The sequence below is a fragment of the Sapajus apella genome, unplaced genomic scaffold (genome assembly GCF_009761245.1).
Source record: "Sapajus apella isolate SASKATOON/1434 unplaced genomic scaffold, GSC_monkey_1.0 scaffold14, whole genome shotgun sequence".
In the NCBI taxonomy this organism is placed as follows: Eukaryota; Metazoa; Chordata; class Mammalia; order Primates; family Cebidae; genus Sapajus; species Sapajus apella.
In genome coordinates, this window is record NW_022436954.1 from 11075766 (window position 1) to 11147854 (window position 72089).

At 38.1% G+C, this 72089-nt stretch overlaps 3 protein-coding genes across 5 annotated transcripts; all 3 read right to left on the reverse strand.

Moving 5' to 3' along the window:
- Positions 1 to 2460: 2460 nt before the first annotated feature.
- Positions 2461 to 12632, reverse strand: MS4A2 (membrane spanning 4-domains A2). The gene is made up of 7 exons (XM_032283303.1): positions 11702 to 12632; positions 10710 to 10839; positions 10067 to 10201; positions 7748 to 7804; positions 7040 to 7201; positions 6551 to 6649; positions 2461 to 5049 (listed from the first exon to the last, which is right to left on the reverse strand). The coding sequence occupies exons 1-7, from the start codon at positions 11755 to 11757 to the stop codon at positions 4951 to 4953; spliced, it is 738 nt and encodes a 245-aa protein (XP_032139194.1). The 5' UTR covers positions 11758 to 12632; the 3' UTR covers positions 2461 to 4950.
- Positions 12633 to 23719: 11087 nt separating this feature from the next.
- On the reverse strand, positions 23720 to 37018 carry MS4A3 (membrane spanning 4-domains A3). 3 transcript variants are annotated; one of them, XM_032283304.1, is made up of 7 exons: positions 36467 to 37017; positions 32275 to 32446; positions 30998 to 31135; positions 30068 to 30124; positions 27270 to 27428; positions 25619 to 25720; positions 23720 to 25050 (listed from the first exon to the last, which is right to left on the reverse strand). In XM_032283304.1, exons 2-7 carry the CDS (start codon positions 32428 to 32430, stop codon positions 24982 to 24984), a joined length of 681 nt encoding a protein of 226 aa, XP_032139195.1. In that variant the 5' UTR covers positions 32431 to 32446; positions 36467 to 37017; the 3' UTR covers positions 23720 to 24981. The 3 variants fall into 3 exon arrangements, with proteins under 3 accessions (XP_032139195.1, XP_032139197.1, XP_032139196.1); XM_032283306.1 differs by lacking the exon at positions 25619 to 25720 and having other exon boundaries at positions 36467 to 37018; XM_032283305.1 differs by lacking the exon at positions 36467 to 37017 and having other exon boundaries at positions 32275 to 33661.
- Positions 37019 to 43684: 6666 nt separating this feature from the next.
- OOSP2 (oocyte secreted protein 2) lies at positions 43685 to 60248 on the reverse strand. The gene is made up of 4 exons (XM_032283307.1): positions 60105 to 60248; positions 48289 to 48467; positions 47153 to 47256; positions 43685 to 45205 (listed from the first exon to the last, which is right to left on the reverse strand). Exons 2-4 carry the CDS (start codon positions 48436 to 48438, stop codon positions 45055 to 45057), a joined length of 405 nt encoding a protein of 134 aa, XP_032139198.1. The 5' UTR covers positions 48439 to 48467; positions 60105 to 60248; the 3' UTR covers positions 43685 to 45054.
- Between the last annotated feature and the right edge of the window lie 11841 nt (positions 60249 to 72089).

Below are 72089 nucleotides of genomic sequence, written 5' to 3' on the forward strand. Positions count from 1 at the left end.
AAGTGGAACTTTCTCTCCTCTCTCCCTTTTTGTACATGAACGTCTGAAGGGCAGCATTTATAGCATATTCATACATTCTGTTCTGTGTCTTAGCAAAATGTCTGGAATCTAATAGGGCATCAGCCCTTATTCAGGTCTATTGCCATTTGAATAGCATCATGTTATATAAAATATCAATTTATTTACAAATGGCAAAACATGGCAGCACAGTTGTCTATCCTAGGACACTTGACTCTTAAAAAAAAAAAAGGTCTTTGAACAATACCATACCATACCATGTAAGAAACCACTCCTAACATTCTCATATAGACCCATTGCCAGCCCACCTTCTGCCCAGCCAAAATCTATCCTCAGGACAAGGCCTTAGAGCAGCACAAAACAGATTCCAATCCACAAATGTCATATAGAGCCACCGAATAACAAGAAGAGGAAATGAGCTGTTTTCTCTGGGCACCTTTTATGCACTGTTCAGTGTTAGAGCCAAAAATTGATCTCAGCTCTCTGTTTTCCTTGTGTGTTACAGATTGAGCCTCTTGTACTGTTTTTCAACCAGTTCCTTTCTGATAGACAGACATGGTGGGTTAAGATATTTATTATTGATGAAGAAAGTTGATATGTTTTTAAAAGTTTCGCAAAACTCATCTGATAGCATTTTCCCTAGAGCCTCTTTCCATCTAATTCTCTGCCTTTTTAGGACTAAGATAACATCATTTTGTAATATACGTTTTTTACAGTTCAATTTTTCTGGAAGTAGTCTATGTGAAGGTTACAAATAATTATATTCCCTGATCTTACCCAGGGTCTTAAGCCCTTTTTTTCCAACCAGAATTCAGTGATAGGTGAATATTGCCAAACATCCCTGAGAAGCTGACAGTGTCTCTTTCCCTAATTTCAATTTCAGGATTACACATCAATATCGATGAATAAAAAAATAGGTTCCATTCACCATGCTAGAAACTGGGCTAAATGATCTTTGAACATACACAGTGTATTTAAAGTAGTTATATTTAGTATATCCATTTAAGAAACAAAAAAAATAAAACTAAGATAAAATAAAATGATTTTATTTCATTTTAATTTTAAAAGATCATAGAGCCAATATCTAATATAGCTACTACAATTTTCTTCTGTGTATATTGTATTTCAAAATCTACCTTCTTAATAATCCGTGCTCCCCAATATTGTTCAACAAAACCCTATGCTGGAAATCCCAGATAGAAGCTATTTGGGGACATGAGTTCAGCCCACTTAACTGCTTGTCACGTGAACAGAGGTTTTCCAGTGGAGGGAAATACTCATGTAACACAGAGAGATACTAACAAGGGATCCTCACACTCTTGGACGTATAGATTTGCCCCAACACTCTAAATCAAGTTACAGTTAAAATTATGGCACCTTGATTCATTAGTTGTTTATGTAAGCAGATTCATATCTATAGCAGGAATTATTACCTATTATATACCTATAATGAGAATTATGTGAGAAATTTTAATTCTAAGACAAGTTTTAGAAAAAGAAAACCCTTTGATTAGCATTTGTAAGAAGAATTTAGAAAAATATTATTGTTCCAGGTGTCCTGCTGTACCACACACTTCTTTACTCGAAGTGGAGAGCTGCTCCTTTGAAAATATGCCCAACGGCCAGGCGCGGTGGCTCAAGTCTGTAATCCCAGCACTTTGGGAGGCTGAGGCAGGTGGATCACGAGGTCAAGAGATCAAGACCATCCTGGCCAACATGGTGAAACCCCGTCTCTACTATAAACACAAAAAAATTAGCTGGGCGTGGTGGCGTGCGCCTGTAGTCCCAGCTACCCGGGAAGCTGAGGCAGGAGAATTGCTTGAATCCGGGAGGTGGATGTTGAAGTGAGTTGAGATGGGGCCACTGCACTCCAGCCTGGCGCCTGGCGACAGAGCAACACTCTATCTCAAAAAAAAAAAAAAAAAAAGAAAGAAAAAGAAAAAAGAAGAAAATATGTCCATCAAATAGTTCCGATTGCTATTGCTATCTCAACCACAAACTTGGTCATTGTGATTGCCAAAAATCCTAAATATTTAAAATCACAGACTATGGAAACAGAAAGACCAGTTGGGAATATTTTGCTCCAAATTTTTCATTTTCAGATGCAAAACCTGAGGTTCACAAGGAGAATAAACTTTCTCAGGTTTACCTAGCATGTAAATAAGTGTCAGGACTGACTGGTTAAAAATATGACTCATGCTCCAGTTTTCTTTCAACTCTGTTCCATTAGTTATTGACAAAAGATGGCTGGTGATTGTTCCTACATTCTGTTTTCTGTCCATAGGGTTATTTATAGAGCGTTATATTTGATAAAATGCTGATGAAAAAGAGGACTTCAGAAACTGCTCTTGGTCTTTGGCATCACTTTATTGATGCCTTATTTCCCTATTGTATTTGATAAGTCCCTCAACCTTATACGCAAACACAAACACAGACAAGAAATCAAGTTACATTATTCCAATTTATTGCACAAATACAGATAATAGAGAATACATAAGGAGATCACTAGCACACTAATAATCAATGATATAATACCGCATCATGGGATAGAGTAGTTTTATGAAGTAAGAAATTAAGGCTGGATGAAAAGGTGTGCAATCAGTGATCTTCATGGAGAAGATGACCTTGAAGTTGAAATTTAGAAAGACAATTTGGGGCAGTGATAGTGTGAAGAGAACACCAGCTTGGTGCTCTGTGTCTGCTTGAGGTGGGCATACTATAAAAGGCAGGCAGGGTAGGACAACTCTCAGAATGATCTTGAGAAAAAAAGTGTGTGATGTGCATAAGAAATGTGTAGTCAATGATGAAAATATAAATTGAGTGAAATAAAAGAGGTATCATATATTATACAACTGTAAAGACAGATTGGATCCACTTCTACAGGCCCTCGTAAACCACGTCTAAGAGTCTGTATGTGAACATCCATGCCATAGAAGTGATGTGATTAAATACCTACAGGTGGTCAAGAGTAGAGATGCAACTTAGCATGGTACACAGTGAAAGGGTAGGGTTTTTTACTCTGCTGCCAAATTTGAGGAAATAAAATTTTATTTTAGAAAAATGAGAATGGAAAACCTCAGGTCCTGAAATTAAATAAAGCATACCAAGTCACTTAATTATTTGTTGTGTGACTGTTGTGATTACTTTCATAATCTAGGGAAATTAACGTCTACCTGTCACCTTTTATTTTTGGCATCCTCAATACATAAAATGTGATTCATTATTTCGTTGTGACTAATACTCTCAGAATGATTTTTTTCAGTCCCTCTACAGGACTCTGATACTTAGACTAAAAACATAAATTATCTTTTCCTTCTTTTATAAACAGGAATTTTTCCACTTGGTTTTCTTCACCACCTTCTATTCATAATTGACTGTCATATTGCTCACAGATGCCCCCATTCTCTGTCTCTAAAGGCGTTTGCAAGTGTTGTATTCATTTACTCATCAGAATGCCTATGTGTGGAATTTCTCAGCGCCTTTTGCATTCATCCACTATTGCTGTTTTCTCTGCCCTACATTCATGTCTTATGTAGAGCTGGTTATCACTGTGAACTTCTCTCTTGCCCAAGCCAATTGAAACTGTCTCTGATGGTTAGTTATTTTCTGTTTATCTAATCTTTCTCTATTTTGGACTATCTGTTCTCTACGGTTTCACAATGCATGTTTATGACTAATTATTGTATCTTCTATTCTAGATGTTATTCTTAGTTTCTTCCTCCAATTATAGGCATGTAAAGTTTAACTTAGCTTCACTTCTATCTCAAAATAATTCTCTTAGAGTGTTAATTTGCTTCATTTAATAATGATTTCTCTTATAATAATACTAAACCTCTATCGCATTTTATCTTTACCAGAACTCTGTATGGGATGCCATCGGGCCCTCTATGACTGCATTTCCCTTTGTCTCCTCAAAATGAAAGTCTAAAAATGAGTTTAATTTAGGTCTATTTATACTCTTCCTCCACTGTTCATATTTCTGAACTTTTATCATTTTCTTCAACATAACCAGTGTTCTCCTTTGATCTTAGACTCAAACACCTAATGTATTAGTCAACTAGTTGCTTGTCTAACTTTATTCTTTAATTTGTTAACAAAATCTACAAGTTACTCTTTTTCTACATGTTTTAGATATAACCATTTTTTCCATTGCCACTCACTTTATTTCAGCTCAGGTCTTGATTTCTTTTTTTCACAAATGTCTCACTAAATGATCTCTCCACTTATAGTTTCCCTATAAGGAAACTATATCTATCTACCTCACCAGACAAGGGATAACTTAATAAAATTCCCCATTTCCTACTTATCAATCTGCAAACACTATCTAATAATATCATGTCAGTGAATGTGCTGGTGATTCAGGCAATTATACAGATTTTTATAAAACTTCATATCTTTGTAAAAATGTATTGACTGGTGGTAAAATATTTGCATAAAAATTATATATAGTGTAAGTAATATATATGTGTGTGTGACTATGTGGGTATCGGTGGGTGGTACAAACCATTCCCAACTGTAACCATTAGGAATGCTAAAAACAAAAACAAAAACAAAACAAAAAAAAAACTAAGAACCAAATATTATCAAGCTGTCAAAGTTTAACTCAACTTTCAGCCAGCCTTCTTGTTTTCTGTATTTGCAATTATGAACCCACAGTTAAATCTTGCTTATTATATGTTGACTTTCTAGAAGAGACGGGTGTGAAATCATAATAAAAAACAAAAAAAATAAGAGTATACCATATTTACAAATGAAGGGAGCATATTAACATGATCATAAGCAACAAAAACAAAATATTCTCATCTGGTGTATAAATCTAATATAAAATTGGCAGACTGTGGAGAGAATATACATTTTTCCAGTGTCCCATTAACAAGGCCTTGGCCTTCTGGATCCTTAACTGTGAATCAGAGTGTTCTGGATATGTGATTCTTATAAATCAGTGGGAGGAGACACTTCCTCTGGGTTTCCCAGCTCACTGTAAGTAGCGGAATATATGTTTAATTCTTCATAAACACGATCATCTGGAACCTGACAAGAGAAAAATCATTTCCTATCAATCACCACAAATTTCCCATCCCTAGAAGTCTTGCTCAAGAGACTTACCTACTTTTGTCTTTCTGGCTCTCATGCTCTCTGTCATTATACTCTATTTCTTTCATTTCCAGAAAACCAAACCAGGCTGCCTGGCCAAGTTGGCCCAAAAGAAATCATGTCAGTCCATAACAAGTCAGTCAGGTTATTCCTTAGTATATCTGCTGTCTTATTTATCTATCTTTGGAAGACAGTGATTTTTTTCTTCTTTTTTTTTTTTTTTTTTTTTTTTTGAGACAGAGTCTCACTCTGCCACCCAGGCTGGAGTGCAGTGGCCACGATCTCAGCTCACTGCAACTTCCACCTCCCGGCTTCAAACAATTCTCCTATGCTGAAATTACAGGCATGCACCCCCATGCCTCACTAAGTTTTATATTTTTAGTAGAGATGGGGTCTCACCATATTGGCCAGGCTGGTCTCCAACTCCTGATATCAAATGATTCTCCAGCCTTGGCCTCCCAAATTTCTGGGACTACAGGCATGAGCCACTGGCCTACCCCTCCTTTTTTTTTTTAAGACAGAGTCTGGCTCTGTCACCCAAGGCTGGGGTGCAGTGGCATGATAGTGGCTCACTACAACCTCTACCTCTTGGGCTCAAGCTATTCTCCTGCTTTAGCCTCCCAAGTAGCTGGGACCTCAGGTGCCTGCCACCATACTGGGCTAATGTTTTCTTTTTTGTTTGTTGTTGTTGTTTTGCTTTGTTGTATTATTTTAGTAGAGATGTGGTTTTTGCCATTTGGCCGGGCTGGTTTCGAACTCCTGACCTCAAGTGATCTGCCCTCCTTGGCCTCAAGGGTGGGATTACAGGTGTAAGCCACCATGCCTAGCCTAGAGGAGAGTGATTTTAAAAGATGGATAGACTTGAATGCCTCAGGAACATGGACGATGGAGCGAGTGTTTTTCATCCATCAGATGTGAGTAAGTGCATGAGCACCAAGTGCTGGTGATCCTCATCAGCGGTGTAGTGGACAGGTGAGGCAAATGGAAACAGTAGGTAGTCATGAATCAGAAAGGAAAGAAAATTGAGGTTTTAGAGCAAGTGGGAAAGGAAGAGTCAAGAAGTAAAGGAATAAAACAGAAAGGTGTTTTATTCTGAATAGGTGGCTACTTCTGGGGCAGAAGACAAGGCCAGATACCTGAGTGGTTTCCTCACAAGGCTCCTCACATAGCATCTCTCATGCTACACACACTTCAAGGCATCCACATTCTCTAAAATTATAGATATCCTATTTTCCTAACCCTCATTTAGAGGGATATATTATAAAATGTGTGCTACTACTTCTGAATATAAAATGTGAGGTTTAGAAATCAAAGAATAAAACTTGGAGAAACTATTTCCTGGAAGAAACATTTCAGAAAACCGAGACCATATTTTTAAGGAATAAAGCTCCAATTCTTTAACCTGTCATTCAAGATTTTACATGAGGCTTCTGCTTACCTTCTTTCCTTTGAGTTCTTCCCCAGCTCCAAAGACTGTGAGTGACACAGCACTACCAAATCCCAGAACGGTGAGAAACAGCATCATCACTACAATCTCCTATTGAACAGCAACAAACAACAAACAAAAAGAGTCACATGGTGGGTGCCCAAAAAGTCTATCTTTTTTATCGTGTCTCCTGCTTTCATCTCCCCACCACGGGACCAGTCCTTCTAAAGTGACACATACACTGACATGCAAACACAGGCACAGGAACACCCAGAGATCATTATCTGCAGCAGATAACTTTAACCCTGATAAATTTGCCTTGGTTGAGGGGAGTGGGCAGCCAGCATCTCCCTGGACTGCGTAAACTTACGGAACATTATACTATGTAATGGAGGCTACGGAAAAGGATGGTGTTCATGGAACAGGAAAAGAGGGCTTCTTACGTTAGGACCCAGAATCGTCTTCCCACAATAAAATACATACAGCAGAAAAAATACATACAGTGGAAAAAGAAGCCACCAAGCAGTTTTTGGTCTCATAAAGTTTCTGGCAACTGTGGATGCGCATATAAGCCGAGCTCTTCTTCAGGTTGATGATCAGCATGGTAATTCCCGTTCCCCCAGCTATGCTGCTGGCAGTGTTTGCCCCCAGGCTTCCTCTGGCCTGATGATAATGAAGAACACTCAGACCGGGGCCCACACTTGCTGGCACATTCAATAAACCTATCTTCATGTCAGGGCTGGATGCATCCAGTAAATTCCACAATGGTTCAAAATTTTGGTTAGAAAGTGAAACTTTGAAAATGCCCCCATTGTTTAATAAGCATATATTACTTTCTTGCTGGGACTGCATTCGGGAACATGAACACACGTCATCTTTCCTCAAATAGTCTTCTTAATTGAAAACTAGTAATTTATTTGATCATGTGAATATATCTATAAGGATAATGCCAGTGTGGGGACACTTTTCTTTAAAACGCATGTCAAGGTAAACATAAACTTCATTGTATGTTAAATGGTACAATATATGTTTCTAATGATTATATCCAGCTTCTGTTGCAAAAAGCATCACAACACAAAATAGATTGAGACAAAATTATGTATCCATGTTCACTAGTAATATAAGAGATAAAGACATGTTTCCCTTAAGACACCTAAAACTCCATTCTTTTTACCTTTTCAAGGATGGACAAAGAAACGGGCAACTCACCAGATATGTTGCATTTCTCCTTTCAGATATAATTGCCAAAATTCCAGAAATAGAAAACTGTTCAAATGGGAGGGAAGAAAAGCAACAATGAGTTTCTTGTTTTCAATGTGTCGTTTTTAACCCTGTCTTCCAAACATAGGTAAAATTTGGGGTACTCAATAAAGTTACTTATTAATGTCACCTGTGAGCTCAATATTTTCTTATTCTCATTTTCTATAGAGTGCTTCTCAAAATTAAATGTGTATATGAGTAAGTCTGGGTGTGGTTGCTCACACCTATAATCCCAGCACTTTGGGAGGCCCAACAGGGTGGATCACCTGAGGTCAGGAGTTCAAGACCAGCCTGACCAATATGGTGAAATCCCATCTCTACTAAAAATACAAAAATTAGCCTGGCATGGTGGTGTGTGTCTGTAGTCCCAACTACTTGGGAGACTGTGGCAGGAGAATTGCTTGAAACTGGGAGGCGGAGATTGCAGTGAGCCAAAATCGTGCCACTGCACTCCAGCCTGGGTGACAAGAGTGAGACTCAAAAAAAATTATATATGAATCATACGAGGGTCTTGCTAAAATGCAGATTCTTATTCATTAGGTCCTAGATAGAACCTGAAATTCTTCTTTTACGTGAGGCTCCCAGGTGATGCTGGCCCTGACAGTGCAAGGGTTTCTCTTGGAGTAGTGATGTCCGGCAACATCAACTGCATGAATCTGTTAGAACACCACTCTCATTCTATTGCAATTGTCTATTTGCATGTCCATTGTTCATCAGCTCCTTTAGGCAAGAAACGTGTGTTTGTGGCATGCACATTTCCAGAATTTGACATATATCATGTGAATATAGAGTAATTTTGAAAATGTACATGATATTTTTATCAAAATGTACGTATTTGATATAAATATAGCTCAATAGCACAAATTTAAAGCAATCTCTTAAAGACTCAGATTGTGAGTCTGATGGGTTGAGAGACATCTAATAAGCTGTGTTTGGAATAGAAAGACATTAGAGACAAGTTTCAATTATAACAGAGGTAGAGGTTCAAGGAGAGTCCTGAATAAGTCATCCGAGCACTAAATATTTAGCAGAATACAAAGTGAATTTGATATAGTTTAGAGATATTAAAAAAAAACATGAATAATCTCAAAATAACTGTGCAGTGAAGGAAGACAAACAGTAAAAAGAACATACTTACATAAAGCTCTAAAAAATGGAAATTAATATTTACAGAAAGCAGATCAGTGGTTTCTTAGGGATGAGAGGACAAGGAGTGGAGGGAGGAAGAGTTACAAAGGAACACAGGGAAGCTTTTGGAAATGATGGATACATACATTGTATTAATGTGTTGATGTTTTCATGTGTATCTGTGTGTCAAAGTTTATCAAATTGTATACCTGAAATATTTGTCATTTTTTATATATCAATTAGACTTTTAAAAAGTTGTATACCTTATGATCTCACTCATCCATCCATTTTTCCAGATAGAACAATGAGTAAAAGAGCTACCAGGAGAAAATACCTGAAAGAGTTTCTAGGGCATAGAAGGTCACCATATGTCCATTGATCCTGAGTTTTCTCACCCCAGCAATCTCTTTCCTCATTTTTCATGAAGATAACTTTATTTTCTGTTATTATTACTATTTTGAGACAGAGTTGCACTCTTGTTGCCCAGGCTGGAGTCCAATGGCACAATCTCGGCTCATTGCAACCTCTGTCTCCCAGGTTTAAACGAGTCTCCTGCCTCAGCCTCCCAAGTAGCTGGGATTACAGGCATGCACCACCATGCTCAGCTAAATGTTTGCATTTAGTAGAGACGGGGTTTCACCATGTTGGTCAGGCTGGTCTCGAGCTCCTGACCTCAGGAATCCACCCAGCCCAGCCTCTCAAAGTGCTGGAATTACAGACATGAACAACCGTACCTGGCCTCTGTTATTACTTTTAGTTGACAGATAAAACTGTATTTATTATATAACTTTATTAATGAATAGTGCTAGATGTATGTTCCTGGAATTGGATTCTGAAAGTTTAGGTTCAATTACTATTAGGCAAGTGTCCCTTAGACAAGTCATTTAACTTGAATTAGATTCAGGTTTCTCATCAGATAAAACTGTGGGCTAAAAAAAAAAAAAAAAAAAAAAACTGTGGGCTAAGTTTTTAACCCACAGTTAATTATAGAAAGAGTCTTTTGTTGTTGTTAATGAGCATATCTACGTTAAGAATTATAAATATCATCTTAATACTGGAAATAAACAACTGGTTAGATCTGAGCAAGAGAAAAACCAATGTTCAGTGTTATTTCAGAAACAATTATAGCTATATACTCACAAATATGGCTCCCCAGAATGGATAACCTGCTTTAAATGATGAAAAAATGTCTTCCTCGAAGTCTGAAATATTAAATACAGAGCAGACAACTGTTCCAAAACAAAGGCATATCAAACCAATCAGAATTTGCGTTACCTATAGAAAAACACATGAATTTCATGAAAAGCAAAATATTTTCCCAAGATCATGTCATTTTTTTAATAATAGAGGCCAGATATGAGAAACTGCTTTAGTGTGCTAAACTGTCCTGAGAAGTGATCCAAATTTAAAGTTTTTCAGGATACCCTGGCCACTATAAGAATTGGTACAAGCATTACCTAATGCATGGATTGCCAATGCTTTTCTCATCTGCCTTTATTTACATAGTCATGTTGAACATCAGTAATTGTTCCTTACATCTAAGTAAAGATAAAGATTATGAAATCTTCACTCCTATTGGCCATTCTTGTCTTAGCAATTTACAGTCTTTATGAGGAAATGTTTCTCTCTTCCCAAAAGGTCCCAGTTGGTGTCAGCTCTTTATGAGGTTTTTGTAGATGACGTGTCACCTCATGAATCCAAGTGGGAAAACAGTTGGTGCAACTAAATATTATTTTCTAGAGCCAATCCTTAGTCAAGTCAAAGTTGGAGGAGGCTCACTCACCCCTAGGAACTCCTGCTCTTTTTTCAAAACTGTCAGCCATGTATGCTGTGGTGGAGATGAGGCAGACTTCAATAGTCTGCCTGAAGATACTTTCTGGGGAGATATTTCCAAGACTTCAATTTCAGGCACACTGTGAAATTTAAAAGCAATTCCATCACAAGAACATTCTCTAACTCCCTGTGCAACATCCTTTACTAACAGAAAGGGGGGTTTGTTTATTTTTTCAAAGCCATCCTGCAATTCAAATTTTCATTGTAATCACTAAGAAACTAAAGCTCAGAGCATCCAAGTAACTGACCAAGAACACCTGAACTCTATCCAAGGGATTAGGTGGGACAAAATGGAACAAAATCCATACCCAATTTTTCTATTCTTAATCCAATGTTACTTTCACATTCTTTCTCATTCATCTATATTGACAAGTAAAACTGAAAATAAAGACATTTACCTATGCATCTCACAATCCTTTTAACAAAGAAATGTACCTGAATATATTTTGTCAATAACAAACCCCAACTTCATGTACACAGAGTACAATGAAGGGATGGCTTTGAATGACTAGATGGAACTCTATTACTATTTTCATCTTCAGAGAAACATCCCACAGCTTTTGGTTCATAAAGACCAACCAAGAAGCAGGTTATTTTATATTTACAAAAGCATCTGTGAAGGATGTGTCCCTCAGCACGTATCAGACACAGAAGCAAGAGATCTACATACATAGTATGAACTCTCCTGTCTCATGCCCAGAAAATGAGCCTCTAATGTGAGAAAATCTGTTATTTCCAGTTTACAAGCTGAGTACAAATCTTTCTCTCCAGGAAGAGAGAAACACTTGGAAAGTACAGCAAGTAGCTTTCTCACACCCAATTTATTAATTAAACTAGATGGATCCATGCTTACATCAATAAATTTTTATCTCCCAAGCACTATGACTGATTTCCCCTGCCACTAAGTGACTGAGAATGGGAAAAATAATACCCTGTACCTACCTGGATGGCTCTTGTGGGAGAGCAAGATTTTCTCTCCTATTATATTCCGTGTCCATTTTTTCATTAGCTGAGAGATCCAGGAGTAAAGAATATTGTCATATCAAGACTTGGTGGACTTCCTCCTACTGCATGCTCTGCTTGGCAGTTGAAATGGGTTACCTCATGACATTGATAATTATCTTTATACATAGCCATTTGCCAGACAGATAAGTTTCTTGGCTGATTAAGATCAACAGGGTTTTACTTGTAATAAATAGAAAAGTTGAGAAGCCTACTAAATAAAGACTAACATGAAATAAGAAAATTTGAGACTCCTGGAGCATAATTCTGCCTGACACTAGCAGGATTTACAGAATCTAAAAATGAGACATTCTAGTAGGAGTTGAGAAGATGAGAGAGAAATGCAGAAAAGAAAGAGATGTGCCCTTCGTCTGGAATTTTCCCCATTTGTGCCCTAATTCAGCCATTTCTATGTCAGAAGTTATTCAGTTGCACCTTTGGAAAGCGTGTCTTCCCTGTTTAAGGCATAGTTGGTTTCACACATAGACCCGAAACTGAAGTGCTGTTTTTTTATGTGAGTGAGTGTGTGTTAGTCTCTGAATCTCTAGATCCATCTCTGACTTTAATATCTATCATCTTTCTCTCGCTTTCTGTCTTTCGGAAACTGTTTACACGACTTTCTGCAGCAGATGGTCTCAGAAATACAGCAGGCTGCATTCTAACTGCCGTGAACCATACCTGATAGTGTGTAAAAGCTAAGATGACTCCATTGTCTGCTAAATTACTAGACCAATGCTGCTTAGATCTTTATAATGGCAAGAATGCGATAGTGAAAATACTGATAGGCATGAACTTTATAACAAATCCCATTAGCAAATCTAAACAGCATTGGACTGGGTAATATGCCTAAGTTAGAATGAGAACTAAACCAATGTGATCATTCTAATACCATAACTAGCTAGACCATAGCAAAGATATGAGATAAAGAGGTTTTATTTCAGTTTAATTATAAACATAATCTTGAATGGCTCATTAATACAATTTGAGATAATAAAAATCATGCCTCTAATCATGTGTGGATGTTTTTGGAGAGGATGTAAAAAAATATTTTTGTAAGAAACTATGTTATTTGCATAAACAGAATATACTAAAAGATATAATGACATAGCTTTTGTGGCCAAGTTTATTAACTCAGGTGTCATCTTCCCACGGTGTCTTCAGGAATTGGTGGATCTAACCAAAATTCTTTGGAATTAAGGAATAGACCTTACTCATTTATACATTCATTCAAAAAGAACTTAATATTCCATGCCAGGCACTGCTCTTATCACTGTGTATGCACAGATGAATACAAAATCCCAGGTCCTTCTAGCCCACAATCAAGCAGAATAGAACAATGATATTATCCAATATGTTGGAGGCTAGAGGATGTTGGAGTCATAGGAGGGCATAACAATTCTGCCTGACAGGGGATATGTAGAGTTCAGGGAAGGAAATTCCAGAGAAGGTAACATTCAGACTTAAAGAGATAGCTGCAACAACTTTCTCTTCTTTCTCTTTTTTTCCTTCTTTCTCTCTCTCTCTCTCTCTCTCTCTTTCTTTCTTTTCTTTCTTTCCTCTTTCTTTCTTTCTTCTTCTTTCTCTCTCTTCCTTTCTTCCTTCCTCTCTCCCTCCCTCCCTTCCTCCCTTCCTTCCTTCCTTCCTTCCTTCCCCTTTTTCTCTCTCTCTCTTTCTTTCTTTCTTTCTTTCTCTCTCTCTCTCTCTTCTCTTCCTTCCTTCCTTCTTTCTTTTTTGATAGAATTTCACTCATTTTGCCCAGGCTGAAGTGCAATGTCAGGAACTGAGCTCACCGCAACCTCTGCCTCCTGGGTTCAAGTAATTCTCCTGCCTCAGCCTCCCAAGTAGCTGGAATTACAGGAATGCACCTCCACACCTGGCTAATTTTGTACTTTTAGTAGAGATGGGGTTTCTTTATGTTGGCCAGGCTGGCCTCGAACGCTCAACCTCAGGTGATCTACCCATCTCAGCCTCCCAAAGTGCTGTAATTACAGGTATGAGCCACTGCATCTGGCCTTATTGCCTCTCTCTTAGTGAAATTACCCCCACACCTGCTAGGAAAAGTCCAGAAATCATGGTTCATGTGGCGTTTCTTAGTAGTTTAGAGTAGTTCATTATTTGTGTAGCAAATAATTAGGAATTGAACTTGAGATTTAGACAGGAAGCAAGCTGAAGATGGTCTTTAGTGTTTGGACACAATGCTGTTTTCTGAGAACTGTCAACAGAACCTTGCAAAATGCAAATCTGAACCTGTCATAACTTATAGCCTCCAAATAGTTTCCTATTCAATTTTCACAAGCACCTCCTTGCCCCTTCGTAAGTTACTTATCATCTGCTATGCCCACACTTTGTTTCCCTACAGCCATGTTTTATCATCTTTCACAATAGTGAACATTGAAACATATGACAAAATGACTGGCTTTTTTGGTGAGGCAAAATTATCAAGATGAGTTTTAACTACACTGCTGCCTGAAAGGAAGAGATAACAGAGCTAGCCCCCTTCCCTACCATGTATCTTTCCTCCTCTAGCGTGTCTTTGCGCACGCCTTTCACCCACACCCATCTCTGGCTTCCTCTTTGACGAGCAAGCTTTCTTCTTTCAGTTACATACTAAATTTATTTCTTGAAACTTACAAGAAATTTGCTTTAGTATCCCACATAAACAATTGTTTTTCTCAAACTGAATGTTCAATTTGCTTAAAATAAATATGCATGAATTTGCATGTTACAAGTTGAAATTTATACTTTCTTGGATTAAAGCCTTAAAAGTAAAACCATAAAAAGCCTAGAAGAACACCTAGGCAATTCCATTCAGGACATGAGCATGGGCAAAAACTTCATGACTAAAACACCAAAAGCAATTGCAAAAAAAGTCAAAATTGACAAATGGGATATAATTAAATTAAAGAGCTTCTGCACAGCAAAAGAAACTATTGTCAGAGTGAACAAGCAACTTACAGAATGGGAAAAAAATTTTGCAATCTATCCATTTGACAAAGGTCTAATATCCAGAATCTATAAGGAACTTAAACAAATATACAAGAAAAAAACAAACAACCCCATCAAAAAGTGGGCAAAGGATATAAAAGGACACTTCTCAAAAGAAGACATTTATATGACCAACAAAAATATGAAAAAAAAAAAGCTCATAATCACTGGTCATTAGAGAAATGCGAATCAAAACCACAATGAGATTCCATCTCACACCAGTTAGAATGGCAATCATTAAAAAGTCTGGAAACAACATAGGCTGGCAAGGATGTGGAGAAATTGGAATGCTTTTACACTGTTGGTGGGAATGTAAATTAGTTCAACTATTGTGGAAGACAGTGTGGCAATCCCTTAAGCTTCTCCTTGGTGAAGGAATGGAAACACTGGGCCATAAGTTTAGCATTCTAACTTTTCTGGGGGCTGCCGAGGCATTTACTCCTGTCTTGCCTATCTCAGGCAAGGCCAGACAAGACCTAGCATACTCTAGACACATTGAGAACAAAGACTGCAGTTTGAATATCAAGCAGTACGTGCCACATTCCAGCCTTCCAGCTCAGGGCAAAGCAAATAGGCAAAACAAACAGAACAACACTGAACCACAACTGCCCTCCCTCCACCACCAAAAAATACCTCAGCTACCTGAGAAGGAAAAGAAAAACAGAGAACCATACGTTCAATGGTCTGAGAACAAAAATAACAGTCCAAGATAGCATCTGGACTTGAGATGCTCCCAGATGTCTTGACTGGCAGATTGGTGAAGTGCTTCTCCTATAACAGTCTATTCTATGAGACTATTGTGAAAACATCAATGCAAGAGTCAGGGCCAATGAAGAAACAAAAAATATGCTCTAAAACATAAATAAGTTTCCAGAAACTGACCACAAGGATACAAAGATATGTGATATATCTGAAAGAGAAATCGAATTAACCATCATAAAAAAGCAAAATGAGGTCAGGAGAGCATGCATGAATGGGAGAATTTCAACAGAGATAGAAAGATTTAAAAGTATCAAATAGAAATCATAGAACTGAAGAACACAACAACTGAAATGAAATTCACCAGGTAGGTTCAACAGGAGCTAGAGTAAGCAGAAGAAAAGATCAGTAAACTTGAAGGCAGTTTATTAAAATTATCTAGAGAAATGAAAAGAGTAAAAAAAGCTTTAAAAACTTATGGGACATCATTAAGTGGGTCAATATAAAAATTATAGGATTCTCAGAAAAAGAAGGGAGAGAAAAAGAAATAAAACTCATTCAAAAAATGATAAAGGAAATTTTCCAAGTCTATAAATAAAATGGGCATCTAGACAGCCCAATGGACCCCAAATAAAATGATACTAAGATGTCCACGCTAAGATACATCATAATAAATTATCAAAGGTCAAGGGCAAAGTGAGAATTTTGAAAGCAGCAAAAGAAAAGTGACTTATTAATACAGTGGTGTCTCATAGGACTATTAGGAGAATTTTTCAGCAGAAACTTTGCAGGCCAGAAGTAAGTAGGATAATATATCCAAAGTGCAGCGAGAGAGAAAAAAAAAGCCAACCAAGAATACTACCCTTGGCAAAACCATACTTCAGAAATGAAGGAGAGATAAATACTTTCCTAGACAAACAAAAGCTGAGGAAAGTTATCACCACTGGACGTGCCTTACAAGATACGCTGAAAGGAGTTTTTCAAGTTGAAACAAAGGACAATTAAAAGCAATATGAAAGCATATAAGAGTATAAAACCACTTTTTCTTTAAGATAAGGAATAAGGCAAGGATGCCCATTTTGCCACTTCTATTCAACATAGCACTAAAATTCCTAGCAAAAAAATTAGGCAAGTAAAATAAACAAAAAGTATTTAAATTGGAAAAAAGTAAAAGTAAAATTATCTCTCTTTGTAGATGGCATAATCCTATATGTAAAAACTCTAAAGACTACATATACTCACACACACATGTGCACACACATACACTTTGAATAAATGAATTCTGTAAAGTAGCAGAATACAATAATTAACATATAAAAATCAGCTATACACTAGCAAAGTTCCTGAAAAGAAAATTAAGAAACTAATTTCATCTAAAATAGCATTAAAAAGAATAAAATACTTAAGAGTAAACTTAACTAATGAGATGAAAAACTTGTACACTGAAAACTATGAAACAGATGAAAGAAATTAAACACAAATTAGTAAAAGATATCCACGTCCATGGATTGGAAGATTTAATATTGTCAAAATGTCTGTACTACCAAAAGCAATTTACAGATCCAATGCAAATTCTATCAAAAATCCCAATGAATTGTTTACAGAAGCTGCTAAAAATCCTAAACGTCATGTGAAACCACAAAGGGCCCCAACAGCCAACACAATCTTGAGAAAACAGAAAGCTAGAGACATCTGCTGATTTCAAAATGTATTACAATAGTAATTAAAACAGTATAATGCTGGCATAAAGACAGGCATAAGACCAATAGAACAAAAGAGCCTAGATATAAATCTACATATATATGGTCAACCAATCATCAACAAGGTTGCCAAGAATACAGAATGAGAAAAGGATAATATTTGCCACAAATGGTGCTGGGAAAATTAGATATCCCATATAACAGAATGAAATTGATTTCTATCTTACGCCACATACAAAATTCAACTTAAAATGAATTGAAGAATTAACTGTAAAGAAGACCCAAAATTGTAAATCCCATAAAAGGAAACATAGAGGAAGAGTTTTATAACACTGAAGTTAGCAATAATTTATTGGATAATACACCAAGAGCAAAGAAACAGAAGCAAAAATAGGCACGTAGAAATAAATCAAACTAAAAGCTTTCGCACAGCAAAGGAAACAAAAACACGAGGAGATAACCTATAGAATAGGAGAAGTATTTGCAAATAATCTGTCTGATATGGGATTAACATTCAAAATATTTAAGAAACTCCTACAACTCAGTAAACTATCAAATAGACAAAAATAATAACCCAATTTTAAAAGTAGGCAAAGTATTTGAATAGGCATTTCTCCAGCAAAGACATACGTATGGCCAATGGGTAGTGCAAAGATGCTCCACATCACTAATCATTGGGGAAATACAAATCAAGATCAAAATGAGATATCACCTCATACCTGTTAGGATGACCTTATTAAAATATAAATAAATAGCAAGTGTTGGTGAGGATGTGGATAAATTGGAATTCTTGTACACTGTTAATGGTACAGTAGCTATGAAAAACTATATGGCGGTTTCTCAAAAAATTAAATATAGATCTACCACATGATCTACTTTTGGATGTTTAAGGGAATTAATACCAGGATCCCATATTCATTGCAGCATTATTCAGAATAGCTAACATGTGGAAGCAACCTAAATATCCATAAATAAATAAATGGATGTGTATTAAATACATACAATGGAATACTATTCAGTCTTTAAAAAAAAAAATGGAAATCCTACCATCTGTAACAAAATGGATGAACGTAGAATACATTTGCTAAGTGAAATAAGTCTGTCACTAAAGGAGAAATACGGCATGATTTCATTTGTATGAGTTATCTAAAATGGTCAAATTCATAGAATGGAAGAATAGAATAGTGGCTGCCAGTCCCTAGAAGGAGAGAGAAATAGAGTTACCAATTAGCAATCATAAAGTTTCAGTCAAGCAAAATGAATAAGCTCCAGAGTTATAATGTATAACATTTCATCTATAGTCCATAATAGTGTAAATTTAAAAATTTGTTAAGAGGACAATTAAGTGTTAACTCATGTTAAATGTTCTTAGCACAATAAAAAATATGAAGTTGTACACTTACTATTTGTACATTTTTCTTTATTTTTCATATACATCAATATAATGTATTTTGAATAAAATATCAATTTGTCTTTTCCTCTTTCAGGCATGTCCTATTATGATCTATCACACATTTTCATTACTATTTTCCATGGCAAATATCTATTTAGACACAATTTTAATTTTTGGTATAATGTAGGTGGCTGGTAGGGGTTTCCATGCTTGCTTATTCCCCTGCCCCACCTTTTAAATATGTAATTGACAAAGGTTGTATATATGCAAGGTGTACAATGTAATGACTTGATAAACATATACATTGTGTAATGACTACTATAATCAAATTAATTTACATATTCATCACCACCCATACCATACCTTATCTATTAGTCTGTTCTCACACTGATATAAAGAACTGCCTGAGACTGGGCAATTTATAAAGGAAAAAGGTTTAATTGATTCACAGTTCCACATGGCTAGGAAGGTCTCAGGAAACTTAGAATCATGGCAGAAGGGGAAGCAAACACGTCCTTCTTCACATGAGGGCAGGAAGGAGAAATGCTGAGCAAAGAGGGAAGCCTCTTTAAAAACCATTAGATCTTGTCAGAACTCACTCACCATCATAAGAACAGTAACATAGGGGTAACCACCCCCATGATTCAATTACCTCCCACAGGGTCCCTCTCACAACACATAGGAATTATGGAAACTATAATTCAAGATGAGATTTGGGTGGGGACACAGCCAAGCTGTATTACCCTAGATACCCAGAACTTGTTAATTTTTTTCCTCCATTGTATTTTTATTTGAATGTAATATTTGGGACAGCTATTCAACAGGGGCAAATATTTTCCAACTTAATCTAAGGTCATAATAAAACAAGCAACAACCCAGTGTTTGGGATTTCTCACCAGTGTTTCTCACCTTCATAATCAAGACTCACTGCCTCCCGTCATCAATATTTATTGAGCATTTACAATGTGCGAGGCACAATAGAACATACAGACAACATTGCCCCTCCTCTTTAGGAGCTTACATTCTAAAAGAAAAAAAAATATGCCTCTTTTAATATGATTTGTTTGGAGTTTTCTGCAAAGTATTGAGGAAATTTTCTGTAGAGTGAACTTTGGGGATAACTTAACCGCATTATTACTTAGACAATAGAGCAAAAGAGAGAGGAAAGATTTTAAAGGCAGAAAATGACAGACTATTCGGGATAGGGAAGGTTTAAAGGGAGATAAACACAATCTCATCAATGAGGGAAATAGTTTGTGGGATGCAAGCAAAGGAAGCAGGGTGTCTTAGACATTTAGTGGAGCCAGAAAGATCACGTAGCCTTTTTCCAAGTAAACAGCCACCAAGTAGGAATGGTTGGTGACAAGAGAGAAGGCTAAAAAAGAAAGGTAATCTTATGTTTCTGACAAATAGAAAGAATAAAGTTTCAAAATCAAAGGCAGCCTATAATAGTATCTAAGTTTCTTAAAAACCAAAAGTGATTTTGAAGCCCAACATTCACAGTTAATGCTACCCAATGTCATGATGGGGCAAGAACATTGTGGCTTCCTAAGTTAGAAAATGCTGTATACCAAAATTTTAAATGAAACGTATTACTTTTTTCCAATTAACCTCCTTCCACTAGAAAAAAACAAAACTCATTTTCTCCAGGGTAAGGAGGAGGAGAGGGGAACATGGGACATGGTTGCAAATGGTAATTATGTTAGTAGTGTTTTTGCTATAATAAACTCTGTGTTTAAACTTGGTAAAATCCCATTAGCTGCCAAGAGAGAATAAGGAATACATTTCAAAAAATGTACAGCTTCCTTCAGAGAAGTTTTAGACTCAAAAGACTAATTTACATCAAAAGCTACAGAGAAAGTAGTGGAAAGGCTATTCATATATTTATTCCACTTAAATGAACATAATACATGTGTTGTTAACAATTATGTTGGAGTGTTCATAAAAATATCATAAGATATTAAACAAAACTATGCATCATCTCAAGTTATTTCTCCGTTAACTACTTTTACAGCATGTACATGTGAGGCAAGTATCAAAAAAAATCATAAAAGAAAAAAACATTAAAGAAGTTAAATACTTTTCGTAAATTTTACTGATTTGCTTGATATACATGAAGTAATGACTGTCAAGCAATTCACTTTTACTACATCTTTACTTTTATATTTGTTCTTAGGTTGCCTAAAACATTTGAATACAAAGATAATGAGCATAGCAAAAATAATGAAAGCAAACAGCAGTGAACTTCACAAATAATGGAACATAAACCATTTCTGCCCTTATCCAGAGTAAACTGGCCTTAGCTTTGTCTAAAGAATCACTTCTGTAGCTGTAGTCAAAGGTGGGCACATTGAGATTGAGTATTCTGCAGACATACATGGTTTAACATGTGGTATCCATAGCATGTCTGTTTCTACCACAATCTTGTAAGTGCTCAAAATCTTAAAGGACCCACAGTTACTATACCTGTGACTGGAACAAATTATCCCTTTTATTCCCCACCAGGACAAACCAATTTGTAGGCAGTTTTCTTCATTCAGACATGGAGGCAGCTTTAATTCTGGCGATTGTGAAGTCACAATGTACCAAAAGTACTATGCTGAATATTTATAATTTATATAATTTATATAAAAATTCCACATCTCCATTTTTGTCATCTCAAAATGAAAATAGATAACTCCCTAAATGTTAACTGGCTCTAATATCCTAATGTTAAACATAAAAAAACCACATGGGAAGTATTGAAATTAAAATAGAAATTCCATATCTTGGCCATCGTGAATATTGCTGCAACAAACATAAACCTGTGACAAATCTAAACAAAAAGCTATTTGTGGGATAGCATGAAAGACAAGCCATCTACGGTGTAAATTTTAGAATGAGGCAGACAAAAGTTGGAAGGCTGGTTAATTTTTTCTTCCTCTTGCTCCAGTTTCATCTCCTTGAGTATCCAATGTCCACATGGCAAGTTGTCCCTCAGTTACTGCATTAGCAAGCTGTCTTTGTATAACTTTACTTAACGTGTCAAGTTCAACAAGGGCTTCACCAAAGCTGCCTTTACAAGTGAACAGGATTTCTCTCTGGGGAGTTCAGAAGCTCATAATAGAAGACAGAGACATTAAGGGCCAGATCCAATCTGATAGGATTTGTTGGTTGCATTTCCTTTTTGATGATTTCACAAGCTTATTGGTATGCTTGTTGCAACTGATCTACAACCTTTTTCTTGTCATCACCAGCAGAAACCTCAGGCCAAGCAGCAATAGTAGTCTCTTTCATTTTTAAATAGATTTTGCTCTCTGCTTCTGAGGCATAGGATCAAGAACTTTTCCAGAAACAGTACATCACCGTAGATGTCTCTTAGGTCCCTCTCAATTTTCTCTCTCTACGCTGGAGTCATTTGCTGTTTTTTCTCAGAACCTCTGTCTTTTGTTCAATACTTGAGACAACCCTGCAAGATGACCTACAGACTCCTACAACAATCTTATAAGACACTGAAGGATGATTCCTCTCCTTGATTGTGGAAATTGTTGCCAGACATATTATACTCAGAAAACAGGTTATAAATAAGCAAAGTTGGGAGGTTGCTAGCAAGGAAACTGTGTGGCCATGTTTGAGTAGAATTTATCAGTAGGAATTCATAATAGAGAGAAGAGAGAGCTGGATAGATACATACATACATATAATAACAAATATAGACATATGTGTGCCTGGGTTAGTGTACATGCATATATTTCGTAGCTTTGTCCCCTGAGAGGGCCTGGAAGCAGTGACACACAGTAGCAATAAGCATATCTTGCCCCCAGATCAGGTTTTCTAAACATAGTTCTCTCAATAAAGAAACCAGGGCTCCCTGAAGAAATGAAAATTCTAGGTCTGTAGCAGGTGAAATAACATGAAGAACCTTGTAGATCCAGAAAATATGAACATGGTAAAAAGGGAAGGGTGGGATGGAGCATGCAAAAACTACACAGGAACCAACTCAGCTCCCAATGGCCACAGTTGGAAAACTTTGAGAAACAAAATAAATATTGGTCATAACCAAAAGAAAAATATAAATATTTATGAGTACAAAATGATAATGATACAAATACTTTAATAAATAAATAATAGAGAAGACACAAATCTTCCTTACTGAAACATTTAAATGATAAATAAAGTAGAAATGAGGGAAACAAAATCACCTTTTGAACAACACAATAGTGTTTGCTGCAGGCAAAGTCTACATGTGAATGCTAAAATTTGTAGCTTTTCCCATCTCTGTGGTATAAATCCTCTCATCATAGCTAATTTCAAGCTACCCAAATTATGTTGACTTGTGCTCCCTGGAAATTTAAAATTGACTTCCACAAACCAATATAAGCCAGTGTCAGGACATCCCTGTGTAAAATTTTTGTTGTTGCTGTTGTTGAGATGGAGTCTCACTCTGTCACCCAGGCTGGAGTGCAGTGGTACAATCTTGGCTCACTGCAACCTCTGCCTCCTAGGTTCAAGTGATTCTCCTACCTCAGCCTCCAGAGTGGCTGGGATTACAGGCATGTGCCACCATGCCCAGCTAATTTTTGTATTTTTAGTACAGACGGGGTTTCATCATGTTAGCCAGGCTGGTCTCAAACTCCTGACCTCAAGTAATCCACCCGCTTCAGCCTCCCAAATTGCTGGGATTACAGACGTGAGCTACCATGCCCTGTACTTGTATAAATTTTCAGTTGCTTCTTAAGACTCACAGAGTTGTCATTTTATAATCTCTTGTGACATACACTTCTCTCTTCAAACTTTTATCTTTCCATCTACCCATTATACACTGAAGTTAGACCCACTAAAGTTCCTAGTTTATTCTTTGAATATTCAAAACTTTTTCTAACTTAAAGGCTTTGAATGTATCCCCTTTTCTTCCATTTCCCTTCCATTGTGTAAACTCCCAGTTATCTTTAAGATCTCAGTTAAGAAGAAAAGTCTTCTGAAAAATTATCACTGACATGTCTTCTAATCTGAGTTAGAAACTCTTCTTATGTGCTTCTCAAAATTCCTATACTCTTCCTATCATAGCCCTTATGTGTTTTTAGGGGTCTATATCTCCCACTACAAGTGACTTAAGAGCAGAGCTTATGCATCATTCTCTATTATATGCCAAAATCTTAGCACAATACATGACACATAATAGGCACTCCCCAAATGATCACTGAATGGATTAAAAATAAAGAAATATTTATTACATAGTAGGCAAGAAGTAGTAGAGAAGAACATTTGCACATATGATACACAAGCAGCTAAGAGTAACTTGTGGATGAACATTTATGGACACAATAAGTGTTTATATTTCTAATTCATACATTTTATTTATCTTGAATATTTATGAGTAAGAAATATAAGTGCTTCAGCAGATATATAAATGAGGAACTGAGGGAAGCTTTCACACCACATTGCTACCTTGAAAAGATGGCCATTGAAGTTATTGGAGGTTATACGAGGAGGCACAATGGAAATGTAAGTAAGGCCTTCCGCCGTATCTCTCCAGTGCATCTGACCACAATCCCACCTAAGCTTTCAACAGCAATAGCAAGACCACCACCAACAGCAACATCATCAAAGACCTTTGATGCTGTTCCACATCTCCTTTTTATTTCCTTTTAATCCTCGTAGCGGCTGACAAAGTAGTTGTCTGTATTATATCTATTTTACAGATGTGGAAAAATAGGTCAGAGAGATTAGGTACCGTGTTCATACAGGTAATAAGTGACAGTTTCAGAATTTGAACCCAGATCTGTCAGATTCTAAAGGCCTTGTTCTTTGCTTCTCTACTTTAGAGTCTCCCATTGTCCTCTGAAGAACATATCTGGGCTTGCTCTCAGCCTCACCAACATAAATCATCATATACATATCAGGGCATGTGTGAATTCCAGCAGTTTACTGAAATAAAATCCCTGAGCCTTAACCCTCTCACCTCAAATACAGTGAAAATTTACCTTCGTGACAATGATGATAATTTTTTCATTTGACACTTTTTGTAATGCTAATGTTAGCTAAAGTCAAGAAGCATTTCTCTGTAATGAAAAAATAGTCTCAATTTTCTTCCTACTGGGTAGTCAGAAGTTGGATTTCAGGAAAAATATATTAAATAGGTATTACACGATCTTCCTTCCTTAAACCTCATAAAGCAATGGAGTAGGTGGGTAAGAAAAAATAGAACTAATTTCTGAAGCAACTTTGAAGTAATGATCATAGAAGTTACAAATCCAAGAATGCCTGAAGAGATATATCTGCCCTTCTATACCCACAACACACTAGTAGGATTTACAGTAAGGAGAGAAAGGATAGAGTCAGTCAGACGTCCAAGGTTCTTGTGATTGGTGACATGATAGAAAAATTGAGCTTTACAGGCAGGCTCATGTTCTCCTGAGTTTGCGGGTAAATCTCTGAGTCACTGGAGATTTATGGTCAAATATTCAGCTCTCAGAATTATTTTCATAAGGAGGTATTCTTGGTTCCACAGAATTGGGAGATGAGGAAATCACCTGGAAAATAAAACAACATTAATGGCCAAGAATAGGATCATCATCTCCTTCGCCTCCCATCCCTTTCTGTTGTCATCATAATAATCAACAATAAAATCCATTCACTGATTATTACTGGGCCAAACGCTGTAAAGATTACATACACGGTCCTCACAGCAAACATCAGAAGAGAATGAAAATATTATTTTCATTTTACAGTTAATACATCTAAAATTAAGAAAGAATTATTCATTTTTCCTGGGTCATATAGGTAGAAAGTCACAAGTTATTAGAAAATAATAACTTAATTCCAGCTGTACCTGTATACCTTGTATAACCTCCAACTTCAACGGCCATCTTTTCAAGGTGGGAATGTGTGCTCTTATATATTAAATACAGTTTTTCCTCTTGCATTTTCACATCCAAATTCTTTTTTAGCCTTCATTCCATCTCTAACACTCATACAATCTCTAACTCCAAGAACTCTACAAATCATTACCGCATAAAGGTTTAAGAGTCAGAAACAACTTCAAATCCTAGAGGGAGGCTTTAAGACCATGTGAATGATTAATCATTTGAAAAACCTCACCTCTCTAGACTTACAGCAGTTTGCATTGCACCACATGGCCACGGTAGAGATGTTTATGCACAATTCCAAGAAGGTGAAAATCAGCAGTAGAGACACCATGCCCTAAGGGATATGATGCCTCATATCAAACCCAGTGGCAACATCCAGAGAGGAAAAAAAAATGTCAGCAGGAAACCAGACAAAACATCTCCTTTCCATAGAATGGAACAAAGTGAACCATAAATTAGATTTAAGACACAGACACACATAACACTGTAGAAGGGATAGTATCTCAATCTAAAAGCATGAAAATATTTTATCTGAAGAGAAAGATGTGTGGCATTTCTATGTCAACTCATATGAAGTAGCTACAGGGAGGAGAAACTATAGAAACAAAATTCTGACACTATCACTAACACCTTCCAATTTGAATTAGTAGTAAATTAAGGAGAGGAGCAGGCAGTTTAGGAAAATGAACAAAAATGACCCTTCCACAATTTCATTAACAGTACTTCATAGGAGCTGAGGCATTTACTTTATCCCTAGAAACTAAAACACTAAGCTGATCTAAACACAAAATAAAATTGTTTTTGGGCTAGTGACTCCACTATTATTACTGAGGCACCTAGAAGCAACCAATACAATATATCCCTGGTGGAAAAATACTACCAAATCTACAGAAAAATCAGGCTCTGACAAATATAAATTTAGATCATTAAAAATATAATAAAGAAAATGAGAACACAAACTTCCATGAGTAGTGTCAGAAAGCAGAAAGCTTAGGAGTGAGTCTATAACTAATGGTTCATAGATCATTGGAATGAAATGGATAATTCCAAGGGAAAATATTAATTTCTAAGTAGACCTCAGAAGAAGTAGAATACCTAAACACAAATTTAAAAAACTTGGTAAGGGGCCTGGTGTGGTGGTTCATGCCTATATTCCCAGCACTTTGGGAGGTCAAGAGATCAAGACCATTCTGGCCAACATGGTGAAACACAATCTCTACTAAAAATGCAAAAATTAGCTGGGCGTGGTGGCGTGTGCCTATAGTCCCAGCTACTCGGGAGGCTGAGGAGGGAGAATCGCTTGAACCCAGGAGGTGGAGGTTGCAGTGAGCCGAGATCACACCACTGCACTCCAGCCTGGCACCTGGCAATGGAGCAAGATTCTGTCTCAAAAAATCCTTGGTAAGGTTATTAAAGAGCTTTCCTTTTAAAACACCATATTCATTTAATTCTAAAGTGAAGTCCTTCAAAACCTCAACTCATGATTTGAACATTCCAGATTTCAGAGAAAGCTGTAAATCTCCCGTTTGTTTTATTAAGCAAAGAAATATGAAATGAAACTTCCAAAAAATTTCTCTGGTGAGTGTAATAGTAGTTGTTAGAGTAATGTTAATAATTGTGTAACATAATATGTTAAGCCTTGTTTTAATTGTTTATCATATGTTAACTAATTAAATTCTCATAGCAATCCTATGAGATGGGTTGTTATTCTCATTTCAAAAAAAAAAATTCAAAGGATTATCTAATTTGCCCTTCATTACAGAGCAAATAGGCAGCAGACTCAAGATTCAAATTATGTAGCATGGTACCTGACATATTATTTTTCTATACATTCTGGATTGTATGAAATATTTTATTATTATACATATTCTTCAAAAACATACATTTGATATGGAGCCCATGTAAATGCATAGGTCCAGTGATGGTAAAGACTGACAACTCTTTAATGCCTGGACATTAACTGCTAAATTTACTGAGAGAAAAGCAATCCCCACTAATGCAATCGAAGCACTGGCAAAGTTCATTCCAAAATTGTGTTGCATCTGAAAAATAATAAGAATTTTCAATTAATATCTTCAGCACACACTTCATTCCTCTGGCAACTATTCACTGAAACAAACATTGATCGAATATTGTTTACACACCCATCCTAGATGCAAGGCAAACATCAATGACCAAAGAAAGATTTTTCTGTTCCCCACCCTCCATGAAGCTTACATTCTAGCAATAAAAACAAAGAAAAAAGTAAACATACTAATAGGTAAATTACATAATATTTTTGAAGGTGATTAAGTACTAGGGGCTAATAGAATGGGATAAGGAGAAACTGGGAATCCAAAGAGAGGTGGTTCATGATATTAAATAGAAATGACACCTGGGAGAGGCGTGAAAGAGCTGTGGGTGCCAACCAAGAGGATATCTGAGGGAATATCCTTGCAGTTGGGGAAAGACTCAGTTCAAAGTCCTGAGGCCAAAATCTTCTGGGGAAGCAAGGGGGCCAATGGCATTGGAGGCACATGGGCCATATTAGGAAATGAAGAAGAAGGAAAGTTAACAGAGAGCTAAATCATGTAGGGCTCTGCAGAATCATGAAAAGGACTTTGTTTCTAACTCTAAGAAAAATACAAAGCCAATGAAGGATTTGGAGCAAATAAATGATACACTTGGCTTTATGGCTTCAGGGGATCACTGTTTCTAGCAAGGCAAAGAGAAGTTCAACGATAAAAGCTGGGAGCCTGATTAGTAGAGACAAGGTGGACTGGATGAGATGTCATTAGTAGAAAGATGAGAAAAGGTCAAAATCAGGTATAATAATAGCTTGAAAATAGAGCCGACATTATTTGCTGATAAATCGGATTCAGGATTGTGAAAGAAAGAAGACTCAGGGATATTGCAAGGTGTTTGGTCAGGAAATCTGGAAGGATGAAGTTCCCATCAGCTGACATGAGGAGAAGGTTGGAGGAAGAGACTGGGAGTTGACCTTTGGATCTGTTCATGCCAATCCGATGATCAGGAGATAGACCTAGGCTGGAAATACTTATTTCAGGGTTATGGGAATATAGATGTTATTTGAAGTCATGAGAATGTGTGAAATCACAGAAGAAGCAGCCATAGATTGAGAAGACTAGGTGGCAAAGAATTCAGCTCTGGGGCACCAGGATATTAAAAGGTCAGAGAGAAGGAAAGGATCCAGGAAGGGAGACTGAGATGGAGAAACCAAAAGATGGGAGGAAAACCGATGTATGCTGGAAGCCAAGTGAGGAAATTCCTGGAAGGAAAGTGGGTGACTAACTACGATAAATGCTACTCCTAGGTTAAGTTAGATGAGGATCAAGAATCGACCATTGTTTTAGCAAGGTGGAAGTTTTCAGTGATCTTAAAGACAGCAGTTACAGAAGAATAGTAGGAAATAAAGTCTTACTGAAGTGGGTTTAATCGAAACCAGGTAGATAGAAATTAGAGGAAGAACATGATAATTCCTTTGAAGGAGTTTAGCTACAGAAGGAAATACAAATTGTGCCTGCACCTAGCAGGGAGAAATACTGTCAAAGTTTCCTTGTTTTGTTTTAAGTTGAGAACAGTAACTGGATGCTTACATGCTGATCAGAGACTGGGCAAGGTAACTCATGCCTTTAATTTCAGCGTTTTGAGAGGCTGAGGCATGAGGATTGATTGAGCCCAGGATTTTGAGATCAGCCTGGGCAACATGGCAAGATCCTGTCTCTACAAAAAAAAAATAAATAAATAAATAAATAAATAAAGACAAAAATTAGACAGGCATGGTGGCATGCACCTGTAGCCACAGCTATGCGAGAGGCTGAGGTGGGAACATTGCTTTGGCCCTGGAATGTGGAGGATGTAGTGAGCTGTGACCACACCACTGTACTCTCACCTGGGTGACAGAGTGCGAACCTGTAAAAAGAAAAAAAAAAACTAGCAGAGGGACACAAATTAAAGTGATATACTTGTGTGGAGAAAAAAAGAATGGAACCTTATACTTCATACTCAAGTAGGGAGATCCACTGTAAAGAAAATCACAGGGAGTTTACCTATCGTAAGAGACTAGAAAATATATATATATTGGTAAAGTTCTAGTCCATTAAGTAGTAGAGGTCTGAAAATTCTCTTCTAACGGTTTCAGTTTTCTCAAAAGAGACAAAAACATCATCAGCAGTGAGTAAGGATGAGAGAAGAAGCATTGGTGTTTGAGGCCAGAGTAAAATGGTAAAATAGCCTTCCATGGAGGAGGGAACGTGAATGAATGGAGTAGGAAAGTAGAGTGTCAATGGCTGCATGATTCACTGAGAACACATCATAGAGACGTAGCAGTTGTTTAGGAATAGAAGTCTGGACTTTCAGTTGTGAAAGTAGTTAGTGGTGGGAGTTCTTACGTCCAAATAATTAGAATTGGTCAAACTTGGCAACACATAAAAATCAAGAAGACTTTTTCTAAGCTTCAGATTCACCAATATTCAGAGTAAGCACCCCAAAAATGCACACTCAAAATCTGTGTGATCTTCTGCTGACCTACCACCTGAATACGTTAAGAAAACTAATGTTTTATACATTAAATGATACTTAGTGTCTCAGTTGTATCCATAGACCCCCCCTACTCTCCTACTGTTTATGAAAAATTTATTTCTACTCCTCTGATCATAGAAAAAGAAGAAGTACTACTTACCCATGCTCTTGTGGGTTTTCTCCCTGCTACAACAGACAAGGTTCCTGAAGTACAAAACTGTTTGAAAACAGGGAGTAAAACATATAAAGGAATATTAAGTCTCAATCATTTTCTTCTTGGCCCTCCCTCAATTAGCAGATATCCAGCAATAGTCACACAAACCTCCTTTTTAAAATTTACATTCCAGGACACAAAATTGAGACAGGGTCTTGGTCTGTTGTCCAGGCTGGAGTGCAGAGGCACGATCTTGGCTCACTGCAACCTCTGCCTCCCCAGTTCAAGTGATTCTCGTCCCTCCATCTCCAGAGTAGCTGGGATTACAAGCATGAACCACCATGCCCAGCTAATTTTTGTTTTTGTATTTTTAGTAGAGATGGGGTTTCACCATATTTCCCAGGATGGTCTCGAACTCCTGACCACAAGTGGTCCTCTCAGGTTGGCCTCCCAAAATGCTGGAATTGCCAGACTTATCTCGAACTCCTGACCTTGTGATCCACCTGCCTCAACAGGCGTGAGCCATCACGCCTGAATACCCATTTTTCATTCAATTTTTTAAGTATCTATAAATGTAACACATAGATATACGATAATTTTTAGGACTTCATTTGTACTTGGCAAATGTGATTTCTCTTAATCAGAAAGAAGTTTTTGGCCAAGCATCAGGGATCACACCTGGCAATTCCAGCATTTTGGGAGGCCAATCCAGCCTGGACCACAGACCAAGACCCTGTATCAAAAAAATAAGTAAGTAACAAATTAAAAAAGAAAAAAAGAAAAAGTTCGTTTCTAAATGCTTGTATCAAGAATTGCAAATCAAAATCACAGCATGCAACCTTCAGATAACCTACAAACAATACTTTTGTCATCGAACACATCTCCAGCAGTGATATCTAAGAAATAACACACAGCCAGGGGATTATGAATACTCACAAACGCAGCACCCCAAATTGGGTAGCCTGTGTAGAAGGTGAAGAAAAAGAAGTGCCTGTTGAAGTAGAACAGGTATTGCAAGGAACCCAGAAAGATACCCAAAGCGAGAATAATTGCTGCATTCAGGATCTGGATGGCCTGAAAAAAGAAGGAAAAAAAGAGTCATAACAGTCATTTACTGAAGTGTACACTGAAAACAGACCATTTTAATTGTCCTCATAAAGGAGATGTCAGTGCTCAAAATGGTTTAAGTGTCAAGGCTAAATTCACTGGGCAAGAGCTTAACTGAAAGTGTTTGTTGTTCCACACTATCCCCACCAATTCCAGCGGCAGCCTTTCATCTTCACTTCTCCCCTACATTTCTATTCATTCTCACGAACTCCTCAAGTGGCAGGAGAGCAAAGGAAACATGGCTGGTAAGGTAGATGGAGTCAAAGTCTCTTCACAGCATGTTTTTGGGGCCATAATATGATGAAGGCAGACAGAGGGTAACCCATATTCTACTCAGCCTTTCTCTCAACACAATTTTTGAATTTAAAATACAGAACGTAAGCTTCATAGAGCTCAGCCTCCTGAAATGGCTGGTCAAAGGCACAAAGCAAAAAATAAAGGGTCTTGGAATTTATTCTCCAAGGTTTGATGTTTTCTACCATGAGAGAATGCTTCTGCATTTCTGCTCCCCAGATCTATAATAAATCCCTGTCTTTTCTCCAATTCTTCATCAACTCAGTGATAAATAATTCAGAATTATAAAATTTATAAATTTCATATAAATAAAATTATAAAAAAGTAATTCACATGATACAGTTGACTCTTGAATAACATAAGGGTTTAGAATGTTTACCCCTTCACCATTGAAAATCCACATATAACTTTTGACTTCCCAAAAACTTAGCTACTAATAGCCTACCATTGACCAGAAGCCTTACCAATAACATAAACAGTCAATTATTACATATTTTGTATGTGACATATTATATATAATAAGCTAGAGAAACTAAAATGTTGTTAAGGAAATCATAAGAAAGAGAAAATGTATTTACTATTCATTAAGTGGATTTTCATCCACTTTTAGAGATCTTCATCCTTATCCTCTTCACATTGAATAGACTGAGGAAGAAGGAGAGTGCAGGGGGTGTTCTTGCTGTTTCGGGATGACAGAGGTGGAAGAAATCCACATGTAAAAGAATCCTCACAGTTCAAATATACATTCTTCACAGGTCAACTGATTTTTTCTCTTCCCTCTTAAATCAATTTTTAAACTAAGGATGACTTACCCCAAGGAATTGTAGTTCTCCTTTCTGATAGTGTTGTGATCCATCAATGGGCTGGTAGACAGAATTATTCACCCTGTCTGGTCCTGCCTCACTGCCTGGGATACCATGGGCTAAGGCTGACCCCAGCTCTGCATCTTCAACTTCATGGGAGGCCATTTGGGGTTGTTTATGGCTGTGATAGAAAAGAAATCCAAAGGCTTTATGCTTTCCCTTTTTCCACTAGCTACTAAAATTTTGAGTGTTATAGAAGGATTCAATCCTGTCCATACATTACAATGACTCTCTACATATGGGACACCAGGGCAGAGTAACGGAATTTGTACAATATTCAATTCTGTCTTGCCTTGGAGTAGTAGACATCATTAGGTCATTGTAGTAGGCCTTGGTACTTCACTTAACTTTGGGGTGGTAAAGAGCAATTTCTTTCTCATTTTGCATGCACTGATATATAGCCCCCGCATTTCTTCAAATCAGTTGTGAGCAACCAGACATATGGATTCTCTGAGCAGTGGTTTCTTATATAAGAATGATGGCTTTAGCCACAGTCCAGTAATAATACCATTTATTTAGTACTTATTTATATGCTAGGCACTGTCTAGTTGCTGTCAATATATTAATATATTTAATCCTGTTTGTTGTAATATTATTTCCATTTCACAAATGAAAAAATTGAGGCATAGAGAGGTTGAGAAACTAACCCAAACTCATATAGCTTTAATGATTTCATATTATACTAAAAAAGTTCTACTCTAAGGTCCAATATTTTTCAAATCATTACATTATATAGCACTATATAGGAGATATCTTTCTGAATATCAACATAACATGGCAGAGTTTAAGTACTATGGAAGATCCAAATTCAAATCCAGATTTCATCATTTACTAGTTGCAGACCATGTAGTGGGAACCTGAGTTTTGACTTCTGTAAAAATGGGAATAATTTTCATTTCATATTAACATTGCATGAGTTGACTTTGATAACATAGGGAATTCTTAATTTATGAACAGGTGGTATCAACTTTAAACTTATACTCTGTCTTCTGACAAAAAGGACTTCAAGTTTGTATATAAGGTCACAAAACAACCACCTCAATCATTATAGCTAGAAAATATGTGTATCACTAAAGTATGCACAGAATGCTTATATTGAACTTCTGAATGCTGGGCAATATAATTTTCTAATTCATAATACCCTCCAACACAAAACGGTTGTAAAATGCTTATACACTTTTATAACTGATAAGGGAGATGGCATGGGATGAACCATAAACACACGAAATGATGCTGAATTCTGTCAAAACTATTGACTGTGTTAAGAATAAGATCGTAATAAAGACACATGCACAAGAACATTCATTGCAACACTATTCACAATAGCAAAAACATTGAATCAACCCAAATGTCCATCAATGGTTGACTGGATGAAGAAAATGTGATACATACACACCATGGAATACTATGCAGTCATAAAAAATAATGAGATCATGTCTTTTGCAGGAACATGGATGAAGCTGGAAGCTATTATCCTCAGAAAGCTAACACAGGAACAGAAAAGCAAATATCACTTGTTCTCACTTGTAAGTGGGAGCTAAATGATAAGAACAAATGGACACATAGAGGGGAAAAACACACACTGGGGACTATCAGAGAGAGGAGGAAGGAAATCAGGAAAAATAATGATTGGGTACTAGGCTTAGTACCTGGGTGACAATCTGCACAGCAAACTCCCATGGCATGAACTTGCCTATACAACAAACATGTATATGCACCCCTAAATGTAAAATAAATGCTTTTTATTTAAAAAGAAAGAATAGTATCTTAATTTCTACTTTTTGTTAGAAATTATATACCAGATCCATTTTTCTAATAACTTAGTTTTTTTTTGTCACACTAAATACATGCCACTTACAGGATGCTTACCTTTCTAATTCTCTATTGTGGGGACATGTATGACCCTCATTTAAGTGTGGTAACAAATTTACTAAGCACTAATTTAAAAGAAAGTGAGAGTCAGGGCATGTTTTATTATTACACTAGGAAATGCTATAAAAATTCATAAAGGTTCCCTACCAATACTGATAAAAAGTTTATTATAAATGTCATAAAATTTTGCTACCAATACTCCTCATCAAAGTTTCCTACCAACACTGATTTTCATGCTAGGATTAAATTACATTCTCTACGTATTTAAATATAGATGAATGTAAAATCACAAGGAGCCTTTACCTCCCATGTTCAACACTGTACAGAACCCAAGAGCAAGGGAAGATCAACAGAGCTTAAAGCAAACTATGTGAATGAGTTCCTAATGTAATTATTGCAAGAGGTACAAATAAAAATAGTCAAAAAGCCAAGACTTCAAATTTATCCACTGGAAAATTATATGTCTTTTGGATTAAATATCTAATGAACTAAGATGCATGCAATGTGGAGAGAGTTGCTGCTTATGATCAGAAAATCTCTTGCCTATTCACAATAGCAAAGACATAGAATCACCCTAGATGTCCATCAGTGGTAGACTGGATGAACAGCTGGTATCAACTTTTAAATCTCTTGCCTACATCTCCCTATTTCAAAGCTCCATCCAGCCTTGTTTTATTAATTTGTCTTCCTTCAGAAGTTCCATGCCCTCAAATGTCTTCAATACTCTGTGCTATCCCCCTATGCTTGAAAGACAATTTCCCTCAAGTTTCACGTGGATAATTTCTGCTCTCCCTCCAGACTGAATTTTTTTTTCTTTTTTTGAGATGGAGTCTCACTTTGTTTCCCAGGCTGGAGTGCAGTGGACCAGTCTCGGCTCACTGCAAACTCCGTGACCCGGGTTCAAGCAATTCTCCTGCCTCACGCTCCCAAGTAGCTGGGATTACAGACACGCACCACCACATCCAGCTAATTTTTGTATTTTTAGTAGAGATGGAGTTTCACCACATTGGCCAGGCTGGTCTCGAACTCCTGACCTCAGGTGATCCACCCACCTTAGCCTCCCAAATTGCTGGGATTACAGACGTGAGCCACCATGTCCGGCCCTTCCAGACTGATTTTCAGCCTACATGTCATATTTCCAGGATGTTGTTTTTAGTTCTGGCCAAGTCTGGAAGATGCACCCTTTTTAGATGCTCTCAGAATTTCCCCAACTTCCCTTCTCATACCATTTAATCAACCTGAGCTCTAACTGCCTGGATACTTGTCTGTTACCTCATTATCCACTCATAACTGCCACTCCAGTGCCTAGCTCAGAATCATTAGATGGTAAGTACTCCACTAACACATGTTCAATCAATAACCAGACTTTTGGTCCAGCCCAAGGTAGCCATTCTGATAAATGATAATGGAAAATACGTCTGCAAGCACTGGAGCCTCTCATCCCAGAAACTCCAAGAGCATTTCTGCAGAGAGAAAATACCTAACCATGTTATTTAACTTGATTTGTATCAATAATCAAAATAATCAGGGAGAATTTTCAACCTTCAGGTGAAACAAACTATGTTTTCTAAAATTTGGTCAAATCAGTTATTTATTTGTTAAAAAATCAAAGAAATGTAGATTTTCTAGGAAACGGCCAGTTAAGTTCGCCTCTCCAGCTCTTAGTATGTGGCAGGTGTTTGTTCTAAGGACTTTACTCATGTTTACTAATTTAGTTCTCACAACATCAGATGAATGGGTACTACTGTTATGATCCTTTCCATCTAACAGACGAAGAAACTGAGGAACAGAGAAGTTAAATAACTTTCCCAAGTCCACGCAGACAACTATTTGAAAAACTACAAGTCAGAACCTGGTAATCCATCTCAAGCGATCATTACGTTCTACTGTCCCCTAAGCTATACTAAAATGCATTTTACAGACCCCATACTTCAGGCATGTCCAGGCCACCCTTCATAATCAGAGCTGGCAGACAAACTCAGGTGCAGTCAGTGGGATTTAATATATCTAAGAGGTGTGTGTGCATGTGTGTGTATCCATACCCACATTTTTTCCAAAGAAATTCCTGCATTATTATGTCTAACATTTTATTATGACTCCAGCGGAATAATCACATCCTAAAGAGAGGCCATGCTCACAGTGAAATATTCCAAACCTCTACATAGCAACCAAACAGAAACCTTGGCAGACAGCCCCAGTAGTCTACCAGAAGGCATTTTAACAAAAGACATAAAAGAAAAGGGAATTTCTATGGAGAGGGAATCTATACCTTGGCAGCTTCAAGCTTTGGCAGATGTCTTTCCTCCCAAGTCCAACTTGTCATAAGTAGGAGACACTCAGAAAAGATCACTACAGCACCCTTTCCAGAAAATGGCAGCCTCCACAGACTTAACGGATCTTTGCCTTATGCAACACTTCAGAGGAGTTGGTGAAAATGTTTTGCGGGCTGACTGACCAGTGTGCCAATCACATCTGCATTTGGTGCCTGGCTGGTCCATTGCATCTTCCCAGGCCTTAGTGATGATTAGGAAACTGGTGTCAGAGGCAACTGTCTTCTGGCTTTCAGATGTTGCTTAACACATTGTTGGAACAGGAAATACAAGCAACAGACACGGGTAGACAAGTGAGAAGAGGTTGTGGATGGGGGTAGAACAGAGTTAGTTGTATAGCAAGAAGAGATAAAGTCATATTGTAAGAGAAGGGTCTGGAGGAGGGAGGTGGTCACTCAGGCACTTATTTTACATAATGTGCCAGCAACAGCCCTATGTACCTTACATGCATGATCACATTCAATTCTCACATACTTTGAGAAGTTAATTACTTTGCTCAATATCATAGATATACTAATAATGTAATTATGGTTTAAATATATTAAATGATTACTATGTACAGGTCATTGTTCTAAATGCTTTACGTATGTAAACTCATTTCATCCTCACAATAACTCAGGACCCAGGTACTACTATTAACCTGATTTTATGGTAGAGAAAATTATGGTATAGAAATGTGACCCAGCTTTCCTAAAATTTAACTGACAAAGCCTTGTGCAAAATCTCCAGTTCATACAAGGGTAAAGCCCAAAGTGTGCCTGTTATCCTAATATTATTGTTAAAACCCCTCCTTTTGGTCTGTGTTGTTTTTTGGGTTTGTGTGTGTGTGTGTGTGTGTGTGTGTGTGTGTGTTTTTAGATGGAGTCTTGCTCTGTTGCCCAGGCTGGAATGCAGTGGCACGATCTCAGCTCACTGCAACCTCTACCTCCCAAGTTCATGCAATTCTCCTGTCCCAGCCCCCAGAGTAGCTGGGACTATAGGCACATGCTACCAAACCCAGCTAATTTTTGTATTTTTAGTAGAGATGGGGTTTCACCATATTGGTCAGGCTGGTCTCAAACTCATGATCTCAGGTGATCCACCTGCCTCGGCCTCCCAAAATGCTGGGATTACAGGTGTGAGCCACTGTGCCCGGCCTCCTTTCAGTTTCAAAAGTGGCCAAATTATATAATCATCCTAAATAAATGTTCTAAAATAGGTGATAGAAAGATCAGAGTCGCCTGACAGGGAGTAAGGAAATAGGTAACATGTGAAGATTCAAACCACAATCCTTATTAAGTTCACAGGGGCCAGGCCTGAGACAAAGGCCCAGAAGGAGGGCACAGCTCCTGATCCATGCCCCAGGGGAGCCTGTGAAACAGAGAAGAATTTTCACAGCAAGGAAAGTGAGGTCCTAGTCCTACAAACGGGAGCATAAGTAGCCATGTGATCACAGGAAAGAGAAAGAGGGCCAGATACCAAGACCAAAGCATAGTGTGAGGGGCAGAGATTGTGAATATGAAGTGAGCAGGGGCCCAGCTGCCAGAAACTTCTGCACAGGCTCTCTGCTAGGAGAGCTGGTAACTGAGCCCTAGGGCAGCAGCTCTCCAGGGTCCACGTTTAGGAGTGAAAGGGACTGACGAAAGAGAAGACAGGGACAAAAGTCAGAAGGAAATAGCCAAAAGGCAGGTAGTAAAGATAGGATCCTTCCCTCCCCATTTTAGCTGGAACCATTGCAAATGGAATACTGAAGAAAAAAGGGATGACAAGAAAATGCCTTCAGCAAAGAAGAGAAAGAAATATGAACAAGTGAAAGGAAAAAGAGTGGATGCTTTCAACATGCTTGTTTTGAATTTGGAGCTGTAGAAAAAACCATGAAAGGAAGCTACTTACTCTCTAAGACTTCAGTTCTCCCATTTGTAAATTGAAGATCATGGTGCTCACTTTGGGGCATGAAGTTTAAATGACAGAATGTGCACAAAGGTCTAGTAACTAAGATCTTCACATGAGTTCAAAATAAATAATAAAAATGATTGGGCTCTTTCTTCAGTTCCTTAGAGAGAGAATAATTGTGAGAAACCGCTTTCAAAGGAAGATTCACAAATAAAAATTTAATATACTTACCATGTGCATGATGTTTTGACACATGTATGCCTTGTGACATCATTACCACAAAGCAGATAATTAATCTATCCATCACATCACATAATCATCTTTTTTTTTTTTTTTTTTGGTGGTGGTGAGAACATTTAAGATCTCTCTTAACAAATTTTAAGTATACAATACAGTATTGTTAACTCCAGTTAACATGGACAACTGGAGTTAACGACACTGTATTGTATACTTAAAATTTGTTGAGAGATCTTAACAAATTAGATCCCCAGAACATATTTATCTAATTGCACCTCATTAAAGCTGAGAGGGAAAAAAGTAAAATAAATACATAAAAATTATTTTTTTCCTATTTTTGTAGGTACATAGTAAGTGTATATACTTATGAGGTACATGAGCTGTTTTGATACAGCCATGCAATGCACAATACTCACATCATGAAGAATAGGGTATCCATCCTCTTAAGCACTTATCCATTGAATTGCAAACAATCCAATTACACTCTTTAAGTTACTTTAAAAATGTACAGTTATTATTGACTATAGTCACCCTGCTTGCTCTCAAATAGCGAGTCTTATTCATGCTTTCCATTTCTTGTACCCATTAACCATCCCCACCTCCCCTCACAGCTCCCCACTACCCTTCCCAGCCTCTGGTAACCACCCTTCTACTCTCTGCCTTCATGAGTTCAAATGTTTTGATTTTTAGATCCCACAAGTAAGTGAGAATATGTGATATTTGCCTTTCTGTGCCTGGACTTAATGATCTCCAGTTCCATTCATGTTGTTGCAAATGACTGGATGTTATTCTTTTTTTATGGCTGATAAATAAAAATAAATAACACATTTTAAAAAACAAATTAAAAAGAGAAAAAGGAAGATTCACAGACCTTTCTTTCACTTGCATGTAATATCTCCTAATGGCAGGGAAAATTATCAAGGAGAGACTGAGTAGCTTCCCGTGCTGAAGTACCTTAAAGAATAACTGAGTTCAAAACTCAAGTTGCAAATTTCCAAAAGGAAACGGAAATCCGTGAATTCATCAATAGTCTAGTTGTTCATTTACAAGTGCCACATTTGACTATTTAAAAAGTGATATATTTCTCAAGACTGCTGTTTTTATCTACTTACTAAATATTATTGCTTGCAGTCTGTTTTACCCCCATACACACGCTCATGCCCATGTGTGTACATATTAAAATCACACCCTTAATGAAGCAGTACCTTTATATATCGTAACGCATGTATAAGCTCTTAAAACAGTTAACCACCTAAGGTTTTTGGCTTTGGGATGCATTAAATGTGTTTAATTTGTAAATTACTAGTTCATAATGTTGCAAAAGTCACAACTTTGAAATCACGTTGAAATGGCATTTGTTACTATAATTGTAAGATTAATAAAAGGTTAAGACGGACAAGGATTGTTGTTCCAAGAGGTCTTGAAATAATAAGCCATCAGATAAAATAAAATCATCAATCAGAAACTAGCCTTGATTCTTTGTTTTGACCTCATGCTGTGTTTTCAAATAAATGAGGAAAATAGACTAGAGATTCAATCTTAGCATTTGAATAAAGGGATTCTTTTTTAGAGTTCCTAAGAAAACTGGAAGAATTTATGATGACACTTATTGGTAAACATGGAAATAGCCTAGGTAGAAAATACTAATATAATGCTTCTACTTTCAACTACCTAGTGGAATCTTCTGGGGAGTTTATAAAACATTAAATCAGGATATTTGTCATAAACTCAACATGAATGTGAACTTGTTTTTTTTTTTTTAGACAGAATCTTGCTCTGTTGCCCAGGCTGGTGTGCAATCTCCGCTCACTGCAGCATCTGCCTCCAGGTTCAAGTAATTCTTCTGCCTCAGCCTCCTGAGTAGCTGGGATTACAAGCACACACCATCATGCCCGGCTTATTTTTGTTTTGTTTTGTTTTGTTTTGTTTTGTTTTGAAGTAGAAACAGGGTTTCACCATGTTGACCAGGCTGGTCTCCCACTCCTAGCCTCAAGTGATCCACCTGCCTCAGCCTCCCAAAGTGCTAGGATTACAAGCATGAGCCTCTGCGCCCAGCCCAACAGGAATATTTTTTAAAGGTCCCAAGGTAACTCTAACGTGAAGCCAGATTGGGGAACTACTGGGTATGTCTAAAAGGACTTTATAATGAGATAGTTGGAAATGAGTTAGGAAAGAACAAATGCATTTCTCTAAGAAAGACCACCTCTTCTCCTGGGGTGGCCTATATACTTTATTTTAGCAGGTAAAATGGTATCTTAGTTTGGAATTAAGCAGATTTCATTCATTGGCAGCCATTTTAATAGGATTTCATCCTGATAAGTACATTTTCTGTAGCGCAAGATGGGCTTCACATGAAATATTACAGCTCCTCCATCTTCTTGTGCCTTGATTTGGATTCTTCTCACCAAAGGTAACCATTAAGTTCTACATGCAAACATTCTTAATATACATAAATGCCATTGTATTATATATGTCATGGTCCTCTTTTTCACTCAGCTCTGTTAGTAATACCCAAGTCTGTTTGTTTGTTTGTGACAAAGTCTTACTCTGTCAGCCAGGCTGGAGTGCAGTGGCATGATCTCGGCTCACTGCAACCTCCTCCGCCTCCCAGGTTCAAGTGATTCTCCTGCCTCAGCCTCTCAGTAGCTGGGATTCGAGGCATGCACCACCATGCCCCACTAATTTTAGTATTTTCAGTGAAGATGGTTTCACCATGTCAGCCAAGCTGGTCACAAACTCCTGACCTCAAGTGATCCACCGGCCTCAGCCTCCCAAAGTGCTGGGATTATAGGCGTGAGCCACCATGAGTGTGCAATCTGCTGTACCCAAATGCTGCACCTACATCCACCATGTTTTACCTAACCACCCACCCATAAATGAACACACAGGGATTGTAGCTTGATATCAGGAATCTTCTCACATCCATGTGCCTTAATTCTGTATGAGAATTTCTTTGCAATATATAATCAAAATCCTAATTACTGGGCCATAGGATGTGCACATAATCAACTTGACTGAGGACTGCCAGGTAGAATACTCCAGAATGCCTCCACCTCTATAAGCACACATATAGTGTATGTGGTATTCAATATTCCCACTTACTGCCACCCATGGAACTATTCAACTCCATTTTTTATCAGCCTAAGAGTTTTTCTGGGCCAATTCAGCTAAGCTGTAACTACATTTACTAGAATTACTTTTCCTGAACAGTCCTTGGGTTGATCATATAAGAAATTTGTGTGAGATTTGGAAGGCAGAAAGTCAGACAGTAGCCATGGTGCTCCAAAGTGGGTTTAGGGTGCAGGTTGCACACTCTGTCTCTGATCCTCTGGCTCACCTCCCTAGCACTGGACCACAGCTGGACCTGCGATTTCTCCTGCTCTCACCAAGTCTCCTTTAGCACCTCTGAGTCTTGGACCAGGCACTTGCACAACACCATAGCAATGGATGCCAGGTCATCCTTGTGGTTGAGGTTGGAAGTGAGAGGAAGATGTGGTTCCAATGTGTTCTTATGCTTCCATGCTTCAAGTGTGCCTTTTTAAAAATGACTGTACAAAACACATAACATAAAATGTACCATCTTAACCATTTTTCAAGTCCAGCCTGTTTTCCAGGCTGCCAGCCCTGCTGACCTATAGCAACAGCAGGCTCACCATCAGATGCAAAAGCAAGAGCCTTCCATAGAATTATTTCCCAGTTCTCAAAATTAATTATGATAAATTCCTCATCAATATCACTCAATCTAGTTCTGCTTACCTGATTGAACCCTAACTGCTACAAGGTATAAATATTATATCATGACTCTTTTCTGGTTTTCATTTCTCTATTAGCTTTTTGGGCTAGTTTTCCTATAAGCCATCAGTAGATTTATTTGATTAGAACAGTATGGCATACATTTTACTGAAACTAGCTTTCAATTTTAAAATGCCTTTTCAACCTTCTCCAAAGAAGAATAGTAGATGCTAAGGAATTCTGGTGTTTTCACAGAATATAGAACCCCCTGCCCTCAGGATTGCTCCTTAATTTTAGGGATAACTTTAAAATATCATTAATTAGACTTCCATTTCATTCAACCTTTTAAATATATAGTTTCCCATATTAAAAACTATACAACCTTTTGAAATTCTGATTATTTTGGAAGCATCAGAGGAATATAGGCTCTGTAATGAAAATGATTCATCTCTTTTTTCAGTGCCTGCAACAGCTTCTTATCTCACCAAGATAAAAACTGTATGTCACCGCGGGTAGCCTGGAGAGGTTCTCCATTATGTTTACTGTTGTTGTTGTTGTTGTTGTTGTTGTTGAGACAGAGTCTTTCTGTGTCATCCAGGCTGGAGTGCAGTGGTGCAATCTCAGCTCACTGCAATCTCCACCGCCTGGGTTCAAGCCATTCTCCTGCCTCAGCCTCCCAAATAGCTGGGACTGTAGGCCAACAAAGCTAGAGTTAGTTAGGAGGAATAAGTTCTAGTGTTTTATTGTGTAATAGGATGATGAAAGTTAAGAATAGTGTATTGGGTATTTCAAAATGGCTAGAAGAGAGGTTTTTGAATGTTCTTATTACAGGAAATAATATTTAAGGTGGTTGGTACACTAAGTGCTCATTACCTGATTTATACATGTATTGAAACATCACATTGTAGCTGATATATACAATTGTGTCAGTCATAATTTTTTTTTAAAAAAAGGAAAAAGTGAAATAGCAAGAGAAGAGGTTTTAGAGCCACCCTTCTAAAATCCAGCCACATCATCGCTCTTTATCTTTACATATGTATTGTCTCAGACTCAATAATTTACTTTGTTTTTAGCAACCATTCACCTGCCCAGTATCTGTTTCTACTAAAAACTACAAAAATTATCCAGGTGCAGTGGCAGGTGCCTATAATGCCAGCTACTCAGGAGGCTGAGGCAAGAGAATCGCTTGAACCCTGGCAGAGTTTGCAGAGAGCCAAGTTTGCACCACTGCACTCCAGCCTGGGTAACAGAGCGAGACTCTGTCTCAAAAAAATAAATAAATAAAAATTTTACTTCCATATTCAAGAGAAACACTATTGCTAAACGTTGTTTTATTGAGAATTATGTAACTGCTTGAATAACAATTGTTTTCTAGAGCACTAAAGTTCAGCGACTTAAGATAATCACAAGCAGTAGAGTATAGTTGCTAATGTACAAAGAGAAAGCATAGAGACAGACCTAGAGGCACACTGCCTGATTTTAAATCTTCAACAAAAACCAACAAGTTGTCAGACTCAGGCACATGATTTAACCTGCGTTTGTTTGCTTATCTGCAAAACTGGGATAATAGTGATACGGTTTTCTCTTTAAGGTTAAATAACTTATTGCAATATACTTGTACCCTATTCTGACACTTAGGAAGTCCCATAGAAGTATTACCTCTTAGCTGCATATTAACTGCCAAAGAGAGATGCCCACTATGACAGTGTCAAATTCTTTGACAAGTAAACAGCTATAGGCAGCATTTTATTGGAAATGGAATAGTACCACTTTAATTAAAAATAATAATACAGAGCATCTTGGCAAAATTTGTTTCCAGGAGGACGTGACATCAAAACGTAGATTCAATAAGCGATTGAACAGCCAATGGCACAGTTCAATTCTCACTCTCGATATAAGAAATCTATGAAAATCAGAAGTGTTTTTTGATATATTACATATATAGACTCCCTGTTTAAGGGAAAGAAGAGAGTATAAAGTAGGTGGTAATGATTATTTAATGGATTCCCTTAGGTGGCAGGATAACTCTTTGCTTGACCAACTCAACAAATCATTTTGAGTGTGGAAGGACCATACTGAGGAGAAAGGAAAACCTAACATCAAATTTCAGCTAAGGTGGTGGTTACTTGAGCTCTAGAAAATAAATTGAATTTACTTCTGGAATAATCTAAATAGGTTGTCACATTGCATTATGATTAGGATTCAACTTTAGTGATTAATAGGAAAGTCTACATGAATTAAAATATCTGCACATAAAGGATTTTGTCTTTTGTGATAGTTAATATGTCAAATTTTACACTAGGCTCAAAGTTTTCCCTCTTGCACATTTTTCTGTCTATCTCTATTCTTTATTCTTCCTGAAAAATATTAGAACATATTTATTGGAGGTTTATATCAATTAAATCAAGTCATTATCATTGAAGACATATTGTTGAATATTCTACACAGAACAGAAAAGAGCTTAAATAAATGTATAATATGAATTATCTAATAGTTAACATTAAATTAATAAGCCATACCCCTATTGAATACAAATATTTAGAAATACACATTCACTAATCAACTAATCAGGACCTTTACTGAAGCAGGGTTTTAGAAACCAGAGACTTAAGGAGAGATATATAGCAACTATATTTTTGCTATGAAAAAACAAAACTCTTTTCCTCCCAAATACATAATGCCGCCTTCAAGTTTCCATTTCTCCTTTAGCTGAGAGCCATTTGGTAGAAGATAATAATCCTAACTCTTCTGGTGTTGCCTGAAAGTCAGCAATAAAAGGACTAGGATCCAATTTTAGGTCATTCTCAGTAGAAACTGGTGTAAGCCACACTGATTTCCTAAAGAAAAGGGAGACAGAAAGCAGATAGTGTTGGCACACTTGGGATCAAGTCATTTTTACCACTGTTTAATACCACGATCATTTTCAGAACAGTCATTCAGGAGTATGGTGTAGAGCTGGCATACTAGACCTTCTAGATCCTCGTGGACACTTGGCATGAGATTTGAGCAGATAGACTTATAGAAGAACTAATTACAGCTAGTTTCCCCATGATTTCTGCATGAAACACTGAGTAGGAAGATTAATGGTCTTAGATAATTTGTGATGCTTGCATTAGAAGAGTACCAATGTGCCAAGCAAAACAGACTCAGCCAAATGGATCCTAAGACCATTTGGATCCAAAGCTTAACTGACCCACTGTGGTGGTGGCAAAATTCTGTATGTCAATGTGAGTAAGTGAATATGAGAGAGAGAGAGAAAGACAGAGACAGAGACAGAATAAAAATGAGAATACAACAGTAAAATTTGTGTACCCAAAACCTAAACAGATACCTTTGTTGGTCAAATCTTCATATTGTCAAGGAAAGTAGGCTTCAAGCAACATACTAGTTACTATCAAAATAGGAATATCTATTTATCACTGTAACTCTGGTAGCCTACAGAGAGGCAGTAGTTCTGGGGCATTAGGTCAGAACTCTGTGTTGCTCCAAGTATTGGGTAGTTTCTAAAATCAAAAACATATGTATGTATGTGAAAGATAGAGCCAAAGAGATACACAAAAACAGAGACAGACAGAGACAGAGAGAGAGACAGACACAGAGAGGCAGAGACAGGCAGAGACAGAGAGGCAGAGACAGAGAGACAGAGACAGGGACAGACAGACACAGGGACAGAACAGAGATAGGGACAGAACAGAGAGACAGAGTCAGACCAAGAGACAGAGACAGAGAGACAGAGACACAGACTGAGAGACACACAGAGACAGAGAGAGATATACAGAAAGAGACAAAGACTGAGAAAGACAGAGAATCAAGAGGTAGTTTTTATTTAACGTTTAAATAGAATATCACTAAACCCATCAGACTTATGAAATAAGTTAAAGGGAAGGTTCAAAGTATTAACAGTGTGAATAGAATTAATGTCACTGAACTGTACACTTAAAATGGTATTTTATATTATGTATATTTTACCAAAATTTAAGGAAAAACAATTCTGTCTCCCCCTGAAAAAAAAAAAGTACTATAATCTCATTAAAATACATTGCATATTGGTTCTAAACTCTAAACTCTTATTTTGATGCCAACTATTTCCATGTATTAAACAAGGATAAAATTTTTCCTGTAGTTTTGAGGTAGTTTCCAAGATTCACCACTCAGATTTATAAAACTTTACATAAATATTTCAATGGCATGGTAAAAGTATGTCAGGATACCTTTCCACCTAGTCTCAAAGTTCATGTGGGGCTCTTGGGATTCAATATCTCAGTTCCACAAAATTACAAGCAAAGTACATTTAATGATTAGGCTCATAGCCCTTCCTTCATGTATTCGCCATTAGTATTAAATGAACTGATTGATTTTCTTACATTTTAAGCCACTTACTCTTACAAGATGAAATTGAACAATAAAATGTATCAGAAAAAAATATTATAAAGGACAAAACATTGAACGATAATATCAATGCTCAATTTTATCACTTACTAAAAGTAACGGAGTATTTAACGACTCTGCTTTGTAGTTGAGTTATTATAAAATAACCTAGTTATACTAGATTGTCGGTTAGGACCATTATATGTCTACATATTTTTATGCTAAAGTAACCATTGCATTCAAAATATTAAAACATTTTAAAGTATTCATTAAAATATTTATATAAATGCTAATTTGGGGTTTACAATTATAGGTGAATCATGTTATGTTTTCTAAAATCCATGCTTCTGGAGAAGCTTCTAATAAACAAAGGTAAAGCTAAAACATTCCAAAGGAATCAGATCTGCTGGACCTACCTAGAGGCAGAACACTCCAAAGAGATTTCCTCAGGGTCACGATGTATATTCCTTGGGATAAAGTACAGCTCCGTTTGAAAAAGGAGCGTTTCCTCAGAAATTACCTAGGGAGAGCACAAAGTTTAAGTGAAAGATATTTGGAGTAACAGAGGAGAAATACACGCACTTAAATAGGATGGAAAAAACATTCACGATCTCAAAAATGGCTACTGTTGCTCTTAGGTGTAAATGAAGATCTGACAACTCACTGGGAAAGAAGAGGAGTGTTATCCCTCACAGTGAATTTAAAATGCCTGGGGGCAAAAAAAATCTTAATTCATTGCAGCAAATTTAAATTGCCACTTATAGACATCTTTCTGATTCATTTATGAAAAGGTTTCCGACAGTTCTTTTGAGAAAGGTGATTTGGAAGTCAAATGACAGGGTGGTTTAAATTACAAGCTTTGGAGAGTGTTCATCTGGTCTGGCATCTAAACTACCACCACCAAGCTGTGTATCCCTGGGAAAATTGGCAAAGCACCTTCTGAAGCTCCAAATTCTTAATTTCTAGAACAAAGGCAATACCTTATTCAAAAAGGATTGTTACAGTAATTAGTCCCTGGTCCAAAATATTTGCATAGTATGAATATAAATTATTTAAATTTGGGAATCTATGAGAAAATAATATCCTAAGACAACATTGCAATTTAGGATTTGTGCCTAGCTGAATAACCAACAAGAGATTTCATTTCCATGAAAATCCATTCCATATATTGACACAAATCCTCATGGAACATGGATAGATTTCAAATGGCCTAACATTGAACATGATACAGCTTCCCAAGATTGGTGACCTCCCACATTAGAAGAATTAAATAAAATTTAAAGCCATCTACTAATATTTAGTAAAATATAATAGTGGCCTAAAGGCAACTTAGAAGCAGTTCCCTAGCCAATCTATAAATCTGTGATCTAAGGTCCTGTGCACACAAAATGACCCAATATTCGGTGAGGAATAAATGAGGAATTCTGTTGTCCTCTACCCATAAATTACGATAACAAGGAATAAAGATTATTTTTTTAAAAGATAATTGTAATACTAGGCATAAAAGTCTGACAAAACGTTTAGTATTTTCACAAACAATCACTGTCCTCACCCTTGTCCTGATGCCACAATCATGAACAAGATATATAAACTCATATACATATGTATGTATCCGATTTGCAGGGCAGCCCATTCCCAGATGTAATTCATCTGCAAATATATACAGATTTCTGCTTTCTTCAAGTGGGACAACCGAAACCATCAACCAGTCCAGAGAGCAATTTATTTTCACTGTGGAAAGAACCATATGAAAAGCATCAGAAGTGTGTCTATCTTAAGTGTTCAAAGAATATTCAACTCTGCCCTTTGTGATAAAGAAAAGGTGTTTTTTTTCTCTGGCAAGGGTACCCATGGCTTAAGGTTTTCATATAAACATTATTAACGTTGTTTTCCAAAATATCTAACTAATTATGTCCCCAATTAGAGATTTCAGTAATTTCATGGGGGAGGTAGGAGGATCAACATGCAAGGATGAGAAAAAGCATAACTGGCCGGGCGCGGTGGCTCACGCCTGTAATCCCAGCACTTTGGGAGGCCGAGGCGGGCAGATCACGAAGTCAAGAGATCGAGACCATCCTGGCCAACACGGTGAAACCCCGTCTTTACTAAAAATACAAAAAAATTAGCTGGGTGTGGTGGCACATGCCTGTAGTCACAGCTACTCAGGAGGCTGAGGCAGGAGAATTGCTTGGACCTGGGAGGTGGAGGTTGCAGTGAGCCGAGGTTGTGCCACTGCACTCCAGCCTGGCTCCTGGTAACTGAGTGAGACTCTGTCTCGAGAAAAAGCATAACCATATAGCCCCTTGCTTTCTCCTAAATAAGTTATATTCCATGGAGGCTTGACATATTTAGGACAAAACAAAAGGGACAGAAGTAAATTGCAATGTGTTAGAATAAGAGTGATATCATCCCAGTATATTTTTTGGAGAGCGAGAGGTGAAAGGGTGGTTCTTGAACAGAATTCCTGTCTAGAGCAGCCACAACCAGAAACAATCTCAGTCATAAAAGGAAATAGTCTGAAGAGAGAAAACCCTTTATCTGGGATGTTAGTTCCATGCAAGTTTTGTTGTAAAACCCATCTTTATATTTAAATCGTCAGTAAGTCAATAATAATCATTATTTGTAATAGATTCCATTTGGAGGAACTGAGTCTTTTCTGCATTAAAAAGTGCATATTTATATTATTAATGAGCAAGTGGCCACAGAGGACTCTACCACCCCTGGAGCCTGGAGGTCCTACCATTAGAGAGAAATCAGCAGCAGCAATGTAAGACTATGCACATTTTAGAAAAGGTGGCGTAGAGAAGGCACGTGTTCTATTTTAGTGATCACAACCTTTAAATCACGTCTCGCCATGTGTTTGAAATACTGTACTCACGTCACCTAGGAAAGATGATCAGGAAGGTCCTTCCGAAAGGAAAATAAATTCCAGCAGCTGAGATTAAAGATGCATGGAAAGGCTAAGTGGACATGGACACACAGGAAACTCATACTCCTGATTTCACTGCATTTTTTTTCACACTATCATTAGAAAGTCGAGTCTTTTTGGTTTTGTTTGTTTTTGAGATAGTTTCGCCCTTTCACCCAGGCTGGAGTGCAGTGGCGTGATCTCAGCTCACTGTAACCTCCGCCTCCCAGGTTCAAGCAATTCTCCTGCCTGAGCCTCCCGAGTAGATAGGATTACAGGCACCTGCCACCATGCCTGGAAAATTTTTGTATTTTTAGTAGAGACAGGTTTCACCATGTTGGCTAGTCTGGTCTTGAACTCCTGACTTCAGGTGATCTACCCGCCTCAGCTTCCCAAAGTGCTGGGATTACAGGTGTGAGTCACCATGCCGGCCAGAAAGTCAAGTTTTGGTTTGACATTTTTCTCAAATAGCTGAGAAAAGCCTGAGGAACACACAGATACTTTCACTGCAGCAGAACCTTCCTTTTGCTCAGACTTCATGGAAGATAGTTAGGGCCTGAACTCCTTACCCACCCCAGATAGCCAGAATTCATGGTCACTCTTTCTATGTGCTATTCATTTTAATAATTAACTGTTATGTGGTGAGCTGCACTGATCTAGGCATTCTTAAGATTCATCTTAGGTAAAATGGAAAAATATCAGAGGTTATATGTGGTCTTTGCTCCCCTAGGGATTACAGGGCAAATGGATAAGAAATTGACATATCAGTTTCAAAGAAAGACCCCATTTCAAGTAAACAAACAAAAAGAGAAGTCTACAAAAAAAAAAAAAAAAAAAAAAGAACACAAAAAGTAATATTGAAATGCTACTTTACAGTAGATGACATTTAGTCAGGCCTTGGAGCTGGCAAGCATTTAGATTCCAGGCAAAACAGAAAAGATACATTGAAATCAACTTGTGGACAGCAACAAGCTGACTTAGCCTTATCCTATTAGCTTTGCAGAACTGTTGATGAGTTTAACATGAGTGAAGGTCAAAGAAATCTTTTTAAGAGAACAAAAGAGCAATAATATCATCATCAAGCAAAACATAAAGAGCCTGGAAGCAAGAGGATCAGTTAAGATCAAACCAAATATCTTACGATACAATCAAGCAATAGTAATTGGCAGTGGGTTTGAAAAGTTAGACTGAAACAGAGCCAAGGACTATTCCCGAAGAACCTCTGTAAATGAGCCTCGAGACAGAGAAAAGACCAAAAGAGAGAGAGAGAAAGAAAAGCGTGAGAACTGGGACATTTAGGCAGAAAGAGAAAATGTATCCTCGTATATTGACACAAGTCTACTTGGCCTGAAAGCGTTTCATCTTCTAGCCAGTTAGAATAAGATCCGATTTCTGCAGGGAGTAGAACACTTGCATGGAAAGCGATCATTATGAATAACTCCTTCAAGGAAACATTGTCTAAAATGGGTTATTTACCATGTAAGTTCTCAGCACCAGGCCAAATCAAGACAGCAAGGAGCATCAACGCTTCTAAAGCCATGGAGACCTTCATCTGGGCAGACCTCCAGCACAGGACTACTTAGGAAACAAGAAGTGACGACTGGTTTAAGTGATTTTTATATGGCATCCCATACTCAGCTGCCTTTGTTTTCCTCCTTATTTGGGTAGTTCACAGGATGCACTTATCACAGTCTCAACTACCTAAGTCTGAGACTCTCTTGATATGCAAACACCGAAGCTCAAAGAGACATATCAAGAAAAAAGTGTTATTTGATAATAGTCTACACAAGCCTGTTACAAACATCAGGAGGATGGCATGGCACACAATGCTTCCAATAAATACTAAATTACAAGAAACTCTTTTTACTAGCTAACATTCAGGTGTAAGTTTCCATCTAATATGAGAACAGCCTAGATCTCATATACTTGAAATCAAAAGACTATTATTTTTTCATCTCTATGGGTTTGGCTGGAAGAAGCAAAGCAGAAATGGTAAAGTGACTTAACCAGGAACATAAATCCCTAGGAGGAGACAGGCACCCAAAGGAAAGTGAAGTCTATTGGTGTTAGGAAAGTTGACAAATCTATCTGTGTTGATTCTTTCTAAACTAATGTTTCAGTAACTTTAGATATTTCAAACCTTATGAGACAAGAGAATATTTTATATGCATATATATATACACACATAACTTTATAGGTATAACTTTACATGTATAATTCATTTCAATACTTAAGTAGAATAAAAGTTCCAGCCAATTTATTGTATACATATATTTTTTTTCTTGAGACGGAGTCACACTCTGTCGCCCAGGCTGCAGTACAGTGGCACAATCTCAGCTCACTGCAACCTCCACCTCCCGGTTCAAGCAATTCTCCTGACTCAGCCTCCTGGGTAGCTGGAATTACAGCCACCCATCACCACACCTGGCTAATCCTTGTATTTTTAGTAGACATGAGGTTTCACCATATTGGTCAGGCTGGTCTCGAACTCCTGACCTGTGGTGATCCACCCTCCTCGGCCTTCCAAAGTGCTGAGATTACAGGCATGAACCACTACACCCAGTCTATTGTATTTTTAAAAAATGCTAGTCACAGTCTGAATGTGACTGTGTGGTTTTAAGGTTACTTGAAAATCAAAGGCTAACAGTAAATAAAATTCAGAGTCTGAATTAAATGCCTATTATTGTTTTTAGTCATATCTGAATTATATTTTTAATGTTACAATCTGCTGTCAAATTACTGCATGCACAGAGCCCCACTGTGTGTTTAAGAAGGGCTTCTATATCTGACATTCTCTTGGGGACAATGAGATCTCCAAAACTGTGACCCACACAGTGCTCTGCATCAGGAAAGCCTGGAGAACCCAGTCAACATCCACCAGTGGGGAAAGAGTATTAGAGAAAGAGAAGGGTAAGTCTACATGTTATTTTTGTCTTTCATTTTTTTAAACATTTTTCTGATATTATGAACATTTTCAGGAGCTAAAATGTATTAACTCCATATGTAGCTTTTAAATCTTGCCTATGTAAGCTTCTAATATTGTTCCAAAATGAATCACTGGCCAGTTTCTCGTATTTATGTAAGTTTGAGAAAGTTAGTTAAAAAAGCTAAGGCTCACGTTCACACTCTGCAAAAAGGGGATGTATATTCTCTCTAAATTTATTGTGAATAAGACATAACAAATGTAAACAGCCTAGCTCCAGTTAATAGTATATAAAATATATATATAATATATGACTCTTTATCTTGAAGCACAGTTAGTAAATGGATTTTATGCAATGTTCCAAGGATTACTCAAAGCCACAAAATTAACAAAGTTTATTTTCCAGAAATTCCAATTTCAATACAGAATTTTCCGGTGAAAGAGTAATGGAATTTAAATATAACTTTAATGTAAAATAGAGATAAAGCAGAGATAAAACAAATATGTTAAAACAATTTATAACTTAGGGAAATGTTGCAACTACAGTACAAAAAAAACTCTTTATTTTTCCTGGCCCTTTTGAGAGTAAGTTGCTGTTAAGATGTTTCCTTGACCCTAAATATTTTGAATTATATATCCAACAAATAAGGACATTCTTCTACTACAGTGACTCTCAGTAATCAGACCTTAGATGATGGAGGGGTCCACGGGATCGAATCTATTTTCACAATAACACTAACACATTATCTTTTGCACAAGGTTGACATTTGCACAGGTGTGCAAAAACAGTGGTGGGAAACGCTGCTGCCTCTTGAGCACCAATCAAGGTAGTGGCACAAAATGTGTTAATGTGTTAGTTATCACTGTATTCTTCACTGCCATACACTCACAGTAAAGGGGAAAAGACAGTTTCACTTAAGTCTTGAAGCAGTAAAAATAATTTGTTTTATTAAATGCCTTGAATGCATGCCTTTTTAGTATTTAGTATGATAAAATAGAAAGCATGTCTAATACACTCCTGCTGCATATCAAAGTATGCAGAGTCTCTCAAGGAAAATCTGTGCAGTTGTTGGAGGTGTGAGCTAAACTAGCCACTTGTTCCATAAGCACCATCTTTATTTAAAGAATGACTCTCAGACAAACAATGATTATTTGCCCGTGGGTATTTGACATTTTTTGCAGTTGAATGACGTAAGCTTGTCACTTCAAAGAAAACAACTAACAATTATACCCAGTAATAAAATTCAAGCTTAAAGGAAAAATTAGAATTTTGAAAAAGTTGTATTCTCTACTATGAACTTGGCAACTCAGTGGTGATAGGCTAACTATGATTTCTTGTATTGCATAATAAAATGTCATCACTTAAAACATCTACATAACTCTAAAATTTTCCAAATTATATGCACATGATGTTACAGAAATATTCATGGGCAGAGTGCAAGAGGAACCAGTGGACTTTAATGTAGATAAGTATGAACAGTTTATTGATACATTTTCAGATCCATGTTGCAACAAACCTCGAAGATACTGCCCCTCAGCAAGTTTTGGTGTTGTATCAAAAAAAAATAGCCACAGCTATCTGAAAAGCCCTTTACAATAGTCTTCTTTTTTCCAACTACATATCTGTGTGAGGCAGAATTTTCTTTATACACATTAACCAAAGTGACATATTACAAAGACTGAATGCAGAAGCAGATATGAGAATCCAGTTGTCTTCTATTTAGCCAGACAAGAGACTTGCAAAAATGTGAATATAAAACAACGTCACTCTTTTTTTGGAAAACAGTAATTTTTCGCTAAATGGTCACTATTTTATGTTAACACCTGTTGGGTTTATTAGTTATTTTTAATTACTTAATATTTTAACTCAGTTTTAGTTTCTAATTTGGTAATTTGGATGGATAAAAGCCATATAAATACAAGCTCTTTGTAATTCAGTATTTTTAGTAGTCTAAAGGAGTCCTGACATCAAAAATTCTGAGCAGCATATATACCCAGAAGAAAGAAAATCAGTATATTGAAGAGATATCTACACTCCTATGTTTGTTGCAGAATTGTTAACAATAGCTAAGATTTGTTAGCAACCTAAGTGTCCATCAACAGATGAATGGATAAGGAGAATGTGGTATATATACACAATGGAGTACTATTCAGCCATAAAAAGTCATGAGATCCTGTCATTTGCAACAACACAGATGGAACTAGAGGCCATTATGTTAAGTGAAATAAGCCAGGCATAGAAAGACAAACATCACGTGTTCTCACTTATTTGTGGGATCTAAAAATCAAAACAATTGAACTCATGGACATAGAGAATAGAAAGATGGTTACCAGAGGCTGGGAAGGGTAGTGGGGCATTAGGGGAGAAGGGGATGGTTAATGAATACAAAAAAAGTAGAAAGAATGAATAAGATTTACTATTTGATAGCACAACAGGGTGACTATGGTCAGTAATAATTTAATTGTACATTTTAAAGTAAAGAGTGTAATCAGATTCTTCATAATGTAAAGGATACATGCTTGAGGAGATGGATATCCCAATCTCCATGGTGTGACTATTAATGTACTACGTGCCTATATCAAAATATCTCAGGTACCCCATAAATATATACACCTACTATGTACCGGCAAAAATTAAAAATTAAAAAATAGTTTAAAAGTCTGAGCAGCCAGCATTATCACATTGTGGCTACAAAGTTCTTTAACAGGTATAAAGTTACAGTTTTACAAGATGAAGAGTTCTGTTCACAATGTACAGATGAAGAATTCTGTTATACAACAATGTAAATGTACTAAGCACTACTGAACTGTACACTTAAAAACGGTTAAGATGGTAAATTTTAAGTTATATAGATCTTATTAAAATAAAATTAAAACTGTGATATTACACATCTAAATATGAAAGGCAAAACTAAATTTTTAAGAGAAATACATACGACAGAATATCTTGGTGACATTCTGACAGGGAAGGCTAAGGTGGAAGTTTGTAGTGGCAGAGAAATTTAGGCACGTCCATGTTATACATATTTTGGTTAAGCAGTTTTTTAACCAGTCACTTGAATATGCTGCACAGGAAAATGAATAACTGAGTCTACCTTTCAGGGGTGAAGTCCAGAACAGAGATGTAACTTGAAGCCATAAGCATAGTGTTGTTAATTAAAACAATGAGACTGAATAAACTCTCCAAGGGAGTGGATATATATAGATGGGGTGAGCAGTTCAATGTCCTATCCCTAGGAACCCCAATAAACAGGAAAATAAGAGAAATTTCAACCACGGAGGAGCTCCTAAAGGCAAATAATGATCACCGAGAAAGGGTGCTATTGCAGAAGCCAGATTTTTTTAAAAATTGGCTGGAAGAATTAACATATCAATAATATACCCAGAGATACATCATACTAAGTGAGAATAATTATTTCCATTAAAACTAGGCACAAAACAAGGCCTACATCTTTGCTATTGCAGAAAAACAAAAAACTTACTGTACTCCAACAAGAGATGAAAAGCTTATATATTTGAAATAGTTACTTTTGGTTTATTTTGAGACAGGATATCACTCTGTCACGGAGGCTGGAGTGCAATGGCACGATCACAGCTCACCACAGTCTCAACCTCCTGGGCTCAGGTGATCCTCCCATCTCAGCCTCCTGAGTAGCTGGGAGTACAAGCACCCACCACCATACCTGGATAATTTTTGTAGAGATGGGGTTTTGCCATGTTTCCCAGGCTGGTCTCAAACACCGGGGCTCAAGCAATCCATCCGCCTCTGCATGCCAAAGTGCTAGGATTACAGTGTGACCTACTGTGCCTGGCCTGAAAGTTAATATTGTTACTACTTCCAGCTGATATAATCAACTTATTTTAAAAAAGAGAATCAACTAACAAATTATTAAACTGATTAAAAATTCAACAAACGATGGATATTACTACTCAAAAAAACACTTAAAGCAGTCATATGTGCTAATTTGGATTCATTGATCAAATTCAAAAAAAAATAAGAATAAAAGAATCCCATTAGCAATTGTTTCCGAACTTACATGAAACCTGTAGAGGACCTTATATTGGCAGTTGGTTGGCCCTATTCATTGTGTTCTAGAATTTTTGGAGATACCTGATTACTAAGTTCTGAAGAGAAAAGTCCATGTGCTTTCTTTCAATATATTAGTTGCACTGTCTGTTTGCATAAGATTTGAGGCAACTCAAACTGCACCACCACTGTGACCTTATCCAAATATAAAACAACTTTTCTATAACACACATGCAGAACAAAGCAAGTGTATAAGGAAAATGTAAAGTTATACACAGTTTGTTCAAAATATTCTTGGCAGAGACCACATGTGTAAATATTTGTATTACACAAAACATATCTTAGCATAATGAACTCATATGTGGAAATATTTGATTCGCTTTATCAAAATTAAACCACAAATATTGTAGCAGTTTTCTCTGTAGCTATCTAGGTTACACTGTATATGCTAGAACATTACTTAAATGCCTGCGTTAGGATTATTCAGGTGCCTGCAGGTGTAGCAGCCATCGCTGATCACACCCATCTGACCCATCTACCTGTGCCCCACTTCATCCCATTCTCTTACTAGGGCACCCCTGGAATTGACTTTCAGTTTGCATTTGTCCTATATTTTGTCACAACCATTAAGAAGAACAAAACCTGCTAACTCCCCTAACCACATTAACTTTGAGCCCACTCTTTGTTGGCGTTGAAGAACTCAGAAAGAGAGAAAACCAGCAAAACTGCTAAGACTTAAAAGATGCTATATTTTTAAGCCTGTACAAATATTAAGTGTTGACTCCCAAAGAAACCTTTCTTATCTAAGTAGCACCACAAGTCACCCACTAATAGCCCCAAATCGCAGGAGACATGCTTTATTCCAGTGTGTTTCTCACACTCAATGTCCAAACCATTTGTATGTTTTAATATCCTGCAAAATATATCCTCAATGTACCACTTCTCTTGACCCTTGACCCTAACCTTTTAATTCAAAAACAGTTTTCACCAGCTTTCTGACCGGTCAGCCTGTTACTGCTATGCCTCCAGGAAATTAGTACGATTCTTTAAGGCAGAGATACTGTTTCTTCATTTTCATGGCTGCATAAATCCTTACCAAAAATAAGACAGATTATTATCTTTCTTATCTCCCTTTGATACACTGTATACTCCTGAAATCATTATGATTGAAATTAGTGAATACTTACACTAAACGTTAATTTTAAAAACAAGATTTTTCAAAGCATCAGACATTTAATGTCAAAAATTAAGGTCTAAAACCAAAACCATCTGGATCAAAACCTCATGCTGACCATTTAGAGATTTTGGTCAATTGAATTCACCATTGAGACTTTTTAGGTTGAGTTAATGAGTACAGTACCTGCCTCATTACTGCAGTGACTGTTAAATAAATACATGTATCCTAGTGCACTGGGGGCAACAGATGGCTATTTTTAAATTTTTGGTTCAGGGGTACCTGTGCAGGTGTGTTACATATGTAAATTGTGCATCATAGGGCTTGGTGTACAGATCTTTGCCACCCTCCATGCAATGGAAATCCTCATCTGGGATTTATAGCTGGATCTCCCTGCTCGACATTTTGCCAGTCAATTCAGGAGCCTCAAAAGGAAGAGCAAGTGACCTTGTTCACTAAGAAAATCGCCAGCAAAGGACTGATGGTGGGAAGGGTGGTGTGATCATGTAGTTGTGGCCCTGTATTGTTACAACACTTTCAAAATTAGGCCAAAGAACAATTGGAATCTTATTTTCTTCTAGACTTGCTTTATCAAGGTAATAGGAAAGAAATGTACAATGCCAAAATAAGTTTACAATGTTTCCTCATGAGACATTACCGGGAAACAGAAAAGAAAAAAGCAGTATAGAAAGTCAAAGATGAAGGACTGATGGAAAAATCCTCCTTATAAAAGGGGATGAAGATTTCAATATATTTCACTAAGACATAGTTACTAAGCATAATGGATAAAATTAAAGTGAGCAACTAAATCATAAAAATGCTGAATGTTCATTCAGAGAAGTACACACCGGACATGGGCAAGCTTTATTACATATGAACTTGATTTCACAGATCTAGAATGGCCATTTCACTTAAAATTAACTCACTAAAAAGTGTAAATATCATGGTATAGATATGTTATCCAAAACTCCAATAGGCAGTGAAACTGGTAACAGATATTGCTACTCATCTTTGGACAGATACAACAGCAGTATTGATGAAACTGGTTCTCAGACAAACATGTACCACTTGCTCCCATACTTCAGGGAGGAGAGGGTGTTATAACACAGGCATTATTGATGCAGTGACTTATGGGTAGTTGCTCCTGTAGCCTGTTGGGGGAGGGGAGGAGCAGTTAAGAGCTGCTTAAATATAACTCTTACCTAAAAAAAAAAAAAAAAAAACATGTTCAGGTAACCTCATGCATGCTCAGTTAGAAGTAATGTGAAAAAAGGGTGGGCGTAGTTGCTCACACCTGTAATCCCAGCACTTTGGGAGGCCAAAGCAGGCGGACCGCAAAGTCAGGAGTTCAAGACCAGTCTGGCCAATATGGTGAAACCCCATCTCTACTAAAAAAAAAAAAAAAAAAAAAATTACAAAAATTAGCCAGTCGTGGTAGCAAGCACCTGTAGTCCCAGCTACTCAGGAGGCTGAGGCAGGAGAATCACTTGAATCAGGGAGGCAGAATTTGCAGTGAGCCAACATCATGCCACTGCACTCCAGCCTGGCAACAGAGCAAGACTCAGTCTCAAAAAAAAAAAAAAAAAAGTAAAAAAAAAAAAAAAATCAAATTTCTAACCTAAAATGTAATCAATGGTATTACCCAACTATATCAAATATAATCATTAGATATTATGTTATTAGAAGTGATTAGCATCTACATACTGACTAGATCACTGCCTTTCTGAGACTATCAAGTAATTATGCCATACATTTCAACTTTAAATGGTTTTCAGATCTCTAGAACAAAGCATATTTCTTTATGAAATGTCAACTTCAAGGCTAATTGTTAATATGCACAAGTTTTCTGGCATTCTTTTAAAATAAGCTCAGTAGAAAAACCCTTTCTAAGAAAGGTATTTTCTACAGGTATTAATTTCAGGAAAACTGTTAATTAGATGTAGCAAATTCCTCTAAATTTAAGCCTAGTTTACCTATCTGCCTACTTATATGTATATGGACATCTTTTTCTGCAGATATTGGTATAAAATAAGAGATCTGGTATGAGCCTTCCATGACAACTATTTCATTTTGTCACAAACTATATTGAAAATGAGGAATTTAGTATCTGAGAGGATAGGTAAGGACCAGTATGGACCCTATTCATGTTGATGTGCAGCAAGAAAACTAACTTTATCTAAGTACAGACCAGGATACCTAATTCTGCAGGGTTCATCTGGAAACCACAGCAATTTCATCATGCAGCATTCAAATAGGAATTCACATTATTTCCTTCATTGAAGTTATATTTAATAAATTATAGTTAACTATAAAATAAACAACCCTTATATTCTTACCTTATTAATACCCTTAAAATTAGGTTCCCATGTTTTACTTTGTTCGGGAGCTGGTGGCTCTTGTTCTTTTGTTTTTTGAGGGATATTTTTCAAGGTGTTGGCATCAAACGCATTTATTCCAAATTGTATCACAGATGGGAATTTAAGCCTAAACACAGAGCAAGCAAAAGAAAAGCACAGGATTAATAGCTATACAGATCTTTCTGTGGGAAAAATGTGTATTAGATATATGTTAGTTTTAAGTGATAACCCAAAATAACTGACTTGTTGGGGAAAGGCAAATTAGCTCAGTCAATCTAAATAAAGAATTTGTAACAGAATCTTGAATAGGATGTTACTTATTGATCCAGAATTGATCCTAGACTTGACTTTGAGGCTCTGGAGTCAATAAAAGTTTTGAAAAGCAAACTGATTGTTAGATGGGATAAACCTTCTATCTATGGCTAAATGGACTATGACTCAACCAAGCCAGCCACACACACATCCCAAGATTATAAATTGAAAGCAGAGACATGTATGTATGCAAAAAGATCCTACCACCAAAACCTTAGGCAGGAAATACAGACATAGAGACACCCCATTTCAAGGTTAAAAAGCATCTAGATTCCACCACCTTTAATTACCATCTCAACCCTTCCCCATCCTATCTTAGGAGTTGCAGTGTTTGTTCCCACTGCTGGTCTTTTCTTCCCTGCATGTAAGAAAAACGAATGTGGTTCACTCGTCTCCCAAAGCCAGCATGTGATCAGTACCAGAATGATTCAGATTCAGAGTGCATGTGTAAAGGGAGGCTAAAATCTCATTCAAATTTTCAATATTTCTTGTTGAATTGAGAAAGGCTAATATGTCTTAGCATACTTGATCTGGGAGAAAAATAGACTGCAGATAGATAAGGCATAATAGCTTTTACTTCTATCATCTACTATTGAAACAATTTTTTGAGAGCTTAGTGGATGCCTAGATAGAGAGTAGTTGGGATTGAACTATATTGCCAAGATCCTCCTTAAGACAGCCAGCACCAAGTGAAAAATTCAAGGATCAAATCTGATGTTCATGATAGACCCATTCAGAAAGTCATTAAGTGAGGAAGACCAGCATTTGGACTCACCACGGAGAAAGCATCTATGCTCAGTGTTGGCCAAAAGACCCCTACAACCATTTCAGTAAAGAGACATTTTCTCTTTTCATGTCTTAATACAATTACCCTATCCCAGCAAACCCAGGAAAGGTATGGGAAGAGAATAGATTTTAAAACCACAACAGGATCACATTTAAGAATCTACTCCAATACCTCAAACCCCAGCATCGTTGGAACTGGAAAGAAGGGAAGGAAGAAACATAAGTAAAGTATGAAATTCTAGCATTAAGTTGTACTCCACTAGGGCTTCACAAGTCTAATAACCAGAAAATGACCTTCAAGATGCTGTCAAGCATTGAGGAAAATTTTACGTTACATAAAAGCAGTGACTACACACTGGGTGCAGTGGCTCACGCCTGTAATCCCAGCACTTTGGGATGCCAAAATGGGCAGATCACCTGAGGTCAGGATTTCAAGACCAGCCTGGCCAACATGGTGAAACCTCATCTCTAAACATATGAAAATTAGTCAGGTGTGGTGGTGCACACCTGTAATCCCAGCTACTCTGGAGGCTGAGGCAGGAGAATCGCTTGAACCCAGGAGACAGAGGTTGCAGTGAGCTGAGATAGTGCTACTGCACTCCAGCCTGGGTGACAGAGGGAGATTCTGTCAAAACAAAAGGCAGGGAGACTACTTAAAAAAAAAAAAAAAAAAAAAAAAAAAAAAAAAAAAAAAAAAAAAAAAGCAGTGACTACAAAACTACTTTCAGCAAGGTTAGACTATCCAATAATTAATTAAAAGGTGAATATACCGGCCGGGCGCGGTGGCTCAGGCCTGTAATCCCAGGACTTTGGGAGGCCGAGGCGGGTGGATCACGAGGTCAAGAGATCTAGACCATCCTGGTCAACATGGTGAAACCCCGTCTCTACGAAAAATGCAAAAAATTAGCTGGGCATGGTGGCGCGTGCCTGTAGTCCCGGCTACTCGGGAGGCTGAGGCAGGAGAATTGCCTGAACCCAGGAGGCGGAGGTTGCGGTGAGCCGAGATCGCGCCATTGCACTCCAGTCTGGGCAACAAGAGCGAAACTCCGTCTCAAAAAAAAAAAAAAAAAGGTGAATATACCAATATCACTTTTTAAAAAGGCAACTACATTTCATGAATCAAAAGTAGGAATCTGAATGACATGTAACTTACAACCACATTAACATGCTCGTTTCCCTGACTCCATTGCTGTAAGTACCACATCTTTCCATGAGCCAAAAGGAGACTGATGGCCTTTTTTTTTTTTTTTTTTGAGACGGAGTCTCACTCTGTCACCCAGGCTGGAGTGCAGGGGTGCTATGTTGGCTCACTGCAACCTCTACCTCCCAGGTTCAAGCGATTTTCCTGCCTCAGCCTCCCAAGTAACTGGGATTACAGACATGTGCCACCATGCCTGGCTAATTTTTGTATTTTTAGTAGAAACAGGGTTTCACTGCATTGTTTAGGCTGGTCTCAAACTCCTGGCCTCAAGTGATCTACTGCCCTGGCCTCCCAAAGTGCTGGGATCCTTTTTTTTAATCTCATAGCCGTTACTGGCTCAGAGGCTAACAAGTTTACCAAGGCTCTTTGAAAAACCAGTTGACCTTACCCAAGTCAGGTCCTAACCCCTGGATCAATTAAGTGGAAGAGGATGTGTTTTGGTATGAGTACCATGCTGTTTTGATTACTGTAGCCTTGTGGTATAGTTTGAAGTCAGGTAGTGTGATGCTTCCAGCTTTGTTTTTTGTTTAGAATTGTCTTGGCTATGTGGGCTCTCTTTTGGTTCCATATGAAGTTTAAGGTGGTTTTTTCCAGCACTGTGAAGAGGGTCATAGGTAGCTTGATGGGGATAGCATTCAATCTATAAATTACTTTGGGCGGTATGACCATTTTCACATTATTTATTCTTCCTAACCATAAGCATGGAATGTTTTTCTATCTGTTTTTGGCCTCTCTTATTTCCTTGAGCAGTGGTTTGTAGTTCTCCTTGAAGAGGTCCTTTACATCCTTTGTTAGTTGTATTCCTAGGTATTTTATTCTCTTTGCAGCAATTGTGAATGGCAGTTTGTTCTTGATTTGGCTCTCTGTTAGTCTGTTATTGGTGTATAGGAATGCCTGTGATTTCTGCACATTGATTTTGTATCCTGAGACTTTGCTGAAGTTGCCTATCAGTTTCAGGAGATATTGGGCTGAGATGATAGGGTATTCTAAATATATAATCATGTCATCTGCAAATAGAGACAATTTTAATTCCTCCTTTCCTAATTGAATACCCTTTATTTCTTTTCCTTGCCTAATTGCTCTGGCTAGGACTTTCAATACTATATTGAATAGGAGTTGTGAGAGAGGTCATCCTTGTCTAGTGCCAGATTTCAAAGGGAATGCTTCCAGGTTTTGTCCATTCAGTATGATATTGGACTGTGGGTTTGTCATAAATAGCTTTTATTATTTTGAGATATGTTCCTTCAATACCTAGTTTATTGAGAGTGTTTAGCATAAGAGCTGTTTAATTTTGTCGAAGGCCTTCTCTGCATCTATTGAGATAATCATGTGGTTTTTGTCTTTGGTTCTGTTTATGTGATGGATTACGTTTATAGACTTGCATATGTTGAACCAGCCTTTCATCCCTGGGATGAAGCCTCCTTGATTGTGATGGATAAGTTTTTTGATGTGCTATTGCAATCAGTTTGCCAGTATTTTACTGAAGATTTTTGCATCTATGTTCATCATGGATGTTGGCCTGAAGTTTTCTTTTTTTGCTGAGTCTCTGCTGGGTTTTGTTATCAGGATGATGTTGGTCTCATAAAATGATTTGGGAAGCATTCCTTCTTTCTGGGTTGTTTGGAATAGTTTCAGAAGGAGTGGTACCAGCTCCTCTTTGTATGTCTGGTAGAATTTGGCTGTGAACCCATCTGGACCTGGACTGTTTTTGGTTGGTAGGCTATTAATTGCTGCCTCACTTCAGCCCTTGTTATTGATCTGTTCAGGGTTTCAACTTCTTCCTGGTTTAGGCTTGGGAAGGTGCCAGTGTCCAGGAATTTATCCATTTCTTCCAGGTTTACTGGTTTATGTTCATTGAGGTGTTTGTACTAATCTCTGATGGTAGTTTGTATTTCTGTGGAATCGGTGGTGATGTCCCCTTTATCATTTTTTATTGCATCTATTTGATTCTTCTCTTTTTTATTAATCTGGCTAGCAGTCTATTTTGTTGATCTTTTCAAAAAATCCAGCTCCTGGATTTATTGATTTTTTGAAGAGTTTTTTTGTGTCTCTCCTTCAGTTCTGCTCTGATCTTAGAAATTTCTTGTCTTCTGCTAGCTTTTGAGTTTTTTTGATCTTGCTCTTCTAGCTCTTTCCATTTTGATGATAGGGTGTCAATTTTAGATCTTTCCTTGCTTCTCATGCCTTCCTCCCTGTGTCCATGTTTTCTCATTGTTCAACGCCCCCCTACGAGAGAGAACATGCGGTGTTTGATTTTCTGTTTTTGTGTCAGTTTGCTGAGAATTATGGTTTCCGGATTCATCCATGTCCCTTCAAAGGACACGAACATGAACTCATCGTTTTTTATGGATACATAGTATTCCATGGTGGCTGCATAGCATTTATGTTTCTTCTGTTATCTTTGTCCCAGAAGGATACCCGCCAGATGTCAGCTTCAGCTCTCCTTTATGAGGTATCTCTTTGGATATAGCAGAGTCAGGGAGCTGTTGAGGAGACAGTCTGTCCCTTATAGGAGCTCAAGTCCTGAGCTGTGAGCTCCATTGTTCTGTTCAGAGCTGCTGGGCAGGTACGTTTAAGTCTGCTGCGGCAGAACTCATAGCCGCCTTTTTTCCCCAGGTGCTCTGTCCTGGGAAGGTGGGTCTTTATAAGTTCCTGACATACTGCTGCCTTTTTTCAGAGATGCCCTGCCCAGTAAGGAGGTAGCCTAGTCACAGTCTGCCAGCAGAGGCATTGCTGAGCTGCTGTGGGCTCTGCCCAACTGCTGTGTGAACTTCCTTGTGGTTTTGTTTACAGAGGTATAGTTAGAACTGCCTCTGTAATGGCGGACTGCCTCAGTAGTGGTGGACTGCCTCGGTAATGGTGGACGCCCTTCCACCCACAGAGTTGGACCGTCCTGGGTCCAGTTGCACTTGCTGCAAAACTCTCAATCCAGAGCATTTCAGATTGCTGGTCTTTGTGGGGGTGGGACCCACGGAGCCAGATCACCTGGCTCCCTGTTTTAACACCCTTTTTTTCAGTTGATTGGGTGGCTGTGTCTCCCAGGCATTCCAGATGCCAGTTGAAACAGCTGCCCAGATGTGTGTGAGTTTTTATGTGGAGACCCACTGTGCCGGCTGAAACAACCATGCTGGAAACTCGTGGCGCTTTTCAGCCTTGGAATCTCCTGGTCTGTGGGCAGTAATAACTTGTTTGGAAATGTGGTGATCACTCACCCTCTGTGTTGTTCTTGCTGGGAACTGCACTCCAGAACTGTTCCTATTTGGCCATCTTGGATCCCCCTTATGACCTTTTTAAAGTCCCTTATCTGAAATGTCCCAATTAAATAGAGACGCACCTGGTCCCTAACTAAGAATCGATCACTGCAAGAGATAGGAAGATGCTGGAAAATTTTTATTAGGAAGGAACTTTTGATACTATGTAGCCCTGAAAAAAAAATCAGAATATGTATTAGGGAAAGGCATCATGGCATTTACCGTTTTCTTGATCCCACAAGAAGTGACAGGATAAGAAAACTCATAGTTAAATGGCAACAGTCTTGTTACAAGACATTTATCTCCCAGGTGTATGTCGCCAATTCTAATCTCCATGTTGTTATCAAAAGGGCTTATTTTCATTCTAACAACCAATCATCAGAACATGTTGCAGTTATTGCTAAAAACAGAAAAAATCCAAAAAGCATGATAGCATACTTCATTTCAAGACATAACACACTATTGGTGCTGACAGACAAATATAACACAAACCACGTGGGTAGCATTCAGTCTTCTATTAGCCACGTTCAAAAATAAGCAGGTATAGATCAGGTGCAGTGGCTCATGCCTGTAATCCCAGCATTTTGGGAGACTGAGGTGGGTGGATCACCTGAAGTCAGGAGTTCAAGATCAGCCTAGCCAACATGGTGAAACCTCATCTCTACTAAAAATGCAAAAATTAGCCAGGCTTGGTGGTGTGCCTCTGTAATTCCAGCTACTTGGGAGGCTGAGGTGGGAGAATTGCTTGAACCCAGAAGGCATAGTTTACAGTGAGCCAAGATCATGCCACTGCACTCCAGCCTGGGCAACAGAGCAAGACCCCATATCACAAAAATAAATTAAGATTTGAAATTTTAAAAAGCAGTTATCATTTAAAATATATTTCATCTAAGCTAATATATCCCAAATATGATCATTAACATTAACAAAACAAAAATTGAGATTACACTTCTTTCTCATACTAATTTTCCAGAACTGGTATGTGCGGTTTTTTGGAGTTTTTGTTTGTTTTTTTGAGATGGAGTCTCACTCTATTGCCAGGCTAGAGTGCAGTGGCATGATCTCAGCTCATTGCAACCTCCACCTCCTGGATTCAAGTGATTCTCCTGCCTCAGCCTCCTGAGTAGCTGGGATTACAGGCACGTGCCACTGCACCCAGCTAATGTTTGTATTTTTAGTAGAGTCAGGGTTTCACCATGTTGGCCAGGATGGTCTCAATCTCTTGACCTTGTGATCTGCCCCCCTCAGCCTCCCATAGTGCTAGGAATACAGGGGTGAGCCACCACATCCAGCCGTGTGTTTTATATTTGCAGCACAATTCAAATTGGCCACACTTCATGTGCTCACAGCCACTTGAGGGCAGAGGCTGCTGTGCTACTCTGTACTTTACTCAGCTGCAAAAAGCCATAGAGAGGTTAGTTGGTTATTTAATTTCTTTGCAATCATTTATTCATATTTAGAGTGAATGTTGTCATTATCACCTACCTTTTAGTGTTCTGCGATAATTAAACGAAATAAGGCATATAAAGATCTTTGAATACTGCCTAGAACTTTGTTGCTCAATTAATGTTTATTAAGGTAAAAACAATGTAATGATCTTTATATGGGATACTACCACCACAAATTCCTTTCATACAGCTAGATCTCCATCCAGCCAGCCTCAGTATCAACTAAATTAACCTGGATAAGAATTCTAATACTATATAAAAGGTTAAGTTACACAGAGTCCAATTTTCTCATATTAACCTGAAGAAGCTGTGGCTATAACCTAAGAACATTTTTACAATACCAGGCACACAGGAACATTTCATATTTTGCCATTATCTCTCCCCACCCCCAGGAAAAAAAAATCACATTTTCATCTCTTTATCCCCAGCTACATGTGGCATGTGTTTGGTCTTCAATATGGATTTTAATTAAGTAAGTGACTAATCCAACCACCTGAATAAGACATTGACCCAGGTTTTAATTTCTGGACAGCTGGCAGTACCCAGTGATCTACAGCACTCTGTCTTTAGCAAAATGTTTGGCTTAGAATGAGCCTTATTTGGCCTAGAAACCTGAAGTTACCAACTTGACACATGCTTATTGGGACAGCTAGAAGAACAGAGACACAAGTGCAACATGGAACTCAGCATTTAGAATTTTGAGAAAGTATTTTCTAAGAGAGATTAATAGTACAAGTTATTCATATAAGGAAGTTAATAGATACCGATAGTAAATACAGTGATGACAGCTGCAGAAGTGAAGTTTAGAGTGAGGATGAAAAAAATCTGCAATCCACTTACCTCATAGCAAGCAGGACTATGGTGCAATGTCCATGGTCCATATCGAAATGGGAATTGTCATTACTATCAATGCCCTCCTTTTATTCAGACTAAGAAAGGAGCCATAGCCTATGTATTTTGCATTTGTATCCCAAGAATGGATATATTTATCTTAAAAAGTAAAGCTTTCAGGGCCAGGCTGTCATTTCAGGGTCAGGGTTAATATGTTAGACCACAAGCCTGTTCCCAGGGAGATTCCCACATTTACTGTCACAAAAATAAAAAGTTCTGCTGTGTATGCACCAATTCCTAGGTCAAATGTCACCACATACTTTTTTTTTTTTTTGAGACAGAATCTCGATTTCGTGCCCAGGCTGGAGTGCAGTGGCACGATCTCGGCTCACTGCAAATTCTACCTCCTGGGTTCAAGTGATTCTCCTGCCTCAGCCTCCCAAGTAGCTGGGATTATAGGCACATGCCACCGCATCCAGATAATTTTTGTATTTTTAGTAGAGACAAGGTTTCACCAGACAGGCCAGGCTAGTCAGGCTAGTCTCAAACTCCTGACCTCAGGTGATCCACCTGCCTCAGACTCCCAAAGTGCTGGGATTACAGGTGTGAGACATGGCACCTGGGCTACATTCTTGTTATTGAGTCCAACAAAGAAAACCTGAGATAGGACAGATAATCTCTTCATTTTCCAGATAAGAAATGAAATGCTCAAAGCATTAAATTACTTGAAGAATCTTAAGTCTGGTACATAATGTGGCTGACCCTAAAACCAAGTCAGACAGTGATCTAGGCCATCAGTAGTCCACTCAGTCACTGCTGTAGTCTAAACAGTGTCTTCTTTATCCACTGAAGATCTGTGTCTTAGAAGATGTAGGAGTGAAAAAGGGAGAATTAGAATAACAATGAGTGCCTGACTCATGTTTCAGTTAATTATTCTCTATTCACAGACAATTCTCTATGCACTATTAATAATGCTGGCCAGTGAGTAATTAGTCTAAAGCCTCAATAATCAAAGACTTGTGTATAAATGGCAATATGAGCATCACCTGACCACTCATTAGAAATACTGAATTTTAGGCCAGGCGCAGTGGCTCACACCTGTAATCCCAGAGCTTTGGGAGGCCAAGGTAGGTGGATCATGAGGTCAGGAGTTCGAGACCATCCTGGCTAACACGGTGAAACCCTGTCTCTACTAAAAATACAAAAAATTAACCAGGTGTGGTGTCAAGCGCCTGTAGTCCCAGCTACTCAGGAGGCTGAGGCAGGAGAATCGCTTGAACCTGGGAGGGGCACAGGTTGCAGTGAGCTAAGATCATGCCATTGTACTCCAGCCTGGACAACAGAGCAAGACTCCATCTCAAAAAAAAGAAATACTGAATTCCAGATCTCATCTTTAACCCATTGACTCACTTTGCATTTTAATAAGGTGACTTATATATACAAAGTTTGAGAACCGGTCTAAGGGGTACCAACATTCAGAGCTACAAGATGACCACTGAATATAACAAAAGCAGATAAAAACATGTGAAGAGAAGGATCAGAGGCCAGATTTTTTTCACATAGCCATTCATTCAATTTTTATATAACTAATGCTTTCCAGTTCAAGAATGGAAGACCTTGTGTGTGCCAAACACTATGGCTAGACCACAGTTACAAAACCATCAAAAAATACATTGACGGTACTCTTAGAGCAGGAGTGAGGTTACTGCCACGTGTATTCCTATGCAACAATTTTGCATGTTCTTCACATGTACCCCAAAACCTAAAATGCAATAAAATAAATAAATGGGAAAAAAAAAAAAAAATGGAAACTCCCTCTGTCATCCAGGCTGGAATGCAGTGGTGGGATCTTGGCTCACTGCAACTTCCACCTCCTGGGTTCAAGTTATTCTTCTGCCTCAGCCTCTGGAGTAGCTGAAACTACAGGCAGGCACCACCACACCTGGCTAATTTTTGTGCTTTTAGTAGAGATGAGGTTTTACCATGTTGCCAGTCTGGTCTTGAACTCCTGAGCTCAAGCAGTCTGCCCAACCAGGCCTCCCAAAGTGCTGGGATTATAGGCACTAGGATTTTTGTTGTTTTGAGATGGAGTCTCACTCTGTCCTATAGGCTGGAGTACAATGGCACGATCTCGGCTCACTGCCACCTCACCTCCCAGGTTCAAGTGATTCTCCTGCCTCAGCCTTCTGAGTATTTTTGGGATTACAGGCACCCACCACTGTGCCCGGTTAATTTTTGTATTTTAGTGGAGACAGGGTTTCACCATGTTGGTCAGGCTGGTCTCAAACTCCTCACCTCAGGTGATCTGCCTGTCTCAGCCTCCCAAACTGCTGGGATTACAGGCATGAACTACCACGCCTGGCCTACAAGAGCTAGGTTTTTAACTCATTTTACTCCCTAGGTTTCCCTAGACTCATCTAATGTGACTAAAGTACACTTATGTCTCAATTCCATCCTTAACTACATATTCTAATTTTGGTCTCATGGAATGGCAATAGAGGAAGTTAGACCCACATACAAAAAAAAAAAGATGGGGGGAGGATCCAAGATGGCCGTTTAGGTACAGCTCAGGATTGCAGCTCCCAGTGAAAGCACAGAGGGTGAGTGGACGCCGCATTTTTATTGCCCACAGACTAGGCAATTCCCACGCGGAGGAGCTCCACGGGTTGCCAGCGCGGCTGTGCCAGCCGGCGCCGCTGCTTTGCTCTGCGCCGCTGCTTTGTCGGTGCCCCGGAGCAGCTGCTTTGTCGGCGCCCCAGAGCAGCGGTTCTCCGTACAAAATACACCGGTCCGGGTGCCCTTTTGGCTGGTGATTGGAGCCACCGGAAGTCGCCCATTCCTCTGTTTAAAAAGGGGACTGAGCAGGGAGCCAGGACAGTAGATTCCAGGGCAAAAAAAGTGCCACGAATCTCAGTGCTGCTGTTTAAGCCAGCGCAGTGAGTTGCTGCATGGGGAAAAAACACACACTGCGACGCCTCTTCAACAGGCAACTGGAACACCAACTTAAAAAAAAAAAAAAAGGCTCTAAGGCAGGGAGCCAGGCGATCAGGCTCGGCTGGTCCCACCCTCACAAAAGAACAGCAATCAGAAACTCTCTGGATTGAGTGTTTCACAGCAAGCGCAGCTGAACCCAGGACGGTCCAGCTCTGTGGGGGAGGGGCGTCCGCCATTACCGAGGCAGCCCACCACTACGGAGGTAGTCAGCCAATGCTGAGGCAGCCCACCATTGCCAAGGCAACCTGCCACTGCAGAGAGGCTCCGCCTTAACAGAGGCGGGCCACCATTGCCAAGGCAGTTCTAACTACACCCATATAAGCAGGACTGCAAAGAAGTTCACTCAGCAGCTGGGCAGAGCCCACAGCAGCTCAGCAAAGCCTCTACAGGCAGACAGTGACTAGGCTGCCTCCTTGCTGACAGGGCAGCTCTGAAGGAAAAAAAAAAAAAGAGAGAGAGAGAAGGCAGCAGCATAACTGAAACTCATAAAGCCCTAAATCCCTGGAACAGAGCACCTGGGAACAAAAAGCAGTTTATGAGTTCTGCTGCAGCAGACCTAAACGTACCTGCCCAGCAGCTCTGAATGAAACAACAGAGCTCACAGCTCAGCATTTGAGCTCCTATAAAGAAGAGACCATCTCCTCAAGCAGCTCCCTGACCCCTATATATCCAAAGAGCCACCTCATAAAGGAGAGATCAGATTGACACTTGGCGGGTATCCTTCTGGGACAAAGATAGCAGAAGAAGAAAACTGGTAACAACCCTTACAGTTCAGCAGCAGCTGCTTCAGGTGAACCCCAGGCAAGCAGGGCCTGGAGTGAACCTCAGCAGACATACAGCAGAGGGGCCAGACTGTCAGAAGGAAAACCAAGAAACAGAAATAACCTCATCATCAACAAACAGAACGTCAATCTGAAAGATTTGAGACCCAATCTGAAAGCCAGCAACTACAAAGTCAACAGGTGGATAAATCCTTAAAGATGGGAAGAAACCAGTGCAAAAAGGATGAAAACACCCGAAACCAGAACACAACTCCTCCTACAAGGGATCACAACCCCTCACCAGCAAGGGAACAAGGTTCGATGGAGAACGAGTGTGATGAAATGACAGAATCAGACTTCAGAAGGTGGGTAGTAAGAAA

Coding starts and splice junctions, on each gene's coding strand:
- MS4A3 (XM_032283304.1), bottom strand. CDS start 32,430: ATGGCCTCCCATGAAGTTGAAGATGCAGAGCTGGGGTCAGCCTTAGCC. Junction 27,429..30,067: donor GAAAACCCACAAGAGCATGG/GTAAGTAGTACT, acceptor ATTATTTTTCAG/ATGCAACACAATTTTGGAAT. Junction 25,721..27,269: donor ACATGGGCTCCATATCAAAT/GTATGTTTTTGA, acceptor CATATCCCTTAG/GGCATGGTGTCTCTACTGCT.
- MS4A2 (XM_032283303.1), bottom strand. CDS start 11,757: ATGGACACGGAATATAATAGGAGAGAAAATCTTGCTCTCCCACAAGAG. Junction 6,650..7,039: donor TGGTGGCTTCTTTTTCCACT/GTATGTATTTTT, acceptor GCTGTTCAATAG/GAGATTGTAGTGATGATGCT. Junction 5,050..6,550: donor AAGAACTCAAAGGAAAGAAG/GTAAGCAGAAGC, acceptor TTCTCTTGTCAG/GTTCCAGATGATCGTGTTTA.
- OOSP2 (XM_032283307.1), bottom strand. CDS start 48,438: ATGGTTTCGGTTGTCCCACTTGAAGAAAGCAGAAATCTGTATATATTT. Junction 47,257..48,288: donor ATTGTGGCATCAGGACAAGG/GTGAGGACAGTG, acceptor TGCTCTCCCTAG/GTAATTTCTGAGGAAACGCT. Junction 45,206..47,152: donor TTGGAGTGTTCTGCCTCTAG/GTAGGTCCAGCA, acceptor CCTTTTCTTTAG/GAAATCAGTGTGGCTTACAC.